We start from the raw sequence: 71897 nt of genomic DNA, 5'->3' as shown, positions 1-71897 counted from the left end.
TCGAACCTGGGACCCTGGAGCTGTGAAGCAACAATGCTAAGAGTGTGGAGAGGACATTGGCAGCCTGACCTTACTGGTACTTTTGTCTTGTTGAATGGAGGAAGTTGAGGATCTCGCATGCAGGCAGCTCCCTGATGTCATTCTAAAAGGCTGGCCCGAGTCTTCAGAGGAGCTTCCCCCCAAACTCCACACAATCTTCTCTGTGAGAGACGGGCTGATACTGCGAGGCCAGCGATTCCCCCCAAACTCCACACAATCTTCTCTGTGAGAGACGGGCTGATACTGCGAGGCCAGCGATTCCCCCCAAACTCCACACAATCTTCTCTGTGAGAGACGGGCTGATACTGCGAGGCCAGCGATTCCCCCCAAACTCCACACAATCTTCTCTGTGAGAGACGGGCTGATACTGCGAGGCCAGCGATTCCCCCCAAACTCCACACAATCTTCTCTGTGAGAGACGGGCTGATACTGCGAGGCCAGCGATTCCCCCCAAACTCCACACAATCTTCTCTGTGAGAGACGGGCTGATACTGCGAGGCCAGCGATTCCCCCCAAACTCCACACAATCTTCTCTGTGGGAGACGGGCTGATACTGCGAGGCCAGCGATTCCCCCCAAACTCCACACAATCTTCTCTGTGGGAGACGGGCTGATACTGCGAGGCCAGCGATTCGCCCTTCCAGGTTGCACCATGTAACATGATTAAGCCACATCAGCCAAAACGCCACTGCACCTACATGAGGTCCCGGATCACCCATGGCCAATCACAATGGTTGATATTTTTGAAAGGAATGAAATAAAGCACTTTGTCCTGATTGTCTCCTACTCTGGGTGGTTCAAAATCGATTATCCGCGAGACATGAAGAGCAACACAGTCATAGGCAAGCTGATTGGCCACTTTGCCATACGTGGCATCCCTCAAGAAGATAATGATGGACAACTCTCGTTAGTTCCTCTCCAGCGCGTTCAAGGACTTTGCACAGACATGGGACTTTAGCACATTCCAAGTAGCTCCCTATAACCCAATCCAATGGTCTGGCACTCAGCCAAGCACCTTCTTGAGAAATGTGCCCAAGATGTCTATGTGGCACTCCTCAGCTTGCCGAATGTGCAGAGACAGAGTCTGCCATTGTTAACACAGCAAATGTTCTCCAGACCCACCAGGGCCCAACAAAGAAACCAACGTGAATGCCACCCTCATGAAGTGGTGTCGAAGGGGAAAGAGCTATTACGGTCGCAATGCTAGAACACTCTGCCCTTTAGTATCTGGCCAAATGGTCAGGATCCAGACCACACTTGACCACTACAAACTGGTGGTGATACACAGCCATGTCCCACAGCCAAAATAGCCCAGGACAGTGCTCATTATGTAAGAAACCGGCATCACCAAGTGCTTTACGAAGGAATCCACCAAACACTGCGACTTGTCCAAACCAGAATCTTTTATTGGGTCTCGTGTGGTAAGATACCAATCTGGGCAGCACGGTAGCCTTGTGGATAGCACAATTGCTTCACAGCTCCAGGGTCCCAGGTTCGATTCCCGGCTTGGGCCACTGTCTGTGCGGAGTCTGCACGTCCTCCCCGTGTGTGCGTGGGTTTCCTCCGGGTGCTCCGGTTTCCTCCCACAGTCCAAAGATGTGCAGGTTAGGTGGATTGGCCGTGATAAATTGCCCTTAGTGTCCAAAATTGCCCTTAGTGTTGGGTGGGGTGACTGGGTTATGGGGATAGGGTGGAGATGTTGACCTTGGGTAGGGTGCTCTTTCCAAGAGCCGGTGCAGACTCGATGGGCCGAATGGCCTCCTTCTGCACTGTAAATTCTAATTCTATGATACAGAGCATCTTATCATGGAGTCTGCTAACTAGTCCTGTGGAACTTGCACCTGGCACTGACCATTCACATGTATGTCTTATTACCCTCTTAATCTTCTTCTGAAGATGGCCGGATGTGTCTCCCCTTATATCGGAGTCACAGGTCACATGACCTTGGTCTCGAAACCCCATGGTGTGCCTGTACTGCCACCTGCTGGTTGGAGTGTATGTAAGGAAGTGTATATGTGTGAGTATGTGTGTGTATGTGTGTGTAAGGGAGAACATATGCATGGGATGAGTGTTCAAGGGCGTTTTGATTTGTGAGTATGAATGTGAGAAGGCCTGTATACGTGACTATGAGAGTGTCAGGGAGTGTGTATGCATGCGTACTAGTGTGAGAGATGTGTATATGTGAGTATGAGTATGTAAGGGAGTGTGAATGTGTGAGTATGAGTGTGTGAATGAGTGTGAATGCGCGAGTTTGAGTGTGTAAAGGAGTGTGGATGTGTGAGTATGAGTGTGTAAATGAGTAGGTATGTGTGAGTATGAGTGTGTTAGGCAGTGTAAATGTATGAATATGAGTGTGAGAGGGTGTGTATATGTGAGTATGAGTGTGTGAATGAGTGTGAATGTGTGAGTATGAGTGTGTAAATGAGTGTGGGTGTGTGAGTATGAGAGGGAGAGGGTGTGTATATGTGAGTATAAGGGAGTGTGTATGTGTGAGTACGAGTGTGTTAGGCAGTGTGAATGTATGAATATGAGTGTGAGAGGGTATGAAAATGTGAGTATGACTGTGTAAGGGAGTGTTTATGTGTGAGTATGAGTGGGAGAGGATGTGTGAGAGCATGAGTATGAGTGTGTATGTGTGAGTATGAGTGTGTGAATGAGTGTGTATGTGTGAAAATGAGTGTGTAAAGGAGTGTGGATGTGTGAGTATGAGTGTGCAGGTGAGTGTTTATGTGTGAGTATGAGTGTTAAAGGCGTGTGTATGTGTGAGTGTGTGTGTAAATGAGTGTGTATGCGTGAGCATGAGTGTGTAAATGAGTGTGAATGTGTGTAAGGGAGTGTGTATGTGTGCGTATGAGTGTGTAAATAAGCGTGAATGGGTGAGTATGGGTATGTACGGGGGTGATTGTGTGAGTGTGTAAATGAGTGTGCATGTGTGAGTATGCGTGTAAGGGAGTGTGTATGTGTGAGTATGGGTGTGTAAATGAGTGTGAATGTGTGAGTATGAGTGTGTAAGGGAGTGTGTATGTGTGAGTGTAAATGAGTGGGAATGTGTGAGTATGTGTGTAAGGGAGTGTGTATGTGTGAGTATGAGTGTGCAAATGAGGTTGAATGTGTGAGTATGAGTGTGTACGGGAGTGTGTATGTGTGAGTGTGTAAATGAGTGTGAATGTGTGAGTATGTGTGTAAGGGAGTGTGTATGTGTGAGTATGGGTGTGTAAATGAGTGTGAATGTGTGCGTATGAGTGTGTAAGGGAGTGTGTATGTGTGAATGTGTAAATGAGTGTGACTGCATGAGTATGTGTGTAAGGGAGTGTGTATGTGTGAGTATGAGTGTGCAAATGAGTGTGAATGTGTGAGTATGAGTGTGTACGGGAGTGTGTATGTGTGAGTGTGTAAATGGGTGTGAATGTGTGAGTATGAGTGTGTAAGGGTGTGTGTATGTGTGGGTGTGTAAATGAGTGTGAATGTGTGAGTATGAATGTGTACGGGAGTGTGTATATGTGAGTGTGTAAATGAATGTGAATGTGTGAGTATGTGTGTAAGGGAGTGTGTATGTGTGAGTATGGGTGTGTAAATGAGTGAATGTGTGAGTATGAGTGTGTAAGGGGGTGTGTATGTGTGAGTGTGTAAATGAGTGTGAATGTGTGAGTATGAGTGTGTACGGGAGTGTGTATGTGTGAGTGTGTAAATGCGTGTGCATGTGTGAGTATGTGTGTAAGGGAGTGTGTATGTGTGAGTATGGGTGTGTAAATGAGTGTGAATGTGTGAGTATGAGTGTGTAAGGGTGTGTGTAAATGAGTGTGAATGTGTGAGTATGAGTGTGTACGGGAGTGTGTATGTGTGAGTGTGTAAATGAATGTGAATGTGTGAGTATGCGTGTAAGGGAACATGTGTGTGTGAGTATGAGTGTGTAAATGAGTGTGAATGTGTGAGTATGAGTGTGTAAGGGGGTGTGTATGTGTGAGTGTGTAAATGAGTGTGAATATGCGAGTATGTGTGTAAGGGAGCATGTGTGTGTGAGTATGAGTGTGTAAATGAGTGTGAATGTGTGAGTATGAGTGTGTACGGGAGTGTGTATGTGTGAGTGTGTAAATGAGTGTGAATGTGTGAGTATGTGTGTAAGGGAGTGTGTATGTGTGAGTATGGGTGTGTAAATGAGTGTGAATGTGTGAGTATGAGTGTGTAAGGGGGTGTGTATGTGTGGGTGTGTAAATGAGTGTGGATGTGTGAGTATGTGTGTGCAAATGAGTGTGAATGTGTGAGTATGAGTGTGTAAGGGGGTGTGTATGTGTGGGTGTGTAAGGGAGTGCGTATGTGTGAGTATGAGTGTGCAAATGAGTGTGAATGTGTGCGTATGAGTGTGTAAGGGTGTGTGTATGTGTGGGTGTGTAAGGGAGTGTGTATGTGTGAGTATGAGTGTGTAAATGAGTGTGTATGTGTGAGTATGAGTGTGTAAATGAGTGTGAATGTGTGAGTATGAGTGTGTAAGGGGGTGTGTATGTGTGGGTGTGTAAGGGAGTGTGTATGTGTGAGTATGAGTGTGTAAATGAGTGTGAATGTGTGAGTGTGCTTTGTCATTCACATTCCTGTTAATTGCAAAATGAAATTCTGCTCCCAGTCCTTGAAGATTCTCATTTGTCCAATGCAGCGGATTTCAGTGAAGTGCCTCAGAATGTTGTCTGATTTTGCACTCTGATGTTTCCAAGGTGAGACCTTGATTGGGACAGTGATCGCAGACCAGGACTGACTGAGAAGAAATGTTTCAATTTTTAAAAAATGACAAGGAGTTTGATTATAAAATAATTCACACAGCGTTAGTGAGACATTGCTCTCTGCAAAATATTAAGCCCATCGACTCTCCTCCCCACTTTGGTCCAATCGGAGGTTGAAGCCGCATTGGCACTGGAAGGGCTAAGCTTGCCTCCCTATTGTTTGTTTGGCTCTGTGATTGTACAGTGAGCTCAGTGAGGGACTGCAGTGAAACTTCAAACGGAGACGAGAAACTCCCTCTGATTCCACCCGTGTCTTTAACCGTGATAAATCCACCAGCAAACCAGGGAATACACAACACATTTCCATCTTAACTCCAAATTAAAACTCACAAGTAAAGATCTCCAAAAACTCCTCTCCATCAATACTGCTCCTTCAACAGGAAATGTTTGGCACAAGAACTACAAACTTTCATTAAAGAAAAATAGCATGGAGTGCAGGCACGCATGGCATTGACCTGGTTAGAACATAGATGTCACAGTCTCTGGTTCCTCACACAATGTGCAGGGCCAGAACTGCCGATTAAAGGACAGAAAACAGCAGCGGAATGAGTTCACAATCTGCGCGCTTCTCATTCTTGTAACTTAAAAAATGAAACTGACCTTGTGGTGATTTGTGTTTTTTAAAAAGATAATTCCAGAGATGTGGCAAATTAGTTGTCCTTCAAATGGTTTGCTGCAATATGGGTAACATGTTAGGCCACTTAACAGTCAATCAGTGTGGGACTGGGATCACGTATAGGCCTAAAGTGGGTAAGGATGCCAGTGTGAGTGCTGGGTGAGGCACTTAGTCTCCCGGCCGGGCGCCCGTCCATCAATGGTGAGCAGGAAGGTCCAAATGTACCTCACGCGGGCAGACGGGCTGCCTGTCATCTCCATGGCCCCTCACAGAGGGCTCCGAATTGGGAGCACCAGCCCCTCTGCCAGTGGCTGTAGCATCTGATGTTGCCGTGGCGACTGAGGTGTACCTGACCATCGTGCTGGACGCACCCTCCCAGATGGAGCCTGTTCATTCTGCAGCGGCCAGAGGTCAACCGTCAAGGTCATCACAGCAACTGGGACAGCAGGCAGCCTCCAGTGCCGCTGCCAGTGCAGCCTCCAGTGCCGCTGCCAATGCAGCCTCCAGTGCCGCGGTCTGGCAGACCCAAAGGACAGCGACAGACCCAAAGGAGAGCGACAGACCCAAAGGAGAGCGACAGACCCAAAGGACAGCGACAGACCCAAAGGAGAGCTACAGACCCAAAGGACAGCGACAGACCCAAAGGAGAGCGACAGACCCAAAGGAGAGCGACAGACCCAAAGGAGAGCGACAGACCCAAAGGAGAGCGACAGACCCAAAGGAGAGCGACAGACCCAAAGGAGAGCGACAGACCCAAAGGACAGCGACAGACCCAAAGGAGAGCGACAGACCCAAAGGAGAGCGACAGACCCAAAGGAGAGCGACAGACCCAAAGGAGAGCGACAGACCCAAAGGACAGCGACAGACCCAAAGGAGAGCGACAGACCCAAAGGAGAGCGACAGACCCAAAGGAGAGCTACAGACCCAAAGGAGAGCGACAGACCCAAAGGAGAGCGACAGACCCAAAGGACAGCTACAGACCCAAAGGAGAGCGACAGACCCAAAGAACAGCTACAGACTCAAAGGGGAGCGACAGACCCAAAGGACAGCGACAGACCCAAAGGACAGCTACAGACCCAAAGGAGAGCGACAGACCCAAAGGACAGCTACAGACCCAAAGGAGAGCGACAGACCCAAAGGACAGCTACAGACCCAAAGGAGAGCTACAGACCCAAAGGAGAGCGACAGACCCAAAGGACAGCTACAGACCCAAAGGAGAGCGACAGACCCAAAGGAGAGCGACAGACCCAAAGGACAGCGACAGACCCAAAGGAGAGCGACAGACCCAAAGGAGAGCGACAGACCCAAAGGAGAGCGACAGACCCAAAGGAGAGCTACAGACCCAAAGGAGAGCGACAGACCCAAAGGAGAGCGACAGACCCAAAGGACAGCTACAGACCCAAAGGAGAGCGACAGACCCAAAGGACAGCGACAGACCCAAAGAACAGCTACAGACTCAAAGGGGAGCGACAGACCCAAAGGACAGCTACAGACCCAAAGGACAGCTACAGACCCAAAGGACAGCTACAGACCCAAAGGACAGCTACAGACCCAAAGGAGAGCTACAGACCCAAAGGACAGCGACAGACCCAAAGAACAGCTACAGACTCAAAGGGGAGCGACAGACCCAAAGGACAGCTACAGACCCAAAGGAGAGCTACAGACCCAAAGGACAGCGACAGACCCAAAGAACAGCTACAGACTCAAAGGGGAGCGACAGACCCAAAGGACAGCGACAGACCCAAAGGACAGCTACAGACCCAAAGGAGAGCGACAGACCCAAAGGACAGCGACAGACCCAAAGAACAGCTACAGACTCAAAGGGGAGCGACAGACCCAAAGGACAGCGACAGACCCAAAGGACAGCTACAGACCCAAAGGAGAGCGACAGACCCAAAGGACAGCTACAGACCCAAAGGAGAGCTACAGACCCAAAGGAGAGCGACAGACCCAAAGGACAGCTACAGACCCAAAGGAGAGCGACAGACCCAAAGGACAGCTACAGACCCAAAGGAGAGCGACAGACCCAAAGGACAGCGACAGACCCAAAGGAGAGCGACAGACCCAAAGGACAGCTACAGACCCAAAGGAGAGCGACAGACCCAAAGAACAGCTACAGACTCAAAGGGGAGCGACAGACCCAAAGGACAGCGACAGACCCAAAGGAGAGCGACAGACCCAAAGGAGAGCGACAGACCCAAAGGAGAGCGACAGACCCAAAGGACAGCTACAGACCCAAAGGAGAGCGACAGACCCAAAGGACAGCTACAGACCCAAAGGAGAGCGACAGACCCAAAGGACAGCTACAGACCCAAAGGAGAGCGACAGACCCAAAGGACAGCTACAGACCCAAAGGAGAGCTACAGACCCAAAGGAGAGCGACAGACCCAAAGGACAGCGACAGACCCAAAGGACAGCTACAGACCCAAAGGAGAGCGACAGACCCAAAGGAGAGCGACAGACCCAAAGGACAGCTACAGACCCAAAGGAGAGCGACAGACTCAAAGGGGAGCGACAGACCCAAAGGACAGCGACAGACCCAAAGGACAGCTACAGACCCAAAGGAGAGCGACAGACCCAAAGGAGAGCGACAGACCCAAAGGACAGCTACAGACCCAAAGGAGAGCGACAGACCCAAAGGAGAGCGACAGACCCAAAGGAGAGCTACAGACTCAAAGGGGAGCGACAGACCCAAAGGACAGCGACAGACCCAAAGGAGAGCTACAGACCCAAAGGAGAGCGACAGACCCAAAGGAGAGCGACAGACCCAAAGGAGAGCTACAGACCCAAAGGAGAGCTACAGACCCAAAGGGGAGCGACAGACCCAAAGGAGAGCGACAGACCCAAAGGAGAGCTACAGACCCAAAGGAGAGCGACAGACCCAAAGGACAGCTACAGACCCAAAGGAGAGCGACAGACCCAAAGGACAGCTACAGACCCAAAGGAGAGCTACAGACCCAAAGGAGAGCGACAGACCCAAAGGAGAGCTACAGACCCAAAGGAGAGCGACAGACCCAAAGGACAGCTACAGACCCAAAGGAGAGCGACAGACCCAAAGGACAGCTACAGACTCAAAGGGGAGCGACAGACCCAAAGGACAGCTACAGACCCAAAGGACAGCGACAGACCCAAAGGACAGCGACAGACCCAAAGGAGAGCGACAGACCCAAAGGACAGCTACAGACCCAAAGGAGAGCGACAGACCCAAAGGACAGCGACAGACCCAAAGGACAGCTACAGACCCAAAGGAGAGCGACAGACCCAAAGGACAGCGACAGACCCAAAGGACAGCGACAGACCCAAAGGAGAGCTACAGACTCAAAGGAGAGCTACAGACCCAAAGGACAGCTACAGACCCAAAGGACAGCGACAGACCCAAAGGACAGCGACAGACCCAAAGGAGAGCTACAGACCCAAAGGAGAGCGACAGACCCAAATGAGAGCGACAGACCCAAAGGACAGCGACAGACCCAAAGGAGAGCGACAGACCCAAAGGACAGCGACAGACCCAAAGGACAGCGACAGACCCAAAGGAGAGCTACAGACTCAAAGGAGAGCTACAGACCCAAAGGAGAGCGACAGACTCAAAGGAGAGCGACAGACCCAAAGGACAGCGACAGACCCAAAGGACAGCGACAGACCCAAAGGACAGCTACAGACTCAAAGGAGAGCGACAGACCCAAAGGACAGCGACAGACCCAAAGGACAGCTACAGACTCAAAGGGGAGCGACAGACCCAAAGGACAGCGACAGACCCAAAGGAGAGCGACAGACCCAAAGGAGAGCGACAGTCCCAAAGGACAGTGACAGACCCAAAGGAGAGCGACAGACCCAAAGGAGAGCGACAGACCCAAAGGACAGCTACAGACTCAAAGGACAGCTACAGACCCAAAGGAGAGCGACAGACCCAAAGGAGAGCGACAGACCCAAAGGACAGCTACAGACCCAAAGGACAGCTACAGACTCAAAGGAGAGCTACAGACCCAAAGGACAGCTACAGACTCAAAGGACAGCGACAGACCCAAAGGACAGCTATATGCAAAGTAGCTGGAGGATGAAGGCATGTTTGGAGACTGAAAGAGAAAGCAGTCAGAGACATAAACAGGAACACACGGAATATTTGTGAGGAGAAAAGGTAACTCACTCTGGGGAAGAAGTCTGCATCTTCTGTTTGGATGAAAAGGAGACAGGAGCTCTTGGATGTATTGCGAGAGTTGGCGAAAAAAGTTGAAAATGTTCATAAGTTCATTAGATATAGGAGCAGAATGAGGCCATTCGGCCCATCGAGTCTGCTCCGCCATTCGATCGTGGCTGATCCCATCCTGGCCTTAACTCCACCGTCCTGCCCGTTCTCCATAACCCTTCAACCCATTACCAATTAAAAATCTGTCCAACTCCTCCTTAAATTGACTCACTGTCCCAGCATCCACCGCACTCCGGGGTAGCGAATTCCACAGATTCAGGACCCTTTGGGAGAAGTAGTTTCTCCTCAAATCTGTTTTGAATTTACTCTCTCTTATCCTGAGACAGTGACCTCTCATTCCAGATTGCCCCACGAGAGGAAGCACCCGCTCCATGTTTATTTATCCAAACCTTGTAGCATCTTGTATACCTCAATTTGATCTCCTCTCATTCTTCTAAACTCCAGAGAGTATCGGCCTAAACTGTTCAATCTCTCCTCAAACGACAAACCCCATGGTCTGGATTCCCCGGTCACTGACGGCAAAACCACGTTCAGCGATCGGCCGGACAATCACAGTTCCCGAACAAATCAGGGGCGGCGCCGCTTTCGTGATGCTCCGCCTCCTCCAAAGCGGTGTATGCGGCAAGTAAGCCGCGCCACGCATCGACGGCCTCAGGTCATTGCCTGAGGCACGCCCCCCCCCGACGCTCCGACCCCGACTGGCCGAGTTCCCGACGGAATCTGTCACATGTGGTCTTATCTGTCGGGAACTCAGCCTGGCAGCTGCGGACTCAGTCCAGCGTTACCACAGCCGGGGGAGGGGCGATCCGCGGGCAGGGGGGTACTTTATTAGGGGGGCTTGGGGCACTGTGAGGGGTTCATAAATTCATAGAATTCACAGTGGAGAAGGAGGCCATTCGGCCCATTGAGTCTGCACCAGCTCTTTGAAAGAGCACCCTACCCAAGCACACTCCTCCTCCACCCCATCCCCTTAATGCAGTAACCCCAATTAACCTTTTTGGACGCTAAGGGCAATTTATCATTGGCCAATCCACCAAACCCGCACATCTTTGGACTGTGGGAGGAAACCGGAGCACCCGGAGGAAACCCACGCACACACGGGGAGAACGTGCAGACTCCGCACAGACAGTGACCCAAGCCGGGAATCGAACCTGGGACCCTGAAGCTGTGAAGCAACAGTGCTAACCACCGTGCTACCGTGCTGCCTACGGCTGATCCGGGGCACGCGAGCCGGCTAAAGGGAGGGGGCACTATTTCGCGGGCCTGGTCCAAGAGCGGCCTCCGCCATGTGGCACAGTGCAGCTGCTGTAGGCCGCTGACGTGCGCGGCCACGGACCCGGCAATTCTCCAGGCCGTATCGGCAGCTGGAGCCGGGTGCTCGGCACTGCCGGCATGCTGGCCCCCAGCAACACGGGGAATCGGTGGGCGTTTTACACCATTTCTTCTGGCCGTTCCCGTACCGGCGCCGGGACATCGCCCCAGGATCGGAGAATCCAGCCCACCATCCCCGGAATCAATCTAGTGACCCTCCTCTGAACTGCCTCCAATGCCACTGCATCTTTCCTCAAATAAGGAGACCAAAACTGTGCCCAATACTCCAGGTGCTGTCTTACCAATGCCTTGTACAGTTGAAACACTTCCTTACCTTTATACTCAATTCCTTTTGCTAAAAGCCAACATTCCATTTCCTTTCCTTATTATCTGGTAATGTGTGAATTGTTCAGAAAGCCAAAGAGCTGATCTCCTCCTGGAAGCGGCCAAACCATTAACCTGGGTTTTATTGGTTAGTTGGTCGAAAAGGAATTCTGGGAAGTTACACTATCAGGACTGTCATAACTCAAGGGAGAGAGAGTTTGTAGGCGTTTGCCTTGCTGATGATAATCATACCAATGAAACATGGAAATGAAATAGGCCTCCTGATCTACTTTATGGTCTGGATTCTCCGCCCCGCGATGCCAGCAAAACGGATTATGATTGGGTGGAGAATCATGCGTCCAATCGAGGTTTCTGTTCGGCACCATACCAACCGCTATGCTGCGGCTCCCCGCTGTTGGCGGGATCAGGGTTGACGCCTGTGCCGAGTGGGAGGATGCGAATGGGTCCGAATGCCCCATTTGCACCAACTTAGCGGGTCCAGCACCAAACTCTCTGGACCCTCGTGACTCTCCAGTCCCCTGGACCAGGAATCACTTGGGCGGGGATCACTACTGGTATTTACCAGCACGGCCCTGATACGGTGGACCTCACGGGAGCCAAGGGGGTAACCCCTTAAGGGAGTGACCCAAAGTATACCAGAGGGCCACTCTCCCACTCGCAATGCACAACCTGCCCAAAGCTCCCCTACCAGACTCCCCCACCACCCCCCCCCCCAAGACCCCCTAAAATGGGAGACACCCCCAGAGAACCACTGGATAGGGAGACTCCTCAAGACCCCCTAGATAGGGAGATCCCACACAGCGACCCCCTGGATAGGGATATCCCCCAGAGAACCCCCAGACAGGGGGAGCTAAGTCAGAAGTGCTGCAACCACAATGTTTACAAACATCAACCGCTTCAAAGAGAGTTAAGTGCATTCCAATCACCCCCCCACCCCCTTCACACTTGTGTGATTTTGAAGTGCTGAGCTAGAAATTGACAGCACTTAACTTATTATATAACGTCACAGCTGGAGCGCGGTATAGGGTTTATTATATAAGGTCACATCCGGAGAACTATATATAGTTTGGTTTCTCTTACCTACAGAAGTACAACAAAGGTTTCCTGGGGTGAGAGAGTTGTCCTATGAGGCGATATTGGGTAGAGGTAACCACATTGGGCCTTGACAGGGTTGGTGGAGGTGGGGATATTGTTTCCCATGGCGGGGGAATCCAGAACACAGGGTCACAATCTTAGAATAAGGTGTGGTGGTTTTAAAATGAAGAACGCGATCTACACAATGGGAACAGAGTCCAATAATGAACGGAACGTTGCTATCTGATGAGACTCTGTTCCCATTTGGGTAGATTTGGGGCCTCAGAGGGGAATTCCCCGATGAGGCTGCATTTAGTCCTGTTCCTGCTCTGCTCACCGGGACTCCAGACGGGACCCCAAACACCCTCCCCAAAGTCTCGACTCACCTAGAAGGGTGTGGGGGAGGTGGCATGACAGAGGGTGGGTGAGAGCATGGAGGCTGGAGTGGTAGAGTGGGGGCACCCATATGGCCGGTGGCACTCTGTAGAACCAGGAGCCAAGGTGGGTGGTCAGTGGGGTGTGCTGCAAGATGGCCACCTTGCGGGCCGCGGCAATGGTGGCCCGTGGCTGGACACCGCCCCAGACCTGTGAGGGATCACCCCGGCCTCAGAGCCCATTCCCCCATCAACATCCCCCCCCACCCCCCCTGGCCCTGGCAAAAGCCCCCTTCCCAGCCAGCCTGGGTCCTACCTCCTCTCTCTCCTTCATCTGCCAAGGCCCCTGTTTCTCAATTTTTAAAAGCACATGTGGCCCTCGCCATTGGGAATGCCCCCCAGCAGGGCTGGAGAAACGCGGAGGCCCCGGAGACAACCGGGTCTGGCCCACTAATCACATGCAAATAGTGTTTACTGTATGTGCAGAGTGGAGCGCATTGTTGCCGCTGTCGAGGCGATCGAGAATTGTGATTTGGCATGAACCCAGTGGCCGGCATGATTTTGCCATCAAAATCAATTCTCTGCCTAATCGCCTTTCTCGATTTCGTCGTCGGCAGATCGGGAATCCTGCTCATAGCCTCCCAAACGCCGAATCTCACCCACGGTATTCTTCCAGAAAGCCTGCTGTCTGTCAGTGCTGTATTTTCTGACCTGTGGGGACCCTGAATGAATGACTCTACAAAGAAGACCCTTGCTGGCTGTAAACCAGAGACTTTAATCAGCAAGCATGCTGGGAACAAAGTGTGCTAAAGAACCACCATCTGGTGCACAGTCTTTTATCGACTTTCATCCTTATTATCTTTACACCTTTCAACACCTCTGTGTTTGTTTGTCTTGTGTGTGTGAGAACAGGGTGCGACAGTTAAAGGGGTCAGTAGGTATTAGCTTGTTGCTATCCAGTTGTACTGTCAGAACGTTTTATAATAGTTCCTGGTATAAATAAACAGTAATTGCGTTTAAACTTACAAACACGGTGACTGGTTATTGGGCAGCCAAGGGCCAAAGACTTTGGGTATTTTTGATAAATGATTGGAGAATTCACTTATGTTGTGACTCTGGGACACATGGAGCTGGAATTGACCGCACACTCGCCCTGGGTGGTGAAACAACTGAGTAGGAGACCGGTCCTGTCTCGGGTGTGTACGGTGTAGGAGACCGGTCCTGTCTCGGGTGTGTACGGTGTAGCAGTCTGGTCTTGTCCCGGGTGTGTACGGTGCAGCAGACCGGTCCTGTCTCGGGTGTGTACGGTGTAACAGACCGGTCCTGTCTCGGGTGTGTACGGTGTAGCAGACCGGTCCTGTCTCGAGTGTGTACGGTGTAGGAGACCGGTCCTGTCTCGGGTGAGTACTGTGTAGCAGACCGATCCTGTCTCGGGTGTGTACGGTGTAGCAGACCGGTCCTGTCTCGGGTGTGTACGGTGTAGCAGTCTGGTCTTGTCCCGGGTGTGTACGGTGTAGCAGACCGGTCCTGTCTCGGGTGTGTACGGTGTGGAGACCGGTCCTGTCTCGGGTGTGTACGGTGTGGAGACCGGTCCTGTCTCGGGTGTGTACAGTGTAGCAGACTGGTCCTGTCTCGGGTGTGTACGGTGTGGAGACCGGTCCTGTCTCGAGTGTGTACAGTGTGGGCGACCGGTCCTGTCTCGGGTGTGTACGGTGTGGAGACCGGTCCTGTCTCGGGTGTGTACGGTGTAACAGACCGGTCCTGTCTCGGGTGTGTACGGTGTAACAGACCGGTCCTGTCTCGGGTGTGTACGGTGTAGCAGACCGGTCCTGTCTCGAGTGTGTACGGTGTAGGAGACCGGTCCTGTCTCGGGTGAGTACTGTGTAGCAGACCGATCCTGTCTCGGGTGTGTACGGTGTAGGAGACCGGTCCTGTCTCGGGTGAGTACTGTGTAGCAGACCGGTCCTGTCTCGGGTGTGTACGGTGTAGGAGACCGGTCCTGTCTCGGGTGAGTACTGTGTAGCAGACCGGTCCTGTCTCGGGTGTGTACGGTGTAACAGACCGGTCCTGTCTCGGGTGTGTACGGTGTAGCAGACCGGTCCTGTCTCGGGTGTGTACGGTGTGGAGACCGGTCCTGTCTCGGGTGTGTACGGTGTGGAGACCGGTCCTGTCTCGGGTGTGTACAATGTAGCAGACCGGTCCTGTCTCGGGTGTGTACGGTGTAGGAGACCGGTCCTGTCTCGGGTGTGTACTGTGTAGCAGACCGGTCCTGTCTCGGGTGTGTACGGTGTAGCAGACGGTCCTGTCTCGGGTGTGTACGGTGTAGCAGTCTGGTCTTGTCCCGGGTGTGTACGGTGTAGGAGACCGGTCCTGTCTCGGGTGTGTACAGTGTGGGCGACCGGTCCTGTCCCGGGTGTGTACGGTGTAACAGACCGGTCCTGTCTCGGGTGTGTACGGTGTGGAGACCGGTCCTGTCTCGGGTGTGTACGGTGTAGCAGACCGGTCCTGTCTCGGGTGTGTACGGTGTGGAGACCGGTCCTGTCTCGGGTGTGTACGGTGTAGCAGACTGGTCTTGTCCCGGGTGTGTACGGTGTAGGAGACCGGTCCTGTCTCGGGTGTGTACGGTGTGGAGACCGGTCCTGTCTCGAGTGTGTACAGTGTGGGCGACCGGTCCTGTCTCGGGTGTGTACGGTGTAGCAGACCGGTCCTGTCTCGGGTGTGTACGGTGTGGAGACCGGTCCTGTCTCAGGTGTGTACGGTGTAACAGACCGGTCCTGTCTCGGGTGTGTACGGTGTAGCAGACCGGTCCTGTCTCGGGTGTGTACGGTGTAGCAGACCGGTCCTGTCTCGGGTGTGTGCGGTGTGGAGACCGGTCCTGTCTCGGGTGTGTACGGTGTAACAGACCGGTCCTGTCTCGGGTGTGTACGGTGTGGAGACTGGTCCTGTCTCGGGTGTGTACGGTATAGCAGACCGGTCCTGTCTCGGGTGTGTACGGTGTAGGAGACCGGTCCTGTCTCGGGTGTGTACGGTGTAGCAGACCGGTCCTGTCTCGGGTGTGTACGGTGTAACAGACCGGTCCTGTCTCGGGTGTGTACGGTGTAGCAGATTGGTCCTGTCTCGGGTGTGTACAGTGTAACAGACCGGTCCTGTCTCGGGTGTGTACGGTGTGGAGACCGGTCCTGTCTCGGGTGTGTACGGTGTGGAGACCGGTCCTGTCTCGGGTGTGTACGGTGTAACAGACCGGTCCTGTCTCGGGTGTGTATGGTGTAGCAGACCGGTCCTGTCTCGGGTGTGTACGGTGTAACAGACCGGTCCTGCCTCGGGTGTGTACGGTGTAGCAGACCGGTCCTGTCTCGGGTGTGTACGGTGTAGCAGACCGGTCCTGTCTCGGGTGTGTACGGTGTAGCAGACCGGTCCTGTCTCGGGTGTGTACGGTGTAGCAGACCGGTCCTGTCTCGGGTGTGTACGGTGTGGAGACCGGTCCTGTCTCAGGTGTGTACGGTGTGGAGACTGGTCCGGTCTCGGGTGTGTACGGTGTAGCAGACCGGTCCTGTCTCGGGTGTGTACGGTGTAGCAGACCGGTCCTGTCTCGGGTGTGTACGGTGTAGCAGACCGGTCCTGTCTCGGGTGTGTACGGTGTAGCAGACCGGTCCTGTCTCGGGTGTGTACGGTGTGGAGACCGGTCCTGTCTCGGGTGTGTACGGTGTAGCAGACCGGTCCTGTCTCGGGTGTGTACGGTGTAGCAGACCGGTCCTGTCTCGGGTGTGTACGGTGTAGCAGACCGGTCCTGTCTCGGGTGTGTACGGTGTAGCAGACCGGTCCTGTCTCGGGTGTGTACGGTGTAGCAGACCGGTCCTGTCTCGGGTGTGTATGGTGTAGCAGACCGGTCCTGTCTCGGGTGTGTACGGTGTAACAGACCGGTCCTGTCTCGGGTGTGTACGGTGTAGCAGACCGGTCCTGTCTCGGGTGTGTACGGTGTGGAGACCGGTCCTGTCTCGGGTGTGTACGGTGTAGTAGACCGGTCCTGTCTCGGGTGTGTACGGTGTAGCAGACCGGTCCTGTCTCGGGTGTGTACGGTGTGGAGACCGGTCCTGTCTCGGGTGTGTACGGTGTAGTAGACCGGTCCTGTCTCGGGTGTGTACGGTGTAGCAGACCGGTCCTGTCTCGGGTGTGTACGGTGTAGCAGACCGGTCCTGTCTCGGGTGTGTACGGTGTGGAGACCGGTCCTGTCTCGGGTGTGTACGGTGTAGCAGACCGGTCCTGTCTCGGGTGTGTACGGTGTAGCAGACCGGTCCTGTCTCGGGTGTGTACGGTGTAGCAGACCGGTCCTGTCTCGGGTGTGTACGGTGTAGCAGACCGGTCCTGTCTCGGGTGTGTACGGTGTAGCAGACTTGTCCTGTCTCGGGTGTGTACGGTGTGGAGACCGGTCCTGTCTCGGGTGTGTACGGTGTGGAGACCGGTCCTGTCTCGGGTGTGTACGGTGTGGAGACCGGTCCTGTCTCGGGTGTGTACGGTGTGGAGACCGGTCCTGTCTCGGGTGTGTACGGTGTAGGAGACCGGTCCTGTCTCGGGTGTGTACGGTGTAGCAGACCGGTCCTGTCTCGGGTGTGTACGGTGTGGAGACCGGTCCTGTCTCGGGTGTGTACAGTGTAGCAGACCGGTCCTGTCTCGGGTGTGTACGGTGTGGAGACCGGTCCTGTCTCGGGTGTGTACGGTGTAGTAGACCGGTCCTGTCTCGGGTGTGTACGGTGTAGCAGACCGGTCCTGTCTCGGGTGTGTACGGTGTGGAGACCGGTCCTGTCTCGGGTGTGTACGGTGTAGTAGACCGGTCCTGTCTCGGGTGTGTACGGTGTAGCAGACCGGTCCTGTCTCGGGTGTGTACGGTGTAGCAGACCGGTCCTGTCTCGGGTGTGTATGGTGTAGCAGACCGGTCCTGTCTCGGGTGTGTACGGTGTAACAGACCGGTCCTGTCTCGGGTGTGTACGGTGTGGAGACCGGTCCTGTCTCGGGTGTGTACGGTGTAGCAGACCGGTCCTGTCTCGGGTGTGTACGGTGTAGCAGACCGGTCCTGTCCCGGGTGTGTACGGTGTGGAGACCGGTCCTGTCTCGGGTGTGTACGGTGTGGAGACCGGTCCTGTCTCGGGTATGTACGGTGTGGAGACCGGTCCTGTCTGTGCGAGGATGGTGGCAGGAGTTGACTTTTCACTTGTGGGATCATTTCTTGCCAGAACCTCTTGGCCCCAGTGGGAAACACAAAGTTTTGCCTTGTTCTCTCGCCAGATGGTCTGATCCTGCTACTTTTTCTCATGAATTTCTTTTGTCCGGGTGGTTTAAGCAAATTGAATGCTGTGCCTGGTTGACGTTTAACTATTAGCAATGCCGGAGATACTTGGGTTGTTGATTGCTCAGTATTCCCGTACGTGAGCAGGAATTGACTCAAGCATTTAGATAATGAACCTTTTCTTTAGTTACCTTCAATGAATGTTTCATTGTTTGTACAAAATGTTCTGCCAGCCCATTTGCAGCAGGGTGATGAGGAGTGGATCGGATGTGTTGAATTCCGTTCTCCTTCAAGTAGTTCCTGAACTCTTGATATATATGAACTATTGTCCATTGACTTCCGGGTGCGGCTATGCGGAGCTAAGTCGCACGTTCGGCAGCTCCCGCTTGGAACGGACTTTTGGGCTCTTTTTAGGGCCCCCAACGGAATTTTTTCAACATTTCCCGGTGTGGGAAGAAGACTGCAACATTCCCCCAACAGTGTATGGCTTGGGCCAGGAACGGGGCGACTAAAAAAGTGGTGGTGAACCCAAAGAAAGTGCGAGGGAAGAAGAGCAAGATGGCGGCGGGCGGGGACCAGGCAGCGTGGATGCAGTGGGCGCAGGAGCAGCAGGAGGGTATCCAGCACTGCTTCAGGGAGCTCAGAGCGGACCTGCTGGAGCCGATGAAGGCTTCTATCGATAAGCTGCTGGAGACCCAGACGGCCCAGGGGGTGGCAATCCGTGAGGTCCAACAAAAGATCTCCGACAACGAGGACGAGATCTTGGGCCTAGCGGTAAAGGTGGAGGCGCATGAGGCGCTCCACAAGAAATGGCAGGAGCGGTTCGAGGAGATGGAGAATCGGTCGAGGTGGAAGAACCTGCGGATCCTGGGCCTCCTGGAGGGGCTGGAGGGGTCGGACGTGGGGGCCTATGTGGTCACCATGTTAAACTCGCTGATGGGAGTGGGGTCCTTCCAGGGGCCCCTGGAGCTGGAAGGGGCCCATAGAGTGCTGGCGAAGAGGCCCAAGGCTAACGAGCCGCTGCGGGCGGTGCTGGTGCGGTTTCATCGGTTCGCTGATTGGGAGTGTGTGCTCAGATGGGCCAAGAAAGAGAGGAGCAGCAGGTGGGAGAACGCGGAGGTTCAAATATATCAGGACTGGAGCGCGGAGGTGGCGAAGAAGAGGGCCAGGTACTGATGTGTTGGGTGTTCTGGATCACACACAGGTCGCCAACACTTGAAGTAGTGCAACACTATTTTATTAAAAGGTTAACTATTTAAACATACTTGAACTGTGGGTAAATACGATACTGACTTTCACTAAAGACCTCTGCCTTGTCCTAATCAGTCGATGCACTCAGCACATGGTGAATGTCTGTGTTGCAGGCTGTGAGCTCTGTGCTCCTAACTAGCTGCTACTCGAATGAGGGGGAACTTTGATGTCCCCTGTCTTTATAGTGCGTGTGCTCTCACTGGTGATTGGCTGCGGTGTTGTGTATGTTGATTGGTCCCACTGTGTGTCCATCAGTGTGTGTCTGCACCCTGATATACTGGTGTATATTATGACAGGTACAACCGGGCGAAGGCGGTGCTGCACAGGAAGGGGGTGAAGTTTGGCATGCTGCAGCCGGCGCGACTGTGGGTCACCTACAAGGACCGGCACCATTATTTTGAGTCCCCGGAGGAGCCGTGGGCCTTTGTTCAGGCCGAGAAGCTGGACACAAACTGAGGGTCGGGATGGGTGGTCGGGGATTGCTGTTGGTGTGTTACATTTTGAGGGGGTTCTTTGCTCTTTGGTTAGGGTGGGTTGGGCACTGTTTTGGTTGGGTCTGTCGGGTGGGCTCTTGGAGGGGGGTAAGTAAATGGAGTAGGGGTGAATGGCTGGTAGGGGGGATGGGGCCCCGCAGGGAGGGTGAGGCCCGAGTCGGGGGTGAGGGGACTGGGCCTGTAAAAGGAGCTGCTTCAGGGGTGGCGAGGCCGGGCAGGTGGAAAGCGCGGGCTTTTTCCCGCGCTGAAGGCTGGAGGGGGCGGGGCCTGGGTGGGGAAGTGAGGGTTGTTTCCCGCACTTGGGATGGAAGGGGGAGGCGGAGAGCCTGCTGATGGGTAATGGAGGAGGAGGATATGTCCCACAATGGGAAGAGTCGAAGGAGAGGCGGGAGTGGCCAGGGTCAGCAGGAGTCAGCTGACTTCCGGGAGTGCAATGGGGGGAGCAAAGCAGCTAGGAGGGGTCCTAGCCGGGGGGGGGGGGTTTGTTGCTGGTGTGGTCAAGGGGGAGCTGGAGCGAGTAGAGGGGGTTGGGACGGGGGTCTACCACCGTGGGGAACGGGCCGGGCGTGGGGTGCGGGCACGTGGCTGGCCAAGGAGGGGTTATGGCTAGTCGGCGGGGGAGGGGGGCGGGTAGCCTCCTGATCCGGCTGATAACCTGGAATGTAAGGGGACTGAACGGGCCGGTCAAGTGGGCCCGGTTGTTCGCGCACCTGAAGGGGCTGAAGGCGGATGTGGTTATGCTCCAGGAGACACACCTGAAGGTGGCAGACCAGGTAAGATTGAGGAAGGGGTCGGTAGGTCAGGTGTTTCATTCGGGGCTGGATGCCAAAAATCGGGGGGGGGGGGCGATCTTGGTGGGAAAGAGGGTGACGTTCGAGGCGTCAAGCATTTTGACAGACAATGGCGGCAGGTACGTAATGGTAAGTGTTAAGCTGCAAGGAGAGAGGGTGGTGCTGGTCAACGTGTACGCTCCGAACTGGGACGATGCGGGTTTTATGCGGCGCATGTTGGGTCGGATCCCGGACTTGGAAGTGGGGGGCCTGATAATGGGGGGGGGACTTTAACACGGTGTTGGATCTGGCACTGGATCGCTCCAGGTCTAGGACGGGTAGGAAGCCGGCGGCGGCTAAAGTGCTGAGGGGGTTTATGGACCAGATGGGAGGGGTGGACCCTTGGAGATTTGCGAGGCCGGGGGCTAGGGAATTTTCTTTCTTCTCGCAAACTCATAAGGCCTATTCCCGGATCGACTTTTTTATTATGAGCAGGGCGCTGATAGCGAGAGTAGAGGATACCGAGTACTCGGCGATAGCCATTTCGGATCACGCCCCGCATTGGGTAGACCTAGAGCTGGGGGAGGAGAGGGACCAGCGCCCGTTGTGGCGCTTGGAGGTGGGGCTGTTGGCGGACGAGGAGGTGAGTGAGCAGGTCCGAGGAAGCATAGAGAGATATCTGGAGGCCAACGATAACGGGGAGGTCTGAGTGGGGATGGTCTGGGAGGCCCTGAAGGCGGTGGTTAGGGGAGAGCTGATCTCCATAAGGGCCCACAATGGTGAGGGTAGACAGGAGGTATGCGGAGGTGCCTGAGGAGAGACTGTTGAGAGAGAGGCGTAGCCTCCAGGCCGAATTCGACCTGTTGACCACCAGGAAGGCGGAGGTGCAGTGGAGGAAGGCCCAGGGGGTGATTTATGAATATGGGAAAAAGGCAAGTCAGATGCTGGCGCATCAGCTTCGGAAGCGGGACGCAGCTAGGGAAATCGGGGGAGTTAAGGATAGGGGAAGGAGTGTGGTGCGGAGTGGGGTTGGCATCAATGGGGTCTTCAGGGACTTTTATGAGGAACTGTATCGGTCCGAGCCCCCACTGGAGGAGGGAGGGATGGGCCGCTTTCTGGACTAATTGAGGTTCCCGAAGGTGGAAGAGGGACTGGTGGCGGGATTGGGGGCCCCGATTGGGCTGGAGGAGCTGACCAAAGGGATAGGGAGCATGCAGGCGGGGCAGGCACTGGGGCCGGATGGTTTCCCGGTCGAATTCTACAAAAAATATGTGCACCTGTTGGGCCCGTTGCTGGTTAGGACCTTCAATGAGGCAAGGGAGGGGGGGGCTTTGCCCCCGACGATGTCCCGGGCACTGATCTTGATCCTGAAGCGGGACAAGGATCCCCTGCAGTGTGGGTCTTACAGGCTGATTTTGTTGTTAAACGTAGATGCCAAGGTGCTGGCGAAGGTCTTAGCCACGAGAATTGAGGACTAGGTGCCGCAGGTGATCCACGAAGACCAGACGGGATTCGTGAAGGGGAGGCAGTTGAACGCGAATGTGCGGATGCTCCTGAACGTTATTATGATGCTGGCGAGGGAGGGGGAGGCGGAGATAGTGGTGGCGATGGACGCTGAGAAGGACTTTGATAGGGTAGAGTGGGGGTAGTTGTGGGAGGTGCTGAAGAGGTTCGGGTTTGGGGAGGGGTTCGTCTGGTGGGTTAGGCTGTTGTACGAGGTCCCGATGGCGAGTGTGGCCACGAACAAGAGGAGGTCTGAGTACTTTCGGTTGCATCGAGGGACGAGGCAGGGGTGTCCCCTGTCCCCCCTGCTCTTCGCACTGGCAATTGAACCCTTGGCTATGGCACTGAGGGAGTCGAGGAACTGGAGGGGGTTGGTGCGGGGTGGGGAAGAGCATAGGTGTCGCTCTATGCGGACGACCTGCTGCTATATGCCTCGGTGTGGACCCCAATACCGGGGAACAAACGGTTTGTCCTAGGGAGAATAGATGGAGGGTTTTCGGGGTGGCACGGGGCAGGATAAGAAGGTTGGGGGACCTGTTTGTGGATGGGAAGTTTGCGAGCCTAGGTGAGCTGGAGCAGAAGTATGGGCTCCCCCTGGGGAACACCTTTAGGTATCTACAGGTAAGAGCGTTTGCCAGGCGGCAAGTGATGGAATTCCCGCTGCTGCCACCACGCACGGTACAGGACAGGGTGCTCTCGGGGGAGGGGTGGGTTGGAGAGGGGAAGATCTTGGCAACATACCAGGTGATGCAAGAGGAGGAGTAGGCCTCGGTGGTGAAGTTGAAAGGTAAGTGGGAGGAGGAGTTGGGGGAGGAGATCGAGGAGGGGACGTGGGCAGATGCCCTTGGGAGGGTGAACCTTTCCTCTTCGTGCGCGAGGCTCAGCCTCATACAGTTTAAGGTGCTGCACAGGGCGCACAAGGCCGGAACAAGGATGTGCCGGTATTTTGGGGGTGAGGACAGGTGTGTTAGGTGCTCAGGGAGCCCAGCAAACCACACCCATATATTCTGGGCATGCCCAGCGCTGGAGGAGTTTTGGAAGGGCGTAGCAAGGACGGTGTCGAGGGTGGTAGGATCCAGGGTCAAACCAAGCTGGGGGCTCGCAATATTTCAGGCAGTGGCAACCGTTCTTGGACTTCCTGGCAGAACGGTAGACAATGGTCAGCAGCAGCAACCCGGGGGGGGGTTCTATTTTATTTTTGTTTGTCTACACTGGGGGATCTGAGGGGGTGTATATATTTTCTATGTTTGCTAAGTGTTAATTCGGGGTGTTAATTTATTATTTATGTATTGGGGGAGGGGGGCACGGGGGTTGTTTTATTTTGTTTTGTATTTAATTCTATTGGGTTCCTTTTTCATTTTGTTGCTGATATTTTGTGAAAACTTCAATAAAAATTTTTTTTTAAATAAAATGAACTATTGTCCATTATCGCTCACCAGTTATCCAGGGTAACTGAATCTGCTGAAGATTTCACCCAATCTCTGATTTTTCTGATGTCATTGACTTCAGGCCATTTTGAGGGAGCAGCGACTAGATTGAGAAACATGCGGCCTTCAAACAGTCTGCTGTAATCCACAGGTACCCGTTGCCCAGCGTCTTCTGGCCATTCCCATGGTGCAACAGGGCTAATGGCGGCAGGTTCCACACTTTTGCACAGGACTAACACATTCCTGCCTTCTCCTCGATTTCGGTATTTGGCCCGGCCACCAAAAATAACTCCTAGTTACCTCCGTCATCCTGACAATACCACAGTGGCCTTTCTGTAATTGGCTTAATACGTGTATTCTTAATGCTGGTGGAATGATGACTCTCATTCCCAGAGGAGACAATTTGCCCGTATGGATAACTCAAGTCTTCGAGTGGAATCTGACTTTAACTCAGGGTTTGCTTCTGAAGTCTTGCCTTGAAGCACCATGTCCATCACCTCTGAGAGTACTCGATCATTTCTGGCATGCTTCACCATTTGACCTGCGGTTACTTGCTCCAAGAGTAGAAAATGTTTCCACAAACTGCTTATCGACAAACTATTTGGTAAGGGTAGTCGGGAGAGTCCATCTGCATTCCCATCAAGGTTTGATTGACGAGACTTGATCGTGTATGTGTGTAGTGACAAGAGCAATGCCCACCTCTGCATCCTGCTCTCTGCCAGTGATTGGATCCCAGTACGAAATCCAAAAGTCATTCCTCCTCGCCTCGCTCGAGATAGGAATTGATAGATCTTTAGACACTCAGGGTTATGGAGATAATGCAGGAACGTGGAGGATCAACCCTGATCTTGGTGAATGCTGATACAGGCTGAAAGGGTTGAATAGCCTATTCCTGACCCGACTATTGGTATGGTTTAAGAGCTTCAGACATTGCCTGTACTTGTCTGTTAGTTCTTATTCAAATTCAGTTCTGTGTTGTGGTGTTCTGGAGATAAGGAAAACCTGGGCAGCTAAACCTCTGAACGAGCAAATGAATTACCAATAACCCAACAAGCTACCATTTATGGAATTGCACGGTCATGCTACTGATTTATTTTATGGGAATTAAATTTGCAGAATAATAAATTATTTAAATTCTCATTTACAAATCAACATCCACTGACACACTGGAACGTGCAGCATTAGTGTGAAAGGGGAAAGATAGATTGCTGCCTCGGGTGTGTGACTGACCTGATCTCAGCCTAAACATCAGCCTGTCCTTTCCTCTCTGAGTTAATGATAAGCTGCTGTGTATTTTCAGCATGTTCTGTCTTCATTTGTTAATTTGTTGCTCTCGGTAAACACAAAGAAAGACTATGTAAAGTCTAACAACACCCTGGGCTAGTGCACGGTCAATTCCGGCCCCACAGACCCCAATAGTCCCAAAACAAGTGAATAAGCCAATAATTTGTATAGAATTTGCGCAATCTTTGGCGCCCTGACTATTCAATAAGGCATAGCCACCAGGTTTGAAAATTGAACACAAAACTGTTTATTTATAACAGGAACAAAATTGAAGCATGCCATAACTGTAATGAAACAGCAGCCACTAATCTACTACTCCCCCCTTTTACCATCCTCTAACCAAACACATTCAGGACAGACACACACAGAGGAAGGGACAGGGGTAAAATGGGAAGGAGAGATGAGTGTTCTTGTTGCTGATATTGAAGGCATTGCAGCCGGCTATACTCCCAGACGTGGAGTGTTTGAAACCGCCAATTGGATTGTTAACGAGGATCCTCAGGTGGCTGCATTCAGTCAGAACTCCCAGGCTGTAGGCTTTCCTCTGGGGAGTCACTTTCACATTTATTAACCTGGGCATTCACACAAAAGAACAGTCTCAGGCCTGTGTAATTCGTATTTGTTTCAAACTTCACCAGAAGGACCAACAGCTTGTCTGAGATAAGAACTGAGTTCTGCACACAAGAGTTTCAAAGAGGTTTTAAACAATTGACCCGCTTGCAGCTGCTGCTGGAGTGGATCTCCCTGCAGTTCAATCTGGCTAAGCAGAGAAAGGTCTTTACTTTGGATCTTTAGACAGAATCCATTAAGTGATAGAGATATCAGGGCTGTGACCCTCCAGCTTCACCAAGGAGAAAACAAGGAGTCTCCAGCTGAGTGTTTGAGAGCGATTTAACCTTTCAGGGATAGAGAGATTCAAAAGAGCCTCCTTCAGCTCTGAGTTCAAAATGAAATTTAAACCTTGGAACCACAGTCTCACAGAGGAAGGAACATTTCATAACGGTCAGCACCAATCAGCATAATCAGCTAAGCCCTGGCAATCTCACTGAAACAGCTCATTGGCTGCCAGCCAAGTCCATCAGGATGTATCATCACTAATATCAGACCAAACAGCACATTCTGCTGGAGGTCTTTTTTTAATTAAAGGTGAGGTCCATCTTAGGTCCCATTAATTGTCCAGGTACAAAAATTGAAATAGCAGAATAACGGAAATAAAAAGGGAAAAACAAGGGACAGACAGGGATTAACTGGAGGATCCTTACAAAAATCACAGCTATCCTCCATCTGATCTGATTTCATTTACTTCAGCCGTTCATCAGCTCCTTCTGTTTGGTGCTTTAGGTTTTCACTGTCTGGCGTGGAGGATGCGACAGATCGACTGTAACGGTGGTTGAGAAGGTGATCATTCACCAGGTCTACAGTTCCAGTACTGGGGGAACTCACTTTAATCACTCAGAACTGGGAATTACAGGCAGGAGGTCTGAGCTCAGAGGTGAAGTTTGCCAAGAGATTTGTTATTTGTACAGTTTTAATAATATTTCATAGGATTTGGGGTGTCTACATTGAGGACGTGATGCTTTTGCTTTGGCATCAGTAGCTGTTTAAGCTGACTGTTGGATAGTGAAGCAGAGGTTTGGAATCAAGTCAGATCAATGTGAGTGTTGCCGTGTGTTAATTCTTGAGCAAACCAATAGCAACTGGGTGAAACCTGGTTATGTAATATTAGTCACAGCGAAGTAAGTCTTTTTCAATCGGCTCTTAATTCCTTCATAACTGTAGTGTGAGGAATGTACAAAATTGGTATATATATTGTATTGTATGTATCTGGTGTAGTGATGATTGTAAAAGCCTGGGTTAGGATGTGTATATATCTGCAGTAGTATTCATTTTAAATTAAAATCCTGGTTTAAAAGAAAGACAGACTTGGTGGCTGCAGAAGGTGCAATTAAGATGTCATAGATGTGAGATGATCTTTCTTTCCAACCTTGTATATGTTTAAAAAGAGATGCCGAGTGGGTTTTGGTTATGAGTTCTGGGGATTGCATGGGGAGTGTGTTTAAATTTAGTAAGTAGGTCATGGGATTGGAGTGGAATGAAGGTGATGTAATTAATGGGAGGAGCCATGTCTGTTGCAGTCGGTTGTGAATTAGTTTTGCTGGAAGCTGAACTGATTGGGGTTCTTGTCTGGTATTTTATCAAATGTTGTTCCAGGATCATAATAACAGATCCTGGGTCAAAATGTCCATTCGCCCTGTCCCAAAAATGCAAAAGGTAGTCAAAGAAACTCCTTCTAACTGTGAGAAATAAAACCACCACAAATTGACTCGCACCTTCATCCATTGAGTGAAAGACACAAACAGAACATATCCTTCTGCTCGAGGACATTGATCTATCCGCTAGAGATAAGACAGCCTTACACTCAGACCATAATTGTGTCTCCTGTAGGAAGGGTGTTTGTCTACACTGAACTTTTATCTGTGGAAAAACGAGCTTATTAAAGGTGCTTCCTTATTATTTTATTTGGAACGTTGCAGGTACAACTGCATATGAGAGCTGACATGATCAGTCTTGGTTGTTTTGAGATGCTGACACAATATTGGCTTATTTCCAAACTGACACTTACTGCCCCAGGGATTTGCCTTGCCCACACCACAATCTCCGAGGCAACCGGCCGTGAGCAACAAGGAACTCTGATTCTGTCTGAGCTTTTCGTCCTGACGATGGATCACCCTGATACATAGTTACAAAGAGTTAATCCGGATGGCAATCCTCAAACCCAGCCTTATGGTTTGCCTGCTTTACAGAGTCTCACAGCCAATACTACCCCACCTCTGAATGGAATGAGTCAGGTTTAAAACACCTGAACACATTCTGGCTAGCTTTTAATTCAGAGCTCAGTCTGAAAGCAATTAAATTGATCACAAACATGCCCCCCTAGCAACCCCTCTACTCAACCAGCACCTGGGACCCTGCCAGACGCGACCCCGGAAATGTAACCAGCACCCTGGTCCCTGCCAGCACCCTGGACCCCACCAGACGCAACCACCTACTTTCCACAAGATCAGACATCTCCCATCGAATCCCAGGATCATCCAGCAGCAGCCGCCGACCGAGGAAGCGAGGGGAACGCGGCGGTCTGCAGGTTAGACTGAAGCAACGCGGTTTCAAGACCCCTCTCTGCAGCATACTCCTGGCAAACGTCCAAGCGATCGAAAACAAGCTGGATGAACTTAACGCCAGACTTGACTCTCAAAGGGAAGTAAGAGGCTACTGTGTGCTCTGTTTCACGGAGACATGGCTCACCCCCGCCCCACCGGACTGTGCCATACAACCTGAAGGCTTCTCAATTCACCGGACGGACCGCACGGCATCATCAGGCAAAGCGAAGGGTGGAGGGGTTTGCCTCCTCATCAACTCCTCCTGGTGCTTGGATGTGGCGACTCTGGCGACCTGCTGCTCCCCAGACCTGGAATACCTGACCATGAAGTGCCGCCCGTCCTCTCTTCCACGTGAGTTCACTTCAGCCATTATCACAGCGGTCTACATCCCACCCCAGGCAGAAGTGAGGAAGGCGCTGAACCAACTGTACACAGTTATAAAAACTACGAAACAGAACACCCAGAGGCCTTGTTCATCGTGGCCGGAGACTTCAACAAGGCCAACCTCAAGAGTGTACTGCCAAAATTCCACCAGCACATCTCCTGTCCCACCAGGGGCAGCATCACTCTTGACCACTGCTACTCAAAAATCAAGGGCGACTACCGTTCCATCCCCCGACCGCACTTTGGGAAATCAGACCATAAGACGGTGCTCCTTCTCCCGGCATACAAGCAGAAACTCGAGCGGGAGAATCTAGCTAAGAAGGTTGTGCAGTGCTGGTCCGAGGAGACAGAAGAGCTCTTATGTGACTGCTTAGAGTCAGTGGACTGGTCCATATTTAAGAACTCAGCAACAACTTAAATGAGTGTGCCACCACCGTCACAGACTTCATCAGTAAATGTGTGGACGACTGCGTGCCAAAGAAAGCAGTACGTACGTTCCCCAACTGGAACCATGGCTCAATCACGAGATTGACTCCCTACTGAAGGACAGATCTGAGGCGTTCAAGACAGACGATCCTGACCTATACAAGAAATCCAGGTACGACCTCCGCAAAGCCATCCGAGATGCCAAGAGAGAATATCAAACCAAGCTAGAGTCACAGACAGACTCTCGGCGGTTGTGGCAAGGACTAAACAACATAACGGGCTACAAAGCGAAGCCGAGCAGTATCTCTGGCAGCAGCTCACCCCTCCCCGATGAACTCAATGCATTCTATGCTCGGTTCGAGCAGGTAACCAACAATCCGCTGGCGAGTGCCCCAGCAGCCCATAATTCACCCATACCCATCATCACAGCTTCCGAAGTCAGTCGGCCTTCCTGAAAGTGAACCCTCTGAAGGCGACGGGCCCAGACGGGATCCCTGGTCGTGCACTCAGAGCCTGCGCGGACCAGCAGGCAGAGATATTCGCGGACATCTTTAACCGGTCCCTACTCCACTCCGAGGTCCCCACCTGCTTCAAGAAGACCACCATCATACCGGTACCAAAGAAGAACCAGGCAACGTGCCTCAATGACTACCGTCCGGTGGCCCTGACTTCAGTCGTTATGAAGTGCTTCGAGAGGTTGATCATGAAGCGCATCACCTCCATACTCCCAGAACGCCTTGATCCACTGCAATTCGCGTACCGCTGCAACCGGTCCACATCAGACACCATTTCCCTGGCTCTACACTCATCCCTAGAGCATCACAACGACAAGGACTCCTACATCAGACTCCTATTTATTGACTACAGCTCCGCCTTCAACACCATAATCCCAGCCAAGCTCATATCAAAGCTCCAAAACCTAGGACTTGGCTCCCCACTCTGCAACTGGATCCTCGATTTTCTGACCAACAGACCACAATCAGTAAGAATGAACAACACCTCCTCCACAATAGTCCTCAACACCGGGGCCCCGCAAGGCTGTGTACTTTGCCCCCTACTCTACTCCCTGTACAAACACGACTGCGTGGCAAAATTTGGTTCCAACTCTACAAGTTTGCTGACGATACGACCATAGTGGGCCGGATCTCGAATAACAATGAGTCCGAATACAGGAGGGAGATAGAGAACCTAGTGGAGTGGTGTAGCGACAACAATCCCTCCCTCAATGCCAGCAAAACTAAAGAGCTGGTCATTGACTTCAGGAAGCAAAGTACTGTGCACACCCCTGTCAGCATCAACGGGGCCGAGGTGGAGATGGTTAGCAGTTTCAAATTCCTAGGGGTGCACATCTCCAAAAATCTGTCCTGGTCCACCCACGTCGACGCTACCACCAAGAAAGCACAACAGCGCCTATACTTCCTCAGGAAACTAAGGAAATTCGGCATGTCCACATTAACCCTGACCAACTTTTACAGATGCACCATAGAAAGCACCTTGGGCGTGATTCTCTGAAATGGAGGCAGAGTGTTCGCGCCGTCGTGAACAGCGTTGAGGTTCACGACGGCGCGAAACGGCCCCTATCCCGACCGATTCAGGGCCCGAAAATGGGCTAGGAGCGGCGCCACATACATGACGTGGCCGGCGCCGCATAACTCAGCGTCACCTGCGCATACGTGGTTGCCGTCCTCCCCGAGTCCGCCCCGCAAGAAGATGTCCGACGGATCTTGCGAGACTGCGGAAGAAAGGAGGTCCTCCTTCAGAGAGGCCGGCCCGACGATCGGTGGGCACCGATCGCGGGCCAGACCCCATTTGAGGCCCCCCCCGGTGCAGGATCCCCCCCTCCCACCCACCCCCCCCCCGCAGGCCGCTCCCCCAGCATTCCCGCGCTGTTCCCGCCGGCAGTGACCAGGTGTGGACGGCGCCGGGGGGAACCCGCCGTTTTGGGCAGGCCGCTCGGCCCATCCGGCACTGAGAATCGCGGGGGTACCGGTGAATCGCCATTTCGGCTGTCTCGGGCGATTCACTGGACTGCGGCGCGCAAAACGCGATTGTGCTTATCTGGCCGCTTCCGTGAATTGCGGGAGGGCGTCAGACCGGCGTCGCGGGAAAATTTGGTGACCCAGGCAATTCTCTGAAACGGCGCGGGAGCAGAGAATCGCGCCCCTTATCTGGCTGCATCACAGCCTGGTATGGCAACTGCTTGGCCCAGGACCGCAAGAAACTTCAGAGAGTCGTGAACACCGCCCAGTCCATCGCACGAACCTGCCTCCCATCCATTGACTCCATTTACACCTCCCACTGCCTGGGGAAAGCGGGCAGCATAATCAAAGATCCCTCCCACCCGGCTTACTCACTCTTCCAACTTCTTCCATCGGGCAGGAGATACAGAAGTCTGAGAACACGCACGAACAGACTCAAAAACAGCTTCTTCCCCACTGTTACCAGACTCCTAAATGACCCTCTTATGGACTGACCTCATTAATACTACACCCTGTATGCTTCATCCGATGCCGGTGCTTATGTAGTTACAGAAAGCACAACAGCGCCTATACTTCCTCAGGAAACTAAGGAAATTCGGCATGTCCACATTAACCCTGACCAACATTTACAGATGCACCATAGAAACATACATGCACCTATTATGTATTTTCTTTTATTCCCTTTTTTTCCCATGAACTAAATGATGTGTTGAGCTGCTCGCAGAAAAATACTTTTCACTGTACCTCGGTACACCTGACAATAAACAAATCCAATCCAATCCAATCCAACCCGTGACAAATCCAATCCAAACTGCCCGTTCTTGGGCAGTGTTCTCGGTTTGTGATTCTTGAGCAGTGAATGTCAACCGTGGAAATGTCAGCACTTAAATTAACTTTTGTTTCCATGGTAATGTGCCACCCAGCAAAGATTTGAGTGATGTTGTTTGGCAGTAAATGAGCCACACTTCTGTTGTTAAAAGGACTTTTGTGTCTGGCGGTTTCTGTTTGCATGAATCAATAACCTGAAGAAAGTTTGAGCCAATACAGGGGACAAATGTTGAGAGTAACAATGTTCCTTTCCGTCAAGTCATGCTGCATCATTGGCAGTAATTCCTTATCTCATAGCATTTCACCCAGCGGGGTAAGGGACTAGGGACTGATACTAAATACACTGCACCTGTGAGCAATAAAACAAATGCTGAACATGTCTCATGTATTCATCCATGGGATGTGGGCTTCGTTGACTCGTCCAGAATTTACTGACCATCCCTAATTGCCCTTGAGAAGGTGGTGGTGAGCTGCCTTCTTGAACCGCCGCAGTCCATATGATGTAGGTACACCCACTGTGCTGTTAGGGAGGGAGTTGCAGGATCTTGATCCAGCGACACTGCCGCCACGGTGTGTTGGTGGGGGAGGGAGTGAATGTTTGTGGAAGGGGAGCAATCAAGCGGCTGCTTTGTCCTGGATGGTGTTGAGCTTCTCGAGTGTTGTTGGAGCTGCACTCATCCAGGCAAGTGGGGAGTATTCCATCACACTCCTGACTTGTGCCTTGTTGGTGTTGGGCAGGGTTTGGAGAGTCAGGAGGTGAGTTACTCTTGGCATTTCTGAATGTCTTTTAAAACACAATGCAAGCTGCTAAAGGGTAGGCTGGAAGAAACCTGCCAATGGGCAATTATACTCTCCCTCTCCACTTCTCTTCCAAGTTTAAAAACCTAACTCTATCACAATTTCAAATTCCGTGCTGAGATTCTCACACTCCTGACTTGTGCCTTGGAGGTGACTGAATAGCTTTAGGGAGTCTGGAGGTGAGTTACCCACAGCAAAATCCCCAGACTTTGACCTGAGAGTGGTAACTCCCAAGACTTGTGAGTCCACAGTGAGAGGAAAGGAACTATCTGACTATTACCTGCAGGCCCTGTTCCCATCAGAGCTGGTACCAAATACAGGACAGTATTTACCTAGCCTTGCACAGATCTCCAGCAACAAATCTGCCCTGATAGAAAAAGTCACAGAGAAAGTTCTGTGTTTATTTTTTTAATTTTTCACGCCATGTGGGTGTTGCTGGGAAAACCAGCATTTGTTGTCCATCCTAATTACCCTTGAGAAGGTGGTGGTGAGCTGCCTTCTTGAACCGCTGCAGTCCCTGAGGTACACCCACTGTGCTGTTAGGGAAGGAGTTCCAGGATTTTGACGCAGCGACAGTGAAGGAACGACTGATATATTTCCAAGTCAGGATGGAGGGGAATTGGAAGGTGGTGGGGGTCCCAGTTATACTCTACCCTTGCCCTTCTTAGCAGTAGAGTTCACGAGTTTGGAAGGTGCTTTCAGTGATCTTTGGTGAGTTGCTGCAGTGCATCCTGTAGATGGCACACTGCTGCCACGGTGTGTTGGTGGTGGAAAGGGTGAATGTTTCAGATGGTGGATCGTGTGCAGATCAAGCGGGGCTGCTTTGTCCTGGATGGTGTCGAGCGCCTTGAGAGTTGTTGGAGCTGCACTCAGCCAGGCAAGTGGAGAGTATTCCATCACACTCCTGACTTGTGCCTTGTTGGACAGGCTTTAGGGAGTCAGGAGGCGAGTTACTTGCCTCAGGATTCCCAGCCTCCGATATGTTCTAGGAGCCCCAGTATTTATATGGCTGGTCCAGTTGAATTTCTGATCAATGGCAATCCTCAGGATGTTGATGGTGGGGGATTGAGCAACAGTATTGCCATTGGAAGTTTGGGGTGATGGATAATCCAGGTGGATCCGGGCGCCCTATCCTGATATTTCTGTGCCCGGCCGGTCCCTATGCTGTAGTGCAGTAGGTTGAGACCGACCTTCAGTGTTTGGAAAGTTTGGGCATTATTCTGTCAGTGCAGTTCACTGATTGGGCAACGCCAGTGGTCCCCGTAATGAAGCCAGTTAAGTCAGTCCGCCTCTGCGGAGACGATAAATTGACAGTGAACACGGCTTCGAGGTTAGACTGTCACCCTTTACCTCGCATTGAGGATTTGTATGCAACATTGGCTGGTGGCAGTGCATTCACAAAATTGGATAGACACAGAAACATACATAGAAGCAGGAGGAGGCCATTCGGCCCTTCGAGCCTGCTCTGCCATTCATTATGATCATGGCTGATCATCAAGTTCAATACCCTGATCCCGCCTTCCCCCCATATCCCGCTATCCCTTTAGCCCCAAGAGCTGTATCTAATTCTTTCTTCATGGAATTTTCAGCGCAGAAGGAGGCCATTTGGCCCACCGAGTCTGCACCGGCCTTTGGAAATAGCCCCTACTTAAGCCCATACCTCCACCCTATCCCCGTAACCCAATAACCCCACCTAACCTTTTGAACACTAAGGGGCAATTTATCACGGCCAATCCACCTAACCTGCACATCTTGGACTGTGGGAGGAAACCGGAGCATCCGGAGAAAACCCACGCAGACACGGGGAGAACGTGCAGACTCTGCACAGGCAGTCACCTGGGTCCTTGGAGCTGTGAGGCAGCAGTGCAAACCACTGTGCCACCGTGCCACCCGGGTCACTGGAGCTGTGAGGCAGCAGTGCTAACCACTGTGTCAGCATGCTGCTGTAATTACCACAATGTTTTGGCCTCAACTACTTCCTGTGGTAGCAAATTCCACAGATTCTCCTTCACCTCAGTGCTAAATGTTTACCCCTTATCCTCAAACTATGACAGGAGCAACGCTTATCTGCAGCTGGAGCTCGATAAGGCCTCACGGACGGACGTCACCATTAGTACGGACAAGGGACTCTCTGAGTGCACCCGGCTTCTGTTCGGAGTCTCCTCAGCGTGGCGCAGTCTTCCAGTGCATCGTGTAGAACATCCTGCGTGGATTGCCGCTGTTGGGTTTACTTAGACAACGTGTTAGTCACAGGGGCCATGGAACAAGAACATTTGCAAAGCCTCGAGGCGGTGTCAAAACGGTTTTTCGAATATGGGGTCCACCTGCGCTGCGTGGAGTGTGTGTTCTGTGCGTAAGAAGTGGAATATTTGGGACATTGGGTGGACCGGGATGGCCTGCACCCAGTCACCGAGAAGGTACGTATAATCAAAATGGCCCTCACTCCGCGAGATGCCACAGAACTTCGCTCTTTCCCTGGTTAATGAATTATTATGGGCGCTTCATTCCGAATCTGGCTACGGTCCTCGTCCCCCTCCACTTGCTTCTGAAAAAGCACCAGCCTTGGGATTGGGGCAAGGCCCAGGATACGGTGTTTAACAAGGGGAAGCGGTGGGTATTGTCCTCGGGGGGTTGACATATTTTGACTCCTCAAAGCCGTTGTACACTGTGCTAGTATGCATTAGGGGTATTGCGGTACCCGGTGATGCCGAGAGGCTATTGGTGGATAGACGCTAGGTCCCGATTGGATCAGCCGCCTACTGGCTCCACCCAGTAAGGCGGAGTATAAGAGCCCGGGTTCTCCCAGCAGCCGCATTCTGTAACTGTGCTGCTGGGGAACAAGTCTGCGTAATAAAGCCATCGTTCGACTCCTTCGCATCTCGTCTCGTGAGTGATTGATTGTGCTACATACACCACGGGCGATACTTCTCCATCTGGCATTGGGGCAGATTTGTGCAATAGAATGAACGACAGCCATGGCCGTCCGATCGCTTTTGCCTCCCTGGCGCTGGCTGCAGCCGAAGAAAGTATGCCCGGATCGAGAAAGAGGGTCTGGCGGTCGTATTTGGGGTAAAGCGATTTCACCAACACGTCGATGGCTGCCATTGTTTTACGATCACTGATCACAAGCCGTTGCTAGGCCTCTTCCGTGAGGACAAGCCGGTCCCGCCAATACCGTCTGCGACAATCGTCATTGGGTTGTTATTGGCTGCCTACGAATACTGTTTCGATCACCACCCAAGGACCCAGATTGTGCATGCTGATTGAATCCTACAGCGGACAAAGTGATTGCTGTCCTGAACCTCATAGGCTTCTTGCCTGTCACTGCCTTGTATGTTCGTGACTGGACACAGACCGACCCCATCTTTGCCAAGGTGTGGCATCTGGTGCTGTACGGGTGGGCAGTATCGGCATCTACCAGGGGAGCTGAAGGCTTTCGCCTCACAATTGTCGGATTTGACCATGGAGGACGGCATCCTACTGTGGGGCACCAGGGCTGTTGCCCCGGCAGAGGGACATGCTGCCGTGCTAAAGGACCTTCACAATGGACATGCTGGAGTGTCCAAACTGAAGATGCTGGCAAGAGGCTATGTCTGGAGGCCGTGATTGGACACGGATATCGAGACGTTGCCCTCGCAGTGCTCCATCTACCAGGAGCTCCTGTGGCGACTGCCCTGCATCCGTGGAAGTGGCCGGAATGCCCTTGGGCCAGTGTCCACTCCGATTTCGCCAGTCCTTTCTTGAATACTATGTTCCCCATCCTGGTGGGCACCCACTCGAAGTGGCTGGAGGTCCACAAGATGGTGACGATCACCTCCCAGGTGACCATAGAGCGACTGTGCATTTCCTTTTCCATCCATGGAATCCCAGTGGTACTTGTGTCTGAAAACGGGGCCTCCTTTATGACTGAGGAACTTGCCACTTTTGTGAAGAGCACCGGAATTCACCACGTCTGCATCGCCCATACCATCGTCCATTGAATGGTTTGACAGATGTCCAGCTTGATGGACACGTGACTGGCAAGAGTTTTATTTTCATACAAGACCCTGCCACACACAGTGACTGGGGTAGCCCCCGCTGAGACATTAATGGGTGGTGGACTTCGTACACGACTGAGTTTGGTTCTGGCAGACATCGGTGTAAAGGTGCGCCGTAACCAAGATTCACAAGCACGTTGCCCAATTCAACGTCAACGTCTTCGCCGCTTCACACTTGACCACGCGGTGTTCGTTTGTAACGTCAATGACGGTGCTCACTGGCTCTCTGGGATTGTTGTCTAACAAATGGGATCCATCTCTTACCAAGTTCGGGTCCGGGGGCAACTAATGAAACGACACCTGGATCACATTCGCTCTTGGTGGTTGCTCCCTCGGGAAGTACCCCGATAGAATCCTGCCCTGGATCCTCTGGCTGCTGTGACGTTTCCAGTCTCTCTCAACGCCAACGTGGCCAACATTGTCCCATCCGATTCCGAGATGGAGACGCAGACCTTGGAGGTTTCAGACGCCGACTCCGCTCAGCTGCCTCCTGACAATTGTCCACCATGTCATTCCTGTCGCTGACGGTGTTCACTGGCGCGATATATACACGGACTGACCCAGTGCATCAGCTCCATGAGGACTCACTGGGGCCGAAGAGACACCAACGCCCTCCCCCTTCCCCTCCTTCTCCGTCTCATCACTCGCGGAGGGGGTCTTCTGTCTTTGTGATGGAGGAATGTAATACCCACATGGGGCCTACAGGGTGGGAATGCATGTCTTCCCTGTGCACCTTGCGGAGTACAAACTCCTCCGCTAGGGGAGGGGTATCTCAATTACCCAGAGTATATAAGGTCGACCAGTGAGGCCCCTCCCAGAGAAGTACCTGGTAGGGGTCTACCGGGGAGGGTAAATATACTGTATGTAAATAAAACTTTGTTCTTATTTTTACTCGGTTTGGAGCATTCTTATTAAAATGGCCTCATCCTGTTTCTTTTGTTCCTATGTTATAGACTGCAATCCAATCGAGGGGTTTGGATAGAGAATTACTGAAACGCAGGAAGACGTTATGGTCACGTGGTTCAGGCGAGTTTATGAACTGCTCAGGTTGTACAGCTGCTTCACACAACTTCAGCAAAGAAGAATCCATTTCCGTCTTCACTTTCATTTTCTGCATTGCCTTACTGTCGGCCGATTGGATGTGTGACTCACATCAATCACACATGTGTCACACCTCGCACGACACTGTAAATGACATCTTCAAACTCAACAGCAGAAATGGTTTATTTCATTGTGGTGACCAAATCCACAGTTTGGTTAAAGGGGAAAGAATGTTATGGGCAACTTTTGATGCAATTCAGGGTGTTTCTCCTACCTTGGCGTTTGGTCGTGGTGTCACTGGACAGTACCTGGTGCTGACCTCGAATCCACTCCCGCAACCTACAGATTGGTGTCTTCTCCACATTCTCCTACAAACAAAACAAATTGAATGAGGGATTCCATTTGCAATAGACAAATAGAAATGCTAAAACTATTCAGCCGGGCAGGCAGCATCTGTGGCGAGAGAACTGGATTTAACAGGCAGGTGTTAATTCCCTCCTCCAAGGTGAGTTTGGAGCCAGGAGAGGCATCATTAAATCAGGGGGAGGGGCTGGTGGGTAATGCAGCGGCCTTCCCGTTTCACCTTTAATTAAGTGTGCGTGAGAAAGCCGATTGATGCCATCCTGCCCCATCACCAATCGAGGCCGTTCAGCGGGCAACTGATGCCCATTCAATAACTTCATCCCATCACAGCTGGTATTCAAACAATGGGGGTGTCGCCAGTCGGGAAGCCTGTTGGGGTTACTTGCGGGCGACTCTCGGGAGGGTATCCCTCGTAGATCAGTGCCTGATTGAGGGATATGGCATCAGGAAGGAGCCTTACTGATGGCACCCGCCTGTCATGGCTGCCGACCCTATTCAATCCCCAGCCAGCGACACCTACCCTAGACCTCCATCCTGCCTTCCCTCGCCTGTCGACTGGATTGCTTGGCAACCCTAGGCATCTGGTGCGTATATTTCCAGAAGCTTCCACCACTATTTTGGTATCTCTAACTGGCTGGAAGCTCCTGAGGGGTGATGGGATTTCCAGTCCCGGAAATCCTGGGAAAAGCCAGCCGAGGCTCATAATGTGTGTGAGAGGCAGTTAATAATGCTGGACCCTTCCCCAAGGAGGGAACGTGGGGCTTTCACCAGCTATCCAGGCAGCGCGTGAGACCCCACTCTCCTGTCTCTCCCTTTGTTTCACGTCAATGACCTTTCACCATAACTGGGGAAAGTTCGAAGTTCAATTGGAAGGGCAGTGTTCGAAAATGAACAATTGGGAAAGTCTGTGAATGGAGGGAAGGAGGGAGAAATTTGGCAAGTCACAGACTGATCAAGCAGAGTCAGCACGGTTTCAAGGAGGAGAAACCATGTCAGATAAATTTACTAGAGGTGTTTGAGGAGGAATCAGCCAGAGTAGATAGAGGAGAACTAGTCGATGGTATATATTTGGATTTTCAAAAAGCAAGATAGGAGCTCATGGTGCTGGAGGTAATATTTTGGCATGAATAGAGGATCGATAACGAACACAAAGCAGTGAGCAGTGATAAGGGGTCTTTCTCAGGTTGGAGGGCAGTAACCAGGGGAGTGCCACAGGAATCGGTGCCGGGACCACAGTCTCCACAATATATATTAGTGATTTGGAGGAAGGAGTGGCCAGATTTGTGGATGATACAAAGGGAAGGCAGGATGTCAGGAGGATGTATAGTAGTTTACAGAGAGATATTGACAGGTTAAGTGAATGGGCAGAAAATTGGCAAATGGAATTAAATGTGGAAAATGTGAGATTGTTCACCTTGGAAGACAGAATGAGAAGGGGCGGGATTCCCCGTTCCGGAGACAAACTGTTGACGCAGGCGCAAGATTCGTGGTCTTTCACCACAGCGAAACTGATGTTGAACCTAAACCGATTCAGCAACCGTTGAGGGGCAGCACCAAAGCCGCGGGGAACACAATCGATTCCCATGGGAAACGGTGCGGGATTGGCCGGGTCCGGGATCGACACTCAAAGAACAAAGAACAAAGAAATGTACAGCACAGGAACAGGCCCTTCGGCCCTCCAAGCCCGTGCCGACCATACTGCCCGACTAAACTACAATCTTCTACACTTCCTGGGTCCGTATCCTTCTATTCCCATCCTATTCATATATTTGTCAAGATGCCCCTTAAATGTCCCTATCGTCCCTGCTTCCACCACCTCCTCCGGTAGCGAGTTCCAGGTACCCACTACCCTCTGCGTAAAAAACTTGCCTCGTACATCTACTCTAAACCTTGCCCCTCTCACCTTAAACCTATGCCCCCTAGTAATTGACCCCTCTACCCTGGGGAAAAGCCTCTGACTATCCACTCTGTCTATGCCCCTCATAATTTTGTAGACCTCTATCAGGTCTCCTCTCAACCTCCTTCGTTCCAGTGAGAACAAACCGAGTTTATTCAACCGCTCCTCATAGCTTATGCCCTCCAAACCAGGCAACATTCTGGTAAATCTCTTCTGCACCCTCTCTAAAGCCTCCACATCCTTCTGGTAGTGTGGCGACCAGAATTGAACACTATACGCCAAGTGTGGCCTAACTAAGGTTCTATACAGCTGCAACATGACTTGCCAATTCTTATACTCAATGCCCCGGCCAATGAAGGCAAGCATGCCGTATGCCTTCTTGACTACCTTCTCCACCTGTGTTGCCCCTTTCAGTGACCTGTGGACCTGTACTCCTAGATCTCTTTGACTTTCAATACTCTTGAGGGTTCTACCATTCACTGTATATTCCCTACCTGCATTAGACCTTCCAAAATGCATTACCTCACATTTGTCTGGCTTAAACTCCATCTGCCATCTCTCCGTCCAAGTCACCAAACAATCTAAATCCTGCTGTATCCTCTGACAGTCCTCATCGCTATTCACAATTCCACCAACCTTTGTGTCGTCCACAAACTTACTAATCAGACCAGTTACATTTTCCTCCAAATCATTTATATATACTACAAAGAGCAAAGGTCCCAGCACTGATCCCTGTGGAACACCACTGGTCACAGCCCTCCAATTAGAAAAGCATCCCTCCATTGCTACTCTCTGCCTTCTATGGCCTAGCCAGTTCTGTATCCACCTTGCCAGTTCACCCCTGATCCCGTGTGACTTCACCTTTTGTACTAGTCTACCATGAGGGACCTTGTCAAAGGAGGCTGACAAGCTGCAGCCGCACACACACATTACACTCCCCACACACACTCATCCCAGCCGCACACACATTACACTCCCCACACACACTCATCCCAGCCGCACACACACATTACACTCCCCACACACACTCATCCCAGCCGCACACACACATTACAGTCCCCACACACACTCATCCCAGCCACACACACACATTACACTCCCCACACACACTCATCCCAGCCGCACACACACATTACACTCCCCACACACACTCATCCCAGCCGCACACACACATTACACTCCCCACACACACTCATCCCAGCCGCACACACACATTACACTCCCCACACACACTCATCCCAGCCGCACACACACATTACACTCCCCACACACACTCATCCCAGCCGCACACACACATTACACTCCCCACACACACTCATCCCAGCCGCACACACATTACACTCCCCACACACACTCATCCCAGCCGCACACACACATTACACTCCCCACACACACTCATCCCAGCCGCACACACACATTACACTCCCCACACACACTCATCCCAGCCGCACACATACATTACACTCCCCACACACACTCATCCCAGCCGCACACACACATTACACTCCCCACTCACACTCATCCCAGCCGCACACACACACTGCACTCCCCACACACACTCATCCCAGCCGCACACACACATTACACTCCCCACATACTCATCCCAGCCGCACACACACATTACATTCCCCACACACACTCATCCCAGCCACACACACACATTACACTCCCCACACACACTCATCCCAGCCCCACACACACTTTACACTCCCCACACACACTCATCCGAGCCACACACACACATTACACTCCCCACACACACTCATCCCAGCCGCACACACACATTACACTCCCCACACACACTCATCCCAGCCGCACACACACATTACACTCCCCACACACACTCATCCCAGCCGCACACACACATTACACTCCACACACACACTCATCCCAGCCGCACACACACATTACACTCCCCACACACACTCATCCCAGCCACACACACACATTACACTCCCACACACTCACCCCAGCCGCACACACACATTACACTCCCCACACACACTCACCCCAGCCGCACACACACATTACACTCCCCACACACACTCATCCCAGTCGCACACACACATTACACTCCCCACACACACTACACTCCCCACACACACTCATCCCAGCCGCACACACACATTACACTCCCCACACACACTCATCCCAGTCGCACACACACATTACACTCCCCACACATACTCATCCCAGCCGCACACACACATTACACTCCCCACACACACTCATCCCAGCCGCACACACACATTACACTCCCCACACACACTCATCCCAGCCGCACACTCACATTACACTCCCCACACGCACTCATCCCAGCCGCACACACACATTACACTCCCCACACACACTCATCCCAGCCGCACACACACATTACACTCCCCACACGCACTCATCCCAGCCGCACACACACATTACACACCCCACACACACTCATCCCAGCCGCACACACACATTACACTCCCCACACACACTCATCCCAGCCGCACATACACATTACACTCCCCACACACACTCATCCCAGCCAACAAGATGGCACTGGCTGTGCTGGAGCGCACCCATCCTGCTGTGGACACCTAGGGGGTAAACCGTGGCCCTGAGTTCCCAGTGGGCTGTCAGCGGTGTGCGCAGCTGCATGGCTGCCTTTCCGGCTGCAGCAAAGGTGCTCCGTGCCCGTCCACCCCGACTCCACAGCCCACCTCCTGGCCACCCCGCGCTACCACCTCCCCCCCCCCCCCCCCAGCAACCCCCCCCCCCCCCCCCCCCCCGCCCTGGCAGAAGCCCCCCAGTCAGCGGCACAACTGTCAGCAAACAATGGTGATGTTGGACACTTTCCGAACCCCCTCTCTCTCCCTCAGCAGCCGCCACACCGGTTTCACGGTTTTTTAAAGCACAAATGAACCGTCCCACCGGGAACACGGCCCAGCGGAAACGGAGCATCGCGGAGGCCTCGGAGAATACCGGGTCAGGCCCGCTACTGAAATGAAAACGGTGTTTACTGTACGTGCGTTCCGGGCGTCATTGACGCCGCTGTGGAGGTGATGGAGAATTACAATTTGGCGTCAAATTGGCACCCACCACGATTTTGGCATTAGAATCTATTCTCCGCCTAATCGCGTTTCACGATTTCAGCGTCAGCCAAATGCAAATCTTGCCCAAGGTGGATTATTATTTAAATTGAGAGAGACTGCAGAAAGCTGTAGCACAAAGAGACTTGTTCATGAAACCCAGAAAGATAGCAGAGAGGTGTAGAAGGTATCAGGAAATGGAAAGCTGGCTTCTCTTGTTAGATGGTTGGAGTATAAAAGCAAAGAGGTATTGCTGCAACTGTACCAGGTACTAGTGAGACCACATTTGGAATACCGTGTAGTTTTAGTCGCCTTATTTAAGGAAAGATATTCTGGGCGTGATCAAATGGAAAGTTTCGAAGTGTAATTTGTGGCAGGTTTTGCGGGAGTTTCTCCCCAGCTCTGTCGACGACTTTCCCACTGCTTTCTAATCACTTAGTCACTTTTCTGGGCCCTGGTGAGTTTCACCCTGGTCAAGCCCACACTTGGAATTGTTTCCATCTCTGGGGAGCTCAACCCGCTGGCCAGTCTGGCTCCTCAAAGGTCGAGCCACCATTATGAAAGGATGCCCTGATCTTGATCTGGGTTTGAGGGTCCCCCACATCCCCACCCACGGGCAATGTCGCCCCTCACACTACCCCACACCCCCAGGTATTGATTATGGGGTCGCTGATGGCCCCCCTTTCTGAGACCCCCTTCCAGGACCCCCAGCCTTCACCCCCCAACATTCCAGAGGCTCCTTCATGTCCACCTTGCACCGCCCCACCCTTCAGACCCCCGCCCTCCATTCTCCTTTCCTGGGCATGGCCCCCCTCAGGCCCTGCTGCTTGGCCATGCCACCCTGACACCCGGGCACCCTGGCACTGCCGCTCTGGCACACTGGCAGTGCTTCTTCCAGCTTTGTCACCTCGGTACACATGACAATAAAAACATCCAATCCAAACCCGGGCACCTCATCAGTACCTGGATGGCAGTGTAAAGGTGCCAGACTGGCAGTGCCAAATTGCCCGCATGCAAGGGGGAGGGCCAGGGAGTCACTCTGCCCTGACCCTGACGACACAAGGCCTCTGATGACCTGGGAGTCCTCCGGGTGCCATTCGACCTGGTCATTGTGAGGAGCAGTACTGAACGGTGTCCGGCTGGGGTCTCCCTGGGGAGGCCGGTAGATGCAGGAATCCATTCAGGAGAATGAGAGGTGACAGGATTGAAACATAGAAGATCCTTAGGGGGTTAGACTGGGTAAATGTTGGGAGGATGTTTCCGCTCCTGGGTGAATGCAGGACCAGGGCTCAGTCGCAGAATTAGGGGGAGCTCATTGAAGACAGATTTGAGGAAGAATTTCTTCTCTCAGAGTGGTGAATCTTTGGAATTCTTTACCCAGGAAGCGGTGGAGGCTCGAGTCCTTGAACATTCTCAAGGCTGAGATCGGTAGGTTTTTAATCAGTTGGGGAATTGAGGGTTACGGAGAGAAGGCAGGAAAGTGGAGTTGAGTGTTAGATCAGCGACAATCTTATTAAATGCTAGAGCAGGCCCGAAGGGCTGAATGGCCTCCCCCTGTTCCTTATGGTCATATAACTGAAGCAAGAGTTGTGCAGGATTAAAGTAAATGGTAATGGAAGAAGTAAAGAAAAAAAGATAAGTCGAGTGGAGGTGTGAATGGCAGGATCATCGAATCATAGAATTTACAGGGCAGAAGGAGGCCATTCGGCCCATCGAGTCTGCACTGGCCCTTGGAAAGAGCACCCTACTGAAGCCCCACACCTCCACCCAATCCCCATAACCCGTGACCCCCACTTAACCAGTTTGGACACTAAGGGCAGTTCATTATGGCCAATCCACCTAACCTGCACATCTTTGGACTGTGGGAAGAAACCGGAGCACCCGGAGGAAACCCACGCAGACACGGGGAGAACGTGCAGACACCGCACAGACAGCGACCCAAGCCGGGAATCGAACCTGGGACCCTGGAGCTGTGAAGCAACAGTGCTAACCACTGTGCTGTCGTGCTTCCCAAACTGACAAACAACTGCCGTCCAAAAGCAAAATCCACAAGGGAAAAGCGAGAATAACGCTGGAGCTGGAAAAGGAAAAGGGAATACCATCTGAAATTGTTGAACTCGGCGTTGAGTCTGGAAGGCTGAGAAGTTTTTAATCAAGAGGTGTTGTTCTTTAAACTTATTTTTGAACTTGTAACATTGCAGGAGGCCAAGGACAGAGAGGTCAGTGTGAGAGCAAGGTGTAAAATCAGAATGACGGATGAGCAGGAGTTTGCAGGCTGACTGGGACTGTTCCCAATTCATTCCAGATTTCCAGCATTCTCGCTCCTTTGTTTGAAAACTTCCATAATTTTTGGAACAACGATGCTAAATATAATAAGAACCACATTGCCATGCTGGACAAACTGGCAGCAGCTACTGTTCCTCGTGGGTGAGTTTTATCTGTTGATATAGCCCAGGATTCTCTCTTTCTGAACTTACTGCAAAGTCCAGGTCAAGGCCAAAGGTGCAGAATGCGGCAAGTCTGAAAATTCAGCAAGGGATGCCAGGCATGAATTTTACAAAGCTGTGTATTGTAGGAAGGAAGAAAAAAACATGAGAAGTGAAGTGTTCCACAACTCCAAAATCACAGAAAAGATTGAATTGAGTATGAGATGGGATGTTAGCGTAGAATCAGCAGAATGAGTGCTATAACCTGCCCGGATCCGATTAGCTGGGGACAATTAGTTGCTTCCTTGAGGAATACAAACTCCCCCAATGAAGTGGTTGGGGGTGGGGGGGTGCAATAATTAGCAGTGCCGCTGTATAAATAGAGCTGGCTAGTGTGGTACCGGCGAGAGAGGGAACCAGTCATGAACTGTTGGTACTTTGTACATATTGTGATAAATAAAGTAACTTTCTGTTTGACTGTACAAACTCGTGCTGGATTAATCGTGATCCTCACAAAAGTGAGGGGGAAGAGTGTAGATTTGATGCTTTGAGTTTGGGAAATTGTCATGTGAGAGTACCTTTAATAAATGGGTGTTTATAAATGTGTGTGTATATAAATATCTGCAGTGAGAGTACCTTTAAGAAATGGGTGTGTATTGCTGCAGTGATGTCAGAGTAGGTGGAGCTGAGCTGTCTGTCAGCTTTTTACTTTCATTTTAGGCTGTTTGCTGCATGGCGTGTTTTAGTTTCGTTTTCAGTGTTGGAGCTGAAGCCAGACAGAGCAGGTGTACTGTTGTTCTCTCTGCCATGAAAAGACTATCTCTTGATCATTTGGTGAATTCAGAATTATAAATGTTCTCAGTAGTGAATGTAAACCTGATGTGCTTCTGTTGAAAGGTGTTTCTTCTGTCTTCTGGATGTTGTTTGCGAAGTTATTAAGGATTACTTAGTGTTGTATTCTTTGGGGGTTGTATTTGAATTGATGGCTGCTAAGATGTTCACTGAATGTTTTGAAAAGGTTAACTTGAGTTCATAGAATAAACATTGTTTTGCTTTAAAAAATACTTTTCCATTTCTGCTGTCCCACACCTGTAGAGTGGGCCGTGTGCTCCCCAAACCACAATCTATTAAAAGTTGTGGGTCAGGCAAACTCCACGATACACTTTGAGGTTCTCTAAACCCTGGCCCAGAACAAATTGGGGGCTCGAGGGGGATAAAAGTCTATCTATTGGATTGGCTTAGTGAACTTAAAGACAGTGAGGGGTGAGCATATTGTGGTTGCTTTTCAGGTGTGGAATTCTAGTTTAAGTAGGGAGTGTGTTGTGGACAATGGCTCTTTCAGAGGCTCTGAAGTCTTTGGGGGTTGTATTTGAATTAATGGTTGCTAAGATGTTCACTGTTTGTTTTAAAAAGGTTAACTTGAGTTCATAGAACAAACATTGTTTTGTTTAAAAAATACTTTTCCATTTCTGCTGTCCCACACCTGTAGAGTGGGCCGTGTGCTCCCCATACCACAATCTAGTAAAAGTTGTGGGTCAGGTAAACTCCATGATACACTTTGGGATTCTCTAAACCTTGGACCAGAACAAAATAAAAGGGAAGAGAGTTCAGATGAGAAAAGAACATAGGATCAATGAGAGGATCAACCTCAGGAATATAAAACAACTTGAAAATAAATTCAATGAACATCATCTGAACTAAATAGAAATTAATAGCAGTAGGAGGCTATATGAAATCAAAACAAAAATGCTGGAAATACTGAGCAGGTCAGACAGCATCTGTGAAACAGCAAGGGGCAGCAAACATTGGAAGGAGTTGCTTACAGGCCACAGTTTACAGTGTGGGGCATGGGATTAATCAAAGGGTTAGAGAAGCATCTCGATAATACAGTAATCATGGATAAACTTGATGAGCGCTAATGCTGTGGAGGAGGATATTCTGGAGTGTGTTAGGGATGGTTTCCATGAGATGAAGGTGTTGAGGCTAGGCCAACATTTATTGCCCATCCCTAATTGCGCTCTGAACTGACCTAGGGTAGGCCATGCAGAGGAATGGAGGGCCAGGAGACGGGAGTCACATGTAGGCCAGACTGGGATGACCGATTTCCTTCCCTAAAGGACATTAATGAACATGGGTTTTTACGACAACCATTTCATGTTCATCCCAGAATTTTATTGAATTCAAATTCCACCATCTGCTGTGGCTACCAGTCTAGTGACAATACCACTATGCCAACGCCTCCCTGAGTATTATATTACGGTAAAAGGCTAATTAATAATCTTGTTGCAGAAGAATCTTTAGGGATGAGTGACCATAATATGATAGAACTTTACATTATGTTTGAAAGTGAGGAAGTTCAATCTGAAGCCAGGGTGTTAAAGCTGAGATTATGAGGGACAATTCTGCTGAGATGAATTGGGAAAATACATTGAATGGTGTAAATGGATAGAGGCAATGGATAGTCTTTAGGGAATTATTACATAGTTTGCAGCAACTATACATTCCTTCAAGGTACAAAAACACAAAAAGTTAAGCCAGTCAACTGTGGTTAACAAACAAGTTAAGGATTATATAAGATTGAAAAAAAAGACCGAAAAAGATGCTGGAAATAGTAATAAACCTGGGGCGTCATTCTCCGACCCCCCCAGCAGGTCGGAGAATGGCCGTTGGCCGCCGTGAATCCCGCCCCCGCCGGTTGCCGAAGTCTCCGGTACCGGATATTCGGCGGGGGCGGGAATCGGGCCGCGCCGGTTGACGGGCCCCCCCGCTCGATTCTCCGGCCCGGATGGGCCGAAGTCCCGCCGATAAATTGCCTGTCCCGCCGGCGTAAATTAAAGCACCTATTTACCGGCGGGACCAAGCGGCGTGGGCGGGCTCCGGGGTCCTGGGGGGGGCGCGGGGCGATCTGACCCCGGGGGGTGCCCCCACGGTGGCCTGGCCCGCGATCGGGGCCCACCGATCCGCGGGCGGGCCTGTGCCGTGGGGGCACTCTTTCTCTTCCGCCTCCGCCACGGTCTCCACCATGGCGGAGGCGGAAGAGACTCTCCCCACTGCGCATGCGTGGGAAACAGTCAGCGGCCGCTGACGCTCCCGCGAGCATGCGCCGCCCCGACATGTCATTTCCGCGCCACCTGGTGGGGCAACAAACGCCGTTTCCGCCAGCTGGCGGGGCGGAAATCCCTCCGCCGCCGGCCTAGCCCCTCAATGTTGGGGCTCGGCCCCCAAAGATGCGGAGCATTCCGCACCTTTGGGGCGGCGCGATGCCCGTCTGATTGGCGCCGTTTTGGGCGCCAGTCGGTGGACATCGCACCATTTGGGGAGAATTTCGCCCCTGAAGTTTGCGAGGATTTTAGAATACAAGAAAGGAGGACCAAGAAATTGTTAATGAAAGGGAGAATACAATTTGAATGTTCAAGCTTCTATCGGTATGTAAAGAGGAAAGGTTTGGTGAAGACAAATGTGGGTCCATCACAAGCAGTGAGTCAGCAGGATTTATAACGCGGAATGACAGAGAAGCTAAATGGGTACTTTGTGTGTGTTTTCACTGAGGAAGATACAGGACATCCTCTAGATGTAGAGATCCAAGGAACTAGGGATCATGAGGAACTGAAAGAAATAGGATTGGTAAAAAGTTATATTTGGAGAAATCAATGGAACTTAAGGTTGATACGTCCCCAGGCGTGATGATCGACATCACAGAATGTTGAAAGAGATTGCTGTGGAGTTAGTGGATGCATGGTGATCATCTTCCAAAATTTCATAGAATCTGGAGTGGTTCCTGCAGATTGGAAGGTAGCAAATGTCACCCCACTATTTAAGAAGGGAGAAAGAGAGAGAGAAACCAGGAAACTACAGGCCCGTTAGCCTTACATCAGTGGTAGGGAAAATGCTACAATCTATTATAAAGGATGTGATGAAAGGACACTTGGATTATAATGATCTGATTGGGCATGGTCAGCATGGATTTATGAGTGAGAAATCATGTTTGACAAACTTGTTGGGAGTACTTTGAGCATTTTACTAGCAGAATTGATAAAGGGGAGTTGATGGATGTAGTAACTTAGATTTTCAAAAGGCTTTTGTTCAAGGTTTGCACTGGAGGTTGGTTATCAAAGTTAAACCACATTGGATAGGAAGCAACACACTGTCATGGATTAAGGGTTGAATAACTGGCAGAAACGAGAGAGTAGGAATAAACGGGCCATTCTCACACTGGCAGGCTCTGACAAGTAGGGTACCACAGGAATCGGTACGCGGACCTCAGCTGTTTTTAAAAATTCATTATTACAGGCCGTGGGCTTCGCTGATTAGAACAGCATTTATTGCCCATGCCCAGTTGCCCTTCAGAAGGTGGTGGTGAGCTGCCTTCTTGAACCGCTGCAGTCCCTGAGGTGTAGGTACACCCACTGTGCTGTTAGGGAGGGAGTTCCAGGATGTTGCCCCAGCGACAGTGAAGGAACAGCGATATATTTCCAAGTCAGGGTGGTGAATGACTTGGAGGGGAACCTCCAGGTGGTGGGGTTCCCAGATATCTGCTGCTCTTGTCCTTCTAGATGGTAGAGGTCGTGGGTTTGGAAGGTGCTGTCTAAGAAACTGTGGTGAGTTCCTGCAGTGCATCTTGTAGCGAGTTTACACGGCAGTTACTGTTCGTCGGTGGTAGAAGAAGTGAATGTCTGTGGAAGACCATAAGATCATAAGTCATAGGAGCAGAATCAGGCCACTCGGCCCATCGAGCCTGCTCCACCATTCAATCATGGCTGATATTTTTCCCATCCCCATTCTCCTGCCTTCTCCCCATAACCCCTGACCCCCTTATTAATCAAGAACCTTTCTATCTCTGTCTTAAAAACACTCAGTGAATTGATCTCCACAGCCTTCTGCGACAAAGTGTTCCACAGATTCACCCCCCTCTGGCTGAAGAAATTCCTCCTCATCTCTGTTTTAAAGGATCGTCCCTTTAATCTGAGATGGTTCCTCTGCTTCTAGTTTTTCCTACAAGTGGAAACATCCTCTCCACATCCACTCTATCCAGGCCACGCAGTATCCTGTAAGTTTCAATAAGATCCCCCCTCATCCTTCGAAACTCCAACGAGTACAGACCCAGAATCCTCAACCATTCCTCATACAACAAGTTCTTCATTCCAGGGATCATTCTTGTGACCCTCCTCTGGACCCTTTCCAAGGCCAGCACATTGCCTGGCACTTGTGTAGCGGGAATGTTACGTGTAATTTGTCAGCCCAAGCCTGGATATTGTCCAGGTCTTGCTGCATTTGGACAGGGACTGCTTCATTATCTGAGGAATCATGAATGGTGCTAAGCATTGTACAATCATCAGTGAACATCCCCATATCTGATCTTACATTGGATGGAAGATCATTGATGAGGCAGCTGAAGATGGTTGGGCCCAGGGAACTCCTGAAGTGATGTCCTGGGACTGAGATGGTTAACCTCCAATAACCACAACCATCTTCCTTTGTGCCGGGTCTGACTCCAACCAGCGGAGAGTTTCCCCCCTGATTCCCATTGACTCCAGTTTAGCTAGGGCTCCTTGATGCCACACTCGGTAAAATGCTGCCTTGATGTCAAAGGGCAGTCACTCTCACCTCACCTCTGGCATTCAGCTCTTTGTCCATATTTGGACCAAGGCTGCAATGAGATCAGGAGCTGAGTGACCCTGGCGGAACCCAAACTGAGCGTCCGTGAGCAGGTTATTGCTGAGTAAGTGCCGCTTGTTAGCACTGTTGATGACTCCTCCCATCACTTTACTAATGACTGAGAGCAGAACTATGGGGCGGTAACTGGCCGGGTTGTATTTGTCCTGTTTCTTGTGTACAGGACTCCTGGGCAATTTTCCACATTGCCGGGTAGATGCCAGTGTTGTAGCTGTACTGGAACAACTTGATTCGGGGCACAGCAAGTTCTGGATCGCAAGTCCTCAGTCCTATTGCCGGAATATTGTCAGGGCCCAGAGCCTTTGCAGTATCCAGTGCCTTCAGTCATTTCTTAGTATCACGGGTGGGGGAGTGAATCGTATTGGCTGCGGACTGACATCTGTGATGCTGGGACCCCCGGAGGAGACCGAGACGGATCATCCACTCGGCACTTCTGGCTGAAGATTGTTGCGAATGCCTCAGCCTTGTCTTTTGCACAGATGTGCTGGGCTCCTCCATCATTGACGGTGGGGATATTTGTGGAGCCTCCTCCTCCAGTGAGTTGTTTAACTGTCCACCACCATTCACGGCTGGATGTAGCAGGACAACAGAGCTCAGATCTGATGCATTTGTTGTGGAATGGCTGAGCTCCGTCTGTTACTTGCTGTTTCTGCTGTTTGGCACACAGGTAGTCCGGTGTTTTCGCTTCACCAGGTTGACACCTCATTTTTCGACATGCCTTGTGCTGCTCCTGGCACGCCCTCTTCATTGATATATCAATGATTTGGATGTGGGACCAAATATAACATTTCCAGGTTTGTGGATGACACAAAGCTAGGAGCGGACGAATGTTGTAAGGAGCGGCTACAGGACGATTTGGACAGAATTAGTGAGTGAACAAGAACATGGCAGATGGAATATAATGTGGAGAATTGTGACGTTATCCACTTTGGGAAGAGGAACAGATAACAAAGATAACATAGAACATACAGTGCAGAAGGAGGCCATTCGGCCCATCGAGTCTGCACCGGCCCACTTAAGCCCTCACTTCCACCCTATCCCCGTAACCCAATAACCCCTCCTAACCTTTTTGGACACTAAGGGCAATTTAGCATGGCCAATCCTAACCTGCACATCTTTGGACTGTGGGAGGAAACCGGAGCATCCGGAGGAAACCCACGCACACACGGGGAGAACGTGCAGACTCCGCACAGACAGTGACCCAGCGGGGAATTGAACCTGGGACCCTGGCGCTGTGAAGCAACAGTGCTACCCACTGTGCTACCGTGCTGCCCATGATGTCAGAGTATTTCTTAAATGGTAAACGATTAGAAAGTGTAGATGTACAAAAGGATTTGGATGTCCTAAGTCACTGAAAACTAACGTGCAGATGCAGCAGACAATTAGGAAGGCTAATGGTCTGTTGGCCTTTGCCGTTAAAGGGCTTGAGTGTGAGTATAACAAAATCTTGCTTCAGTTGTATTGAATCTTGGTTAGACTGCACCAGGAATACTGGGTGCAGTTTTGGTCCCTTTACCTTTGGAAGGATATTACTGCCATAGCAGGAATGCAACGAAGGTTCACCAGTCTTGTTCCAGGGATGGCAGGACTGTCTAATGAAGAGAGGTTGAGGATATTGGGCCTGTATCCTCTGGAGTTTAGAAGAATGAGAGGTGATCGTTTTGAAACCTTAGGCAGGATGGATGAAGGCAAGATGTTCCCCCTGTTGGAGAGTCTAGAACCAGGGGACATAATTCCAGAATAAGGCGGAGGCTACCTTGGACCAAGATGAAGAGAATGTATTTTACTCAGAGGGATGCGAATCTTTGGAATTCTCTATCCCAGAGGCTGTGGAAGCTCAGTCACTGAGTATGCTTCAAGCAGTGATTGACAGAATTCTAAATGCCAATGACATGATAGATATGGAAATAGTGTGGGGAAAGGTTTTCAGGTGGATTTTCAGCCATGGTCCACAGAATCCCTACAGTGCAAAAGGAGGCCATTCGGCCCATCGAGTCTGCACCGACCCTCCAAAACTGCACCCTAACCTAGGCCCCTCACCATATCCCTGTAACCCCACCTAACCTACACTTCCCTGGACACAAAAGAACAATTTATCATGGCCAATCTACCTAACCTGCACATCTTTGGACTGTGGGAGGAAACCGGAGCATCCAGTGTCTGCGTGGGTTTCCTCCGGGTGTTCCGGTTTCCTCCCACCGTCCAAAGATGTGCATGTTAGGTGGTTTGGCCATGATAAATTGGCCTTTGTCATGATATGCAAACATGCAACCAATGAACACTCAGAATAGGACACAGCCAATGGGCAGTCAGGACACTCAGAGGTGGCATTACCACAAGGGGGCATGACATAAACGCTATATAAGGGATGAGGCACTCACACCCTGCCTCTTTCCACAGACAGACATCTAGAGAGTTAGACAGGGTTGATCAGCAGCATCACACCCCAGCACGTGGCTTAGAGCAGGCTGGTACAGTTAGACTGAGTTACTGCAGTTAGATTAGCGGAGAGTCAAACTCATTTGAGAACTGTGTTAATAGTTCAATAAACACGTTGAACTCATTTCAGAGTCTGGAGCATCCTTTAGTTAAGACTGCATCAAGTATCACCCTGTGTTATCCGAAGCAGCATCACACAACACAGAGTTTATATTAACAAGGTGTAAGGGGCGGGATTCTCCCAGCCCTGGGCCGGGCCGGAGAATCCCCGCGACCGGGCCACACCGCCCCGATGTCGGCACGCGACTCTCCGCAGAGCAGAGAATTGGTGCCATTGGCGCCGGTGTGGTTGGCACGGCGCCGGTCGTGGGCCGCTCTACGCGGCTGCCCCACAATTCTCCGGCCCGAATGGGCCGGGTGGCCGTGAGAAAAAAACCGAGTCCCGCCGACCACGTTCTAACCTGCTCTGAGCCAGCAGGCCTCGGCGTTGAAGGGTCGAGTGCCGGCCTGTGGGGGGGGGGGGGGGGGGGGGGGGTCCAACCCCCAGGGGGGCCTCCGATGTGGCCTGGCCCGCGATTGGGGCCCACCAATCAGCAGGCTGTCCTCTCTGGCTGGGGGCCTCCTTTTCTACGCACCGGCCCCTGTTGCCCTGCGTCATGTTGCGTTGGGGCCAGCGCGTTGAAGGAGGCCACTGCGCATGCGCGGATCCTGCGGCGCACAGTTTGCGCCGAGATCGGCAGCTGGAGCGACGCGAACCACTCCAGCGCCGTGCTGGCCCCCTGTATGGGCCACAATTAGTCCTGGGAGCAGCCCGCTCTCGCCGTCGTAAAACGCGACGGCATTTACGACAGCGTGGACACTCTGCCGCGGGATTAGAGAACCTGCCCAAGATACCTGTAGACACGTGCAGCCACATTCCAGACCTGACAGGTTGATGCTCGCACTGTGATCCTCCCAATGTCTCTAAATCTGGCGAGTTTAAGTCAAGTATCCCAACCAGCATCATGCCCAGGACTGACTTTTCTTAATGTGTGGTTGATGCTGTGTTGAGGCTGAACTCCCTCACGGAAATAAATGCAACACTGCCTGTGCGTGGCCAGCACTCACTTCTCTCTGATTCTGAAGGTTGTGAGTTCAGTTCCCAGTCCAAAGAATTGAGCACAAAATTCCAGTTGACAGTTCAGTAAAGTGCAATGGGAATGTTGCAATGGGAATGTTGCATTGTCAGAGATCTGTACTCTGAGTGAAATGTTTAAACTGAGGCTGCATTTGCCCTTCCAGCTGGATGTAAATGTTCAAATGGCACTATTTGAAGAAGAGCAGTATTTTTCCCGGTCTTCTGGCCAACATCTATTCCTTAACGAACTTCATAAAGGCGGATTATCTAGTCAATATCACGTTGCTGTTTGTGGGATCTTCCTGTGCATAAATTGGCTGTTGCATTTCCTACATTAAAACAATGGCCCAGTGACTGAGTGACTTCACTCCATAAGTGCCTAATTGGCTGTAAGACACTTCACAATGTCCCGAAGTTGTGAAATGTGCTGTGGAAATAACCCTTCTGCAGCCAAACTGTGAGTTTTACACCGTCCTCGAGTTCTTAATGCTTTTACTTGTAGCTGCACCGTGCTGTTTTTCTAGGCAGCTGATAGTTCCAATTACATAGTCCTCGAGGATGTGCTGCTCCTATGTTCACAGACAGGCATCTCTGACACTCCCGGGAGTTTGACTGGGTGCAACATTCAATCCCATCCCAATCCATACTCAAAACCCAGCTTTCTCCTCTACTTCCCTGAACAACTTGCTGGCATCAACCTCACGGCCACCCAAATGCCCCAGTTCCTCCTGCAAGTGGCCTTGAGCCACAGTCGGCAAACTGCTTGTTCATTGAGACAAAAATGTGTGGGATATTAAAAAGAGGGGTCAAGATGGTGAAGGAAGTTCACAGTCTAAAGTTTTTGAACTCAACACTGAATCCCGAGGGTCACAATGTGCTCAACGTTGAGGCGGCACAATGGTTAGCACTGCTGCCTCACAGCACCAGGGTCCCGGGTTCGATTCCAGCCTCGGGTGACTGTGTGGAGTTTGCACTTTCTCCCCGTATCTGCGTGGGTTTCCTCCGGGTGCTCTGGTTTCCTCCCACAGTCCAAAGGTGGATTGGCCATGATAAATTGCCCCTTAGAGTCCAAAAGGTTAGGTGGGGTTACTGGGTTACGGGGATAGGGTGGAGGTGTGGGCTTAAATAGGGTGTTTTTCCAAGGGTCGGTGCAGACCCGATGGGCCGAATGGCCTCCTTCTGCACTGTAAATTGTATAAACAGAAGATGGCATGCTGCTCCTCCAGCTCGCACTGGACTTCGCTGCAGCTTTGCAGCAGGCCAAGGACAGACATGTGGGAATGAGAGCAAGGTGCTGGGTTAAAATGGCAAGAAACACCCAGTCTGTGTTTAGTCTCCTCAGTGTAGAGGAGACGGCCCTGGGAGCAGCGTAAGTGAAATGCTGCTTAACCTGAAGGGAGTGCTTGGGGCCTTGAATGATGAGGTAAAGGGGCAGGTGTTGCACCTTCTGGGATTGCAAGGGAAGGTGCTGTGGGAAGGGGATGGGGAATTGGGAATGATGGAGAAGTGGAGCCGGGTGACACGGAGGAAGTGGTACCAGCGGAATGCTGACGGGGGTAAGGGGTATGGGGTGAGAAGAAGATGTGTCTTCAGGTGGCATTATGCTGGAGTTGGCAGAAATGACAAGAGTATGATCCTTTGAACAGGGAGGCGAATGATTACTTCCCTTTCTCTAGCCTAGAGCATAGTTGCAGCATCTGCCCAGATCAAGATGGAGCCTGGCACCTTTCACAAGTGTAGCTGAGTGTTTCACAAGCTTCAGATTTTATGAATTTAGCTGGGGCCTTGGAACAGGACTCAAGATTCGTGCACACAGCTGAGAGCTTCTCCTCCCTGAATACACAATCCCTTTCATGCTTCACACATTAAACTACTGCCCCCTTTAACAACTGTTGCAATGTAATTTTTTCAGCCCCACCATAAAATAAATACCAGGTTCGAAGTTTTTCATTTGTCCACAATATGTCACCAATTCAGCCAAATATCGCGCTACTTTTCCAGCTGTACATTTGTTCTGTTAATATTTTATTCTCATTGCCAGCAGAATGCTGTCTTGCTGGTTTGTTTAACACTGAGGCAAAGATCTATCAGTTACTGACCACAATGACGAAACTCGTGAGTCCGACAAATATTTTACAAAGCCAAGAATCACAGCATTTCAGAGAGTTGAATGTGAATACCTCAAACATCTGGGAGCTGGTGAAGAAAACTTGCTCTAAAACCCTGGTATTTCTGCAGTAAAACTCCTCCACCTCACAAGCAGTCCACTCGTTCTCTACTAGTAAACAGCACTTGGCAGCAACTCCAGGCAAAGTGAGTGCTGTAACTTAATGGGTACAATCCGCTGGCCTGTATACTCCCTGGAGTGCTACCTGCTGTTGATAAAATGACACAGCAAGTCAGCTCCTCCACAACAGCTCGAAATCAGAAGCAGTGAGCATTTGCTCAATGCATTTCTCATTCTGGTTTCTTAATTCTAAGTTTGTACAAAGTGCATTTACCTCGATGCAGCTGCATTGCATATCCCCACAGAATGGCAAAGATGACTGTCTTAAACAGCAAGAAGCAAAAGTAAGCTTGATTATTGGTATCCACCGCTGCGAGAGTCAGTGTGTGTGGAACTGTACCCCAGTGAGAGTCAGTGTGTGTGGAACTGTATCCCAGTGAGAGTCAGTTTGTGTGGAACTGTATCCCTGTGAGAGTCAGTGTGTGTGGAACTGTATCCCAGTGAGAGTCAGTGTGTGTGGAACTGTATCCCAGTGAGAGTCAGTGTGTGTGGAACTGTATCCCAGTGAGAGTCAGTGTGTGTAGAACTGTATCCCAATGAGAGTCAGTGTGTGTGGAACTGTAGCCCAGTGAGAGTCAGTGTGTGTGGAACTGTATCCCAGTGAGAGTCAGTGTGTGTGGAACTGTATCCCAGTGAGAGTCAGTGTGTGTGGAACTGTAGCCCAGTGAGAGTCAGTGTGTGTGGGACCCGTACCCCAGTGAGAGTCAGTGTGTGTGGAACTGTATCCCAGTGAGAGTCAGTGTGTGTGGAACTGTATCCCAGCGAGAGTCAGTGTGTGTGGAACTGTATCCCAGTGAGAGTCAATGTGTGTGGAACTGTATCCCAGTGAGAGTCAGTGTGTGTGGAACTGTCCCCCAGTGAGAGTCAGTGTGTGTGGAACTGTATCCCAGTGAGAGTCAGTGTGTGTGGATCTGTATCCCAGTGAGAGTCAGTGTGTGTGGAACTGTATCCCAGTGAGAGTCAGTGTGTGTGGAACTGTACCCCAGTGAGAGTCAGTGTGTGTGGAACTGTATCCCAGTGAGAGTCAGTGTGTGTGGAACTGTACCCCAGTGAGAGTCAGTGAGTGTGGAACTGTATCCCAGTGAGAGTCAGTGTGTGTGGAACTGTATCCCAGTGAGAGTCAGTGTGTGTGGAACTGTATCCCAGTGAGAGTCAGTGTGTGTGGAACTATATCCCAGTGAGAGTCAGTGTGTGTGGATCTGTACCCCAGTGAGAGTCAGTGTGTGTGGAACTGTATCCCAGTGAGAGTCAGTGTGTGTGGAACTGTACCCCAGTGAGAGTCAGTGTGTGTGGAACTGTACCCCAGTGAGGGTCAGTGTGTGTGGAACTGTACCCCAGTGAGAGTCAGTGTGTGTGGAACTGTATCCCAGTGAGAGTCAGTGTGTGTGGAACTGTACCCCACTGAGAGTCAGTGTGTGTGGAACTGTATCCCAGTGAGAGTCAGTGTGTGGAACTGTACCCCAGTGAGAGTCAGTGTGTGTGGAACTGTATCCCAGTGAGAGTCAGTGTGTGTGGAACTGTACCCCAGTGAGAGTCAGTGTGTGTGGTACTGTACCCCAGTGAGAGCCAGTGTGTGTGGAACTGTATCCTAGTGAGAGTCAGTGTGTGTGGAACTGTATCCCCGTGAGAGTCAGTGTGTGGGGAACTGTATCCCAGTGAGAGTCAGTGTGTGTGGAACTGTACCCCAGTGAGAGTCAGTGTGTGTGGAACTGTATCCCAGTGAGAGTCAGTGTGTGTGGAACTGTATCCCACTGAGAGTCAGTGTGTGTGGAACTGTATCCCAGTGAGAGTCAGTGTGTGGGGAACTGTATCCCAGTGAGAGTCAGTGTGTGTGGAACTGTATCCCAGTGAGAGTCAGTGTGTGTGGAACTGTACCCCAGTGAGAGTCAGTGAGTGTGGAACTGTATCCCAGTGAGAGTCAGTGTGTGTGGAACTGTACCCCAGTGAGAGTCAGTGTGTGTGGATCTGGACCCCAGTGAGAGTCAGTGTGTGTGGAACTGTATCCCAGTGAGAGTCAGTGTGTGTGGAACTGTATCCCAGTGAGAGTCAGTGTGTGTGGAACTGTATCCCAGTGAGAGTCAGTGTGTGTGGATCTGTACCCCAGTGAGAGTCAGTGTGTGTGGAACTGTATCCCAGTGAGAGTCAGTGTGTGTGGAACTGTACCCCAGTGAGAGTCAGTGTGTGTGGAACTGTCTCCCAGTGAGAGTCGGTGTGTGTGGAACTGTATCCCAGTGAGAGTCAGTGTGTGTGGAACTGTATCCCAGAGAGAGTCAGTGTGTGAACTGTATCCCAGTGAGTCAGTGTGTGAACTGTACCCCAGTGAGAGTCAGTGTGTGTGGAACTGTATCCCAGTGAGGGATCAGTGTGTGTGGAACTGTATCCCAGTGAGAGTCAGTGTGTGTGGAACTGTATCCCAGTGAGGGATCAGTGTGTGTGGAACTGTACCCCAGTGAGAGTCAGTGTGTGTGGAACAGTATCCCAGTGAGAGTCAGTGTGTGTGGAACTGTAACCCAGTGAGAGTCAGTGTGTGTGGAACTGTATCCCAGTGAGAGTCAGTGAGTGTGGAACTGTATCCCTGAGAGAGTCAGTGTGTGTGGAACTGTATCCCAGTGAGAGTCAGTGTGTGTGGAACTGTCTCCCAGTGAGAGTCGGTGTGTGTGGAACTGTATCCCAGTGAGAGTCAGTGTGTGTGGAACTGTATCCCAGAGAGAGTCAGTGTGTGAACTGTATCCCAGTGAGTCAGTGTGTGTGGAACTGTATCCCAGTGAGAGTCAGTGTGTGTGGAACTGTATCCCAGAGAGAGTCAGTGTGTGTGGAACTGTATCCCACTGAGAGTCAGTGTGTGTGGAACTGTACCCCTGTGAGAGTCAGTGTGTGAGGAACTGTACCCCAGTGAGAGTCAGTGTGTGTGGAACTGTACCCCAGTGGGAGTCAGTGTGTGTGAACTGTACCCCAGTGAGAGTCAGTGTGTGAACTGTATCCCAGTGAGAGTCAGTGTGTGTGGAACTGTATCCCAGTGAGAGTCAGTGTGTGAACTGTATCCCAGTGAGTCAGTGTGTGAACTGTACCCCAGTGAGAGTCAGTGTGTGTGGAACTGTAACCCAGTGAGAGTCAGTGTGTGTGGAACTGTATCCCAGTGAGAGTCAGTGAGTGTGGAACTGTATCCCTGAGAGAGTCAGTGTGTGAGGAACTGTACCCCAGTGAGAGTCAGTGTGTGTGGAACTGTACCCCAGTGGGAGTCAGTGTGTGTGAACTGTACCCCAGTGAGAGTCAGTGTGTGAACTGTATCCCAGTGAGAGTCAGTGTGTGTGGAACTGTATCCCAGTGAGAGTCAGTGTGTGAACTGTATCCCAGTCAGTCAGTGAGTGAACTGTACCCCAGTGAGAGTCAGTGTGTGTGTGGAACTGTATCCCAGTGAGAGTCAGTGTGTGTGGAACTGTATCCCAGTGAGAGTCAGTGTGTGTGGAACTGTATCCCAGTGAGAGTCAGTGTGTGTGGAACTGTATCCGAGTGAGAGTTAGTGTGTGTGGAACTGTATCCCAGTGAGAGTCAGTGTGTGTGGAACTGTACCCCAGTGAGAGTCAGTGTGTGTGGAACTGTATCCCAGTGAGAGTCAGTGTGTGAACTGTATCCCAGTGAGTCAGTGTGTGTGGAACTGTATCCCAGTGAGAGTCAGTGTGTGTGGAACTGTATCCCAGTGAGAGTCAGTGTGTGTGGAACTGTATCCCAGTGAGAGTCAGTGTGTGTGGAACTGTATCCCAGTGAGAGTCAGTGTGTGAACTGTATCCCAGTGAGTCAGTGTGTGTGGAACTGTATCCCAGTGAGAGTCAGTGTGTGTGGAACTGTACCCCAGTGAGAGTCAGTGTGTGTGGAACTGTATCCCAGAGAGAGTCAGTGTGTGTGGAACTGTATCCCAGTGAGAGTCAGTGTGTGTGGAACTGTATCCCAGAGAGAGTCAGTGTGTGAACTGTATCCCAGTGAGTCAGTGTGTGAACTGGATCCCAGTGAGAGTCAGTGTGTGTGGAACTGTATCCCAGTGAGAGTCAGTGTGTGTTGAACTGTATCCCAGTGAGGGATCAGTGTGTGTGGAACTGTACCCCAGTGAGCGTCAGTGTGTGTGGAACTGTATCCTAGTGAGAGTCAGATTGTGTGGAACTGTATCCCAGTGAGTGTCAGTGTGTGTGGAACTGTACCCCAGTAAGAGTCAGTGTGTGTGGAACTGTATCCTAGTGAGAGACAGTGTGTGTGGAACTGTTTCCTAGTGAGTGTCAGTGTGTGTGGAACTGTAGCCCAGTGAGAGTCAGTGTGTGTGGAACTGTATCCCAGTGAGTGTCAGTGTGTGTGGAACTGTACCACAGTGAGAGTCAGTGTGTGTGGAACTGTATCCTAGTGAGAGTCAGATTGTGTGGAACTGTATCCCAGTGAGAGTCAGTGTGTGTGGAACTCTATCCTAGTGAGAGTCAGATTGTGTGGAACTGTATCCCAGTGAGAGTCAGTATGTGTGGAACTGTATCCCAGTGAGAGTCAGTGTGTGTGGAACTGTATCCCAGTGAGAGTCAGTGTGTGTGGAACTGTCCTCCAGTGAGAGTCAGTGTGTGTGGAACTGTATCCCAGTGATAGTCAGTGTGTGTGGAACTGTATCCCAGTGAGAGTCAGTGTGTGTGGAACTGTATCCCAGTGAGAGTCAGTGTGTGTGGAACTGTATCCCAGTGAGAGTCAGTGTGTGTGGAACTGTATCCCAGTGAGAGTCAGATTGTGTGGAACTGTATCCCATTGAGAGTCAGTATGTGTGGAACTGTATCCCAGTGAGAGTCAGTGTGTGTGGAACTCTATCCTAGTGAGAGTCAGTGTGTGTGGGACCCGTACCCCAGTGAGAGTCAGTGTGTGTGGAACTGTACCCCAGTGAGAGTCAGTGTGTGTGGAACTGTATCCCAGCGAGAGTCAGTGTGTGTGGGACCCGTACCCCAGTGAGAGTCAGTGTGTGTGGAACTGTCCTCCAGTGAGAGTCAGTGTGTGTGGAACTGTATCCGAGTGAGAGTCACTGTGTGTGGAACTGTATCCCAGTGAGAGTCACTGTGTGTGGAACTGTACCCCAGTGAGAGTCGGTGTGTGTGGAACTGTACCCCAGTGAGACTCACTGTGTGTGGAACTGTACCCCAGTGAGAGTCAGTGTGTGTGGAATTGTATCCCAGCGAGAGTCAGTGTGTGTGGAACTGTCCTCCAGTGAGAGTCAGTGTGTGTGGAACTGTATCCCAGTGAGAGTCAGTGTGTGTGGAACTCTATCCTAGTGAGAGTCAGATTGTGTGGAACTGTATCCCAGTAAGAGTCAGTGTGTGTGGAACTGTATCCCAGTGAGTGTCAGTGTGTGTGGAATTCTAGCCCAGTGAGAGTCAGTGTGTGTGGAACTGTATCCCAGTGAGAGTCAGTGTGTGTGGAACTGTATCCCAGTGAGAGTCAGTGTGTGTGGAACTGTATCCCAGTGAGAGTCAGTGTGTGTGGAACTGTATCCCAGTGAGAGTCAGTGTGTGTGGAACTGTATCCCAGTGAGAGTCAGTGTGTGTGGAACTGTATCCCAGTGAGAGTCAGTGTGTGTGGAAATGTACCCCAGTAAGAGTCAGTGTGTGTGGAACTCTATCCTAGTGAGAGTCAGTGTGTGTGGAACTGTATCCCAGTGAGAGTCAGTGTGTGTGGAACTCTATCCTAGTGAGAGTCAGATTGTGTGGAACTGTATCCCAGTGAGAGTCAGTGTGTGTGGAACTGTATCCCAGTGAGAGTCAGTGTGTGTGGAACTGTATCCCCGTGAGAGTCAGTGTGTGTGGAACTGTATCCCAGTGAGAGTCAGTGTGTGTGGAACTGTATCCCAGTGAGAGTCAGTGTGTGTGTGGAACTAAATCCCAGTGAGAGTCAGTGTGTGTGGAATTCTAGCCCAGTGAGAGTCAGTGTGTGTGGAACGGTATCCCAGTGAGAGTCAGTGTGTGAGGAACTGTATCCCAGTCGAGAGTCAGTGTGTGTGGAACTGTATCCCAGTGAGAGTCAGTCTGTGTGGAACTGTATCCCAGTGAGAGTCAATGTGTGTGGAACTGTCCCCCAGTGAGAGTCAGTGTGTATGGAACTGTATCTCAGTGTGAGTCAGTGTGTGTGGAGCTGTACCCAGTGAGAGTCAGTGTGTGTGGAACTGTATACCAGTGAGAGTCAGTGTGTGTGGAACTGTATCCCAGTGAGAATCAGTGTGTGTGCAACTGTATCCCACTGAGAATCAGTGTGTGTGGAACTGTACCCCAGTGAGAGTCAGTTTGTGTGGAACTGTATCCCAGTGAGAGTCAGTGTGTGTGGAACAGTATCCCAGTGAGAGTCAGTGTGTGTGGAACGGTATCCCAGTGAGAGTCAGTGTGTGCGGAACTGTATCCCAGTGAGAGTCAGTGTGTGTGGAACTGTACCCCAGTGAGAGTCAGTGTGTGTGGAACTGTATCCCAGTGAGAGTCAGTGTGTGTGGATCTGTATCCCAGTGAGAGTCAGTGTGTGTGGAACTGTATCCCAGTGAGAGTCAGTGTGTGTGGAACTGTATCCCAGTGAGAGTCAGTGTGTGTGGAACTGTTTCCCAGTGAGAGTCATTGTGTGGAACTGTATCCCAGTGAGGGTCAGTGTGTGTGGCACTGTATCCCAGTGAGAGTCAGTGTGTGTGGAACTGTATCCCAGTGAGAGTCAGTGTGTGTGGAACTGTAGCCCAGTGAGAGTCAGTGTGTGTGGAACTGTACCGCAGTGAGAGTCAGTGTGTGTGGTACTGTACCCCAGTGAGAGTTAGTGTGTGTGGAACTGTACCCCAGTGAGAGTCAGTATGTGTGGAACTATATCCCAGTGAGAGTCAGTGTGTGTGGAACGGTATCCCAGTGAGAGTCAGTGTGTGAGGAACTGTATCCCAGTCGAGAGTCAGTGTGTGTGGAACTGTATCCCAGTGAGAGTCAGTGTGTGTGGAACTGTATCCCAGTGAGAGTCAATGTGTGTGGAACTGTCCCCCAGTGAGAGTCAGTGTGTATGGAACAGTATCTCAGTGTGAGTCAGTGTGTGTGGAGCTGTACCCAGTGAGAGTCAGTGTGTGTGGAACTGTATACCAGTGAGAGTCAGTGTGTGTGGAACTGTATCCCACTGAGAATCAGTGTGTGTGGAACTGTACCCCAGTGAGAGTCAGTGTGTGTAGAACTGTATCCCAGTGAGAGTCAGTGAGTGTTGAAGTGTATCTCAGTGAGAGTCAGTGTGTGTGGATCTGTATCCCAGTGAGAGTCAGTGTGTGTGGAACTGTATCCCAGTGAGAGTCAGTGTGTGTGGATCTGTATCCCAGTGAGAGTCAGTGTGTGTGGAACTGTATCCCAGTGAGAGTCAGTGTGTGTGGAACTGTATCCCAGTGACAGTCAGTGTGTGTGGAACTGTTTCCCAGTGAGAGTCATTGTGTGGAACTGTATCCCAGTGAGGGTCAGTGTGTGTGGCACTGTATCCCAGTGAGAGTCAGTGTGTGTGGAACTGTATCCCAGTGAGAGTCAGTGTGTGTGGAACTGTAGCCCAGTGAGAGTCAGTGTGTGTGGAACTGTACCGCAGTGAGAGTCAGTGTGTGTGGTACTGTACCCCAGTGAGAGTTAGTGTGTGTGGAACTGTACCCCAGTGAGAGTCAGTATGTGTGGAACTATATCCCAGTGAGAGTCAGTATGTGTGGAACTATATCCCAGTGAGAGTCAGTGTGTGTGGAACGGTATCCCAGTGAGAGTCAGTGTGTGAGGAACTGTATCCCAGTGAGAGTCAGTGTGTGTGGAACGGTATCCCAGTGAGAGTCAGTGTGTGAGGAACTGTATCCCAGTCGAGAGTCAGTGTGTGTGGAACTGTATCCCAGTGAGAGTCAGTGTGTGTGGAACTGTATCCCAGTGAGAGTCAATGTGTGTGGAACTGTCCCCCAGTGAGAGTCAGTGTGTATGGAACTGTATCTCAGTGTGAGTCAGTGTGTGTGGAGCTGTACCCAGTGAGAGTCAGTGTGTGTGGAACTGTATACCAGTGAGAGTCAGTGTGTGTAGAACTGTATCCCAGTGAGAGTCAGTGAGTGTTGAAGTGTATCTCAGTGAGAGTCAGTGTGTGTGGATCTGTATCCCAGTGAGAGTCAGTGTGTGTGGAACTGTATCCCAGTGAGAGTCAGTGTGTGTGGAACTGTATCCCAGTGAGAGTCAGTGTGTGTGGAACTGTATCCCAGTGAGAGTCAGTGTGTGTGGAACTGTATTCCAGTGAGAGTCAGTGTGTGTGGAACTGTATCCCAGTGAGAGTCAGTGTGTGTGGAACTGTATCCCAGTGAGAGTCAGTGTGTGTGGAACTGTATCACTGTACCACTGTACCGAAGGTTTAAGACTTGGCAGGAGATCTCAGACCCGTGTCATGCTCCTCGTGTGCGATGTGGGAGCTCAGGGACACGTCCACGGTCCCTGGCTCCTTCATGTGCATGAAGTGTGTCCAGTTGCAGCTCCTGTTAGACCGCTTGACGGCTCTGGAGCTGCGGATGGACTCACTTTGGAGCGTCCGCGATGCTGAGGACGTCGTGGATAGCACGTTTAGCGAGTTGGTCACACCGCAGGTGAAAGGTACTGAGGGAGATAGTAAATGGGTGACCAAAAGACAGAGCAAGAGTAGGAAGGCAGTGCAGGTGTCCTCTGCGGTCATCTCCCTGCAAAACAGATATACCGCTTTGGATACTGTTGAGGGAGATGGCTCACCAGGGGAAGGCAGCAGCAGCCAGGTTCATGGCACCGTGGCTGGCTCTGTATGGCAGGGCTATAGTGATAGGGGACTCAATTGTAAGGGGAATAGACAGGCAGTTCTGCGGACGAAATCGAGACTCCAGGATGGTATGTTGCCTCCCTGGTGCAAGGGTCAAGGATGTCTCGGAGCATTCTGGGGGGGAGGGTGAACAGCCAGCTGTCGTGGTGCACATAGGCACCAACGATGTAGATAAAAAACGGGACGAGGTCCTACAAGCTGAATTTAGGGAGCTAGGAGTTAAACTAAAAAGTAGGACCTCAAAGGTTTTAATCTCAGGATTGCTACCAGTGCCACGAGCTAGTCAGAGTAGGAATGTCAGGATAGAGAGGATGAATACGTGGCTCGAGAGATGGTGCAAGAGGGAGGGATTCAAATTCCTGGGACATTGGAACCGATTCTGGGGGAGGTGGGACCAGTACAAACCGGACGGTCTGCACCTGGGCAGGACTGGAACCGATGTCCTAGGGGGGGTGTTTGCTAGAGCTGTTGGGGAGAGTTTAAACTAATGTGGCAGGGGGATGGGAACCGATGCAGTAAGTTGGAAGGTAGTAAAACAGGGACAGAAACAAAAGGCAGTAAGGGGGAAAGTGTAAGGCAGAGAAGCCATAGTCAAAAATCAAAAAGGGCGCCAGTACAAGGTACAGTGACTGAGGGGAGCTCAGTGAATAGGACCAGGAATACTAAAAGAAATAAAACGGGAAGTGAAAGCATTAATGGTAAGCGACGCGGCAGGTTGTTACAGGAAGATGTGGGTTCGACGACAAGGAAAATTAGGAGAAAGGTTAAGAGGAAATATAACTTAGGAGAGGTTACTGATCGAGGTGTTAAGATTCAGAACAGAGGTAAAAAAGCTAACATAAGTGTACTTTACCTGAATGCTTGTAGTACTCGGAATAAGGTAAATGAGTTGATGGCGCAAATCATCGTGAATGACTATGATTTAGTGGCCATTACTGAAACATGGTTAAAGGATGGTCACGACTGGGAGTTAAATATCCGAGGGTATCAAACTTTTCGGAAGGACAGAGTGGATGGTAAGGGAGGTGGTGTAGCTCTGTTAATTAAGGATGACATCCGGGCAACAGTAAGGGATGACATCGGTGCTATGGAGGATAAGGTTGAATCCATTTGGGTGGAAATCAGGAATAGTAAGGCGAAAAAGTCACTGATAGGAGTAATCTATAGGCCACCAAATAGTAACATTATGGTGGGGCAGGCAATAAACAAAGAAATAGCAGATGCATGTAGAAATGGTACAGCAGTTATCATGGGGGATTTTAATCTACATGTTGATTGCTTTAACCAGGTCGGTCAAGGCAGCCTTGAGGAGGAGTTTATAGAATGTATCCGCGATAGTTTCCTCGAACAGTATGTAATGGAACCTACGAGGGACCAAGCGGTCCTAGATCTGGTCCTGTGTAATGAGACAGGATTGATTCAGGATCTCATAGTTAGGGATCCTCTCGGAAGGAGCAATCACAATATGGTGGAATTTAAAATACAGATGGAGGGTGAGAAGGTAAAATCAAGCACTAGTGTTTTGTGCTTAAACAAAGGAGATTACAATGGGATGAGAGAAGAACTAGCTAAGGTAGACTGGGAGCAAAGACTTTATGGTGAAACAGTTGAGGAACAGTGGAGAACCTTCCAAGTGATTTTTCGCAGTGCCCAGCAAAGGTTTATACCAACAAAAAGGAAGGACGGTAAAAAGAGGGAAAATCGACCGTGGATATCTAAGGAAATAAGGGAGAGTATCAAATTGAAGGAAAAAACATACAAAGTAGCAAAGATCAGTGGGAGACTAGAGGACTGGGAAATCTTTAGGGGGCAACAGAAAGCTACTAAAAAAGCTATAAAGAAGAGTAAGATAGATTATGAGAGTAAACTTGCTCAAAGTATAAATAGTAAAAGTTTCTACAAATACATAAAACAAAAAAGAGTGGCTAAGGTAAATATTGGTCCTTTAGAGGATGAGAAGGGAGATTTAATAATGGGAGATGAGGAAATGGCTGAGGAACTGAACAGGTTTTTTGGGTCGGTCTTCACAGTGGAAGACACAAATAACATGCCAGTGACTGATGGAAATGAGGCAATGACAGGTGAGGACCTTGAGAGGATTGATATCACCAAGGAGGTAGTGATGGGCAAGCTAATGGGGCTAAAGGTAGACAAGACTCCTGGACCTGATGGAATGCATCCCAGAGTGCTAAAAGAGATGGCTAGGGAAATTGCAAATGCACTAGTGGTAATTTACCAAAATTCACTAGACTCTGGGGTGGTCCCGGCGGATTGGAAATTAGCAAACGTGACACCACTGTTTAAAAAAGGAGGTAGGCAGAAAGTGGGTAATTATAGGCCAGTGAGCTTAACTTCGGTAGTGGGGAAGATGCTGGAATCTATCATCAAGGAAGAAATAGCGAGGCATCTGGATGGAAATTGTCCCATTGGACAGACGCAGCATGGATTCATAAAGGGCAGGTCGTGCCTAACTAATTTAGTGGAATTTTTTGAGGACATTAACAGTGCGGTAGATAACGGGGAGCCAATGGATGTGGTATATCTGGATTTCCAGAAAGCCTTTGACAAGGTGCCACACAAAAGGTTGTTGCATAAGATAAAGATGCATGGCATTAAGGGGAAAGTAGGAGCATGGATAGAGGATTGGTTAATTCATAGAAAGCAAAGAGTGGGGATTAATGGGTGTTTCTCTGGTTGGCAATCAGTAGCTAGTGGTGTCCCTCAGGGATCAGTGTTGGGCCCACAACTGTTCACAATTTACATAGATGATTTGGAGTTGGGGACCAAGGGCAATGTGTCCAAGTTTGCAGACGACACTAAGATAACTGGTAAAGCAAAAAGTGCAGAGGATACTGGAAGTTTGCAGAGGGATTTGGACAGGCTAAGTGAATGGGCTAGGGTCTGGCAGATGGAATACAATGTTGACAAATGTGAGGTTATCCATTTTGGTAAGAATAATGGCAAAAGGGATTATTATTTAAATGATAAAATATTAAAACATGCTGCTGTGCAGAGAGATCTGGGTGTGCTCGTGCATGAGTCGCAGAAAGTTGGTTTTCAGGTGCAACAGGTGATTAAGAAGGCAAATGGAATTTTGTCCTTCATTGCTAGAGGGATGGAGTTTAAGACTAGGGAGGTTATGCTGCAATTGTATAAGGTGTTAGTGAGGCCACACCTGGAGTATTGTGTTCAGTTTTGGTCTCCTTACTTGAGAAAGGACGTACTGGCACTGGAGGGTGTGCAGAGGAGATTTACTAGGTTAATCCCAGAGCTGAAGGGGTTGGATTACGAGGAGAGGTTGAGTAGACTGGGACTGTACTCGTTGGAATTTAGAAGGATGAGGGGGGATCTTATAGAAACATATAACATTATGAAGGGAATCGATAGGATAGATGCGGGCAGGTTGTTTCCACTGGCGGGTGAAAGCAGAACTAGGGGGCATAGCCTCAAAATAAGGGGAAGTAGATTTAGGACTGAGTTTAGGAGGAACTTCTTCACCCAAAGGGTTGTGAATCTATGGAATTCCTTGCCCAGTGAAGCAGTAGAGGCTCCTTCATTAAATGTTTTTAAGATAAAGATAGGTGGTTTTTTGAAGAATAAAGGGATTAAGGGTTATGGTGTTCGGGCCGGAAAGTGGAGCTAAGTCCACAAAAGATCAGCCATGATCTCATTGAATGGCGGAGCAGGCTCGAGGGGCCAGATGGCCTACTCCTGCTCCTAGTTCTTATGTTCTTATGAGAGTCAGTGTGTGTGGAACTGTACCCCAGTGAGAGTCAGTGTGTGTGGAACTGTATCCCAGTGAGAGTCAGTGTGTGTGGAACTGTATCCCAGAGAGAGTCAGTGTGTGTGTGGGACCCGTACCCCAGTGAGAGTCAGTGTGTGTGGAACTGTATCCCAGTGAGAGTCAGTGTGTGTGGAACTGTATCCCAGAGAGAGTCAGTGTGTGGAACTGTAACCCAGTGAGAGTCAGTGTGTGTGGAACTGTATCACATTGAGAGTCAGTGTGTGTGGAACTGTATCCCAGTGAGAGTCAGTGTGTGTGTGGAACTAAATCCCAGTGAGAGTCAGTGTGTGTGGAACTGTATCCTAGTGAGAGTCAGTGTGTGTGGAACTGTATCCCAGTGAGAGTCAGTGTGTGTGGAACTGTATCCCAGTCAGAGTCAATGTGTGTGGAACTGTACCCCAGTGAGAGTCAGTGTGTGTGGAACTGTTTCCCAGTGAGTGTCAGTGTGTGTGGAACTGTATCCCAGTGAGGGTCAGTGTGTGGGGAACTGTATCCCAGTGAGAGTCAGTGTGTGTGGAACTATATCCCAGTGAGAGTCAGTGTGTATGGAACTGTATCCCAGTGAAAGTCAGTGTGTGTCGAACTGTATCCCAGTGAGAGTCAGTGTGTGAGGAACTGTATCCCAGTCGAGAGTCAGTGCGTGGAACTGTATCCCAGTGAGAGTCAGTGTGTGTGGAACTGTATCTCAGTGAGTCAGTGTGTGTGGAGTTGTACCCAGTGAGAGTCAGTGCGTGGAACTGTATCCCAGTGAGAGTCAGTGTGTGTCGAACTGTATCCCAGTGAGTCAATGTGTGAGGAACTGTATCCCAGTCGAGAGTCAGTGCGTGGAACTGTATCCCAGTGAGAGTCAGTGTGTGGGGAACTGTATCTCAGTGAGAGTCAGTGTGTGTGGAGTTGTACCCAGTGAGAGTCAGTGTCTGTGGAACTGTATCCCACTGAGAGTCAGTGTGTGTGGAACTGTATCCCAGTGAGAGTCAGTGTGTGTGGAACTGTATCCCAGTGAGAGTCAGTGTGTGTGGAACTCTATCCTAGTGAGAGTCGGATTGTGTGGAACTGTACCCCAGTGAGAGTCAGTGTGTGTGGAACTGTACCCCAGTGAGAGTCAGTGTGTGTGTGGAACTAAATCCCAGTGAGAGTCAGTGCGTGTGAAATTGTATCCCAGTGAGAGTCAGTGTTTGTGGAACTGTTTCCCAGTGAGAGCCAGTGTTTGTGGAACTGTATCCCAGTGAGAGTCAGTGTGTGTGGAATTGTATCCCAGTGAGAGTCAGTGTGTGTGTGGAACTAAATCCCAGTGAGAGTCAGTGTGTGTGGAATTCTAGCCCAGTGAGAGTCAATGTGTGTGGAACTGTATCCCAGTGAGAGTCAGTGTGTGTGGAATTGTATCCCAGTGAGAGTCAGTGTTTGTGGAACTGTTTCCCAGTGAGAGCCAGTGTTTGTGGAACTGTTTCCCAGTGAGAGTCAGTGTGTGTGGAACTGTCCCCCAGTGAGAGTCAGTGTGTGTGGAACTGTACCCCAGTGAGAGTCAGTGTGTGTGGAACTGTATCCCAGTGAGAGTCAGTGTTTGTGGAACTGTTTCCCAGTGAGAGTCAGTGTGTGTAGAACTGTACCCCAGTGAGAGTCAGTGTGTGTGGAACTGTACCCCAGTGAGAGTCAGTGTGTGTGGAACTGTATCCCAGTGAGAGTCAGTGTGTGTGGAACTGAATACCAGTGAGAGCCAATGTGTGTGGAACTGTATCCCAGTGAGAGTCAGTGTGTGTGTAACTGTATCCCAGTGAGAGTCAGTGTGTGTGGAACTGTATCCCAGTGAGAATCAGTGTGTGTGGAACTGTACCCCAGTGAGAGTCAGTGTGTGTGGAACTGTATCCCAGTGAGAGTCAGTGTGTGTGGAACTGTATCCCAGTGAGAGTCAGTGTGTGTGGAACTGTATCCCAGTGCGAGTCAGTGTGTGTGGAACTGTACCCCAGTGAGAGTCAGAGTGTGTGGAACTGTATCCCAGTGAGAGTCAGTGTGTGTGGAACTGTACCCCAGTGAGAGTCAGTGTGTGTGGAACTGTATCCCAGTGAGAGTCAGTGTGTGTGGAACTGTATCCCAGTGAGAGTCAGTGTGTGTGGAACTGTATCCCAGTGAGAGTCAGTGTGTGTGGAACTGTATCCTAGTGAGAATCAGTGTGTGTGGAACTGTATCCCAGTGAGAGTCAGTGTGTGTGGAACTGTATCCCAGTGAGAGTCAGTGTGTGTGGAACTGTATCCCAGTGAGAGTCAGTGTGTGTGGAACTGTATCCCAGTGAGAATCAGTGTGTGTGGAACTGTATCCCAGTGAGAGTCAGTGTGTGTGGAACTGTATCCCAGTGATAGTCAGTGTGTGTGGGACCCATACCCCAGTGAGAGTCAGTGTGTGTGGAACCCGTACCCCAGTGAGAGTCAGTGTATGTGGAACTGTATCCCAGTGAGAGTCAGTGTGTGTGGAACCCGTACCCCAGTGAGAGTCAGTGTGTGTGGAACTGTATCCCAGTGAGAGTCAGTGTGTGTGGGACCCATACCCCAGTGAGAGTCAGTGTGTGTGGAACCCGTACCCCAGTGAGAGTCAGTGTGTGTGGAACTGTATCCCAGTGAGAGTCAGTGTGTGTGGAACCCGTACCCC

General features: G+C 50.9%; 1 long non-coding RNA gene across 1 annotated transcript; it reads right to left on the bottom strand.

The window, feature by feature from the left end:
* Positions 1-24967: 24967 nt before the first annotated feature.
* On the bottom strand, positions 24968-56662 carry LOC140398046 (uncharacterized). The gene is made up of 3 exons (XR_011937405.1): positions 56559-56662; positions 37670-37763; positions 24968-25316 (listed from the first exon to the last, which is right to left on the bottom strand). It is a non-coding gene; the product is annotated as an uncharacterized lncRNA (long non-coding RNA).
* Positions 56663-71897: the final 15235 nt, after the last annotated feature.

Source organism: Scyliorhinus torazame, chromosome 21, assembly GCF_047496885.1.
Source record: "Scyliorhinus torazame isolate Kashiwa2021f chromosome 21, sScyTor2.1, whole genome shotgun sequence".
Lineage (NCBI taxonomy): Eukaryota > Metazoa > Chordata > Chondrichthyes > Carcharhiniformes > Scyliorhinidae > Scyliorhinus > Scyliorhinus torazame.
Note: the sequence above shows the minus strand (reverse complement) of the source record. Positions and strands in the feature narration are given on the sequence as shown.